A 72,089-nucleotide genomic window follows, 5' to 3' on the forward strand; every position below is an offset into this window, starting at 1 on the left:
AGGCGAATTTCTCTACTTTGGAAATCGTATATTGGAATGGGAACCTACTAACTAAGGTCATTATTTAATGCTCCCCCGTGAGAAAATAAAAAAAAATGGTCAAAACTATGTAAAAACGAGTGCAAAATTTTAACGCGTAACAACGCCCCCACACTTTCCGCCCCCATATCTTCGAGCGTCTTTTATAACTAGCGTGAAAATGGGCAGAGTAGGGGGGGTCGTCTTGAATATCGCCCCCACCACGACCACCACCGTCCCTCCTAAAAAAACAGAAACTCACTGTTGTTTTGATCACTCAAGTCTTGAAGGGAGAGGGGACCTTGAAACGGCTCAACCTCCTTGCTCCATAATTGGTTTTGTAGTGCTGGCGCGAGGCCAGTGTTATTTTTTTTGTACGCTTGTACTTTGATTGACAGTCCGCGCAGCCAATCAGACAGCGGCTGTGTGTACCGTCCTGGGCTGGGCTGGGGTTGGGTGGTAGCGAGGCAGATGGGCGGGGCCTGCAAAACAATGCTGCGTTTCATTGCTGAGGAGTTTACGGACGCGTCAGGGGCTGTCTCTCCCCCCCAGTTATCCCCCAGTTTACCTTCGGACTAGCCTGTAATGGACTACTCCAGTTCTCCCAGCAGCCTGGACGGATTTTGAGAAACATTTTTAGCTAGTTCCGCCAGATTTTCCACATTCAAGTAAGCGGTCGGCATGATTTTCCTGGTTTGTTTTTTTATTTTTAGCAGCTAAAGTGTCCGAGTTATCGGTGTTTTAAAACATTATTTGGTTTGTAAATGTAAGTAAAAAGGGCGCGGAGCTTATTTCGTACGAAATGTTGTTTTTTTTAAGGGTCTCTTGTCGGTGTGAAAAGCCCCTTTTTGCAGACGTTTCCGCCGAGAAAGTTTTGCGTGTCGTTAATGGAACCGTGAAAAGTTTGAAACGTGGCTGAAATGCCGTGCTCCTCTGCTGCCCTGCCGCATGGACCACAAAGGCAGAGGATGCTTTCTAACTAACCTTCCAGCTCTGTTTTAGAGGGCTTAGGGACAATGTTTGTGTCTGGAGGATTTTACTGAGAGTAAATGGGTTTATTGTGATTTCTGAAGCAGTCTTTCTAAACATCCCGCCCGCCTGATATCACGAGTCATTGCTACAATGTGTTTGTGCTTGCTGCCTTTGAAGGTTAACTCGACTTTCGTCTTATTTTAACTTAAATTCACATGACACACAGTGTTTCAACTTGAGTTTATTTTTGGTTGTAGTTAAAAAATGGTTGGACTCAATAAGAGATTTTATTTTTTATACTGCAGAGAAAGTCGCAATAGGTTGTTGTTCTTCTTAAAGTAACTTTTATTCTATTTTGGGGCTTTTTAAAATATATCACATTCAGATACATGCGAAGATAGTTTTATCATGTGTTTCCTAAAACGATTGAAATCGACCTTTTAACGGCTTAAAGGCGCATTGCTGTGGTCGATACTGATTAAACTGAATGTATCCGGCGATAACACAGTATTTTATCGTAATACCAGATAAAACTTGGGTCCGGATGATAAAGCGTCGATTAGAATCAGAATGATCAAGATTTTAGTTATAAAACAGTGAATTAAAGTGTTTACGGTTCAGGTTCTGATTCCTCTCCTTGGGTAGCACCCATGTCCAAATTGTAGCCCGGACTAAACTCGCTTCTGTGGGCAACAAAACACCGCTAACCCCGCTGATGAATGATGCAGGCTTTTGCAACCTTATTTATTTTTAACCCGTTTGAAATTTATATTTGATGCGCCTCCAGTATTTATGGTGTATTGGTTTACAGGGAGACTCGGCCCATAGCCTACATTGCTGGTTTACGGTTTAGGAAACAGCTGGGTAATCGGAAAATGTAGAATGGGTTATTAAAATTTGACGGTATGCGTTTCCATTGCGGGTAAAAGAGGGTGTTTTCATGGCCGGAGCAGAGCAGCTGGCCGCCCCTCTCCTTGCATGTGTTTCCCTGGGAAGCGGAGCCCCGGAGCGGCTGCTGCTCGCTGTGCAGAGGGGGTGGAGTGCTGCTCAAACATTAGATCATAATATTGTCGATATAAGTTAAAGCTGCACTAAGACCTGCAGTTGAGATAAACCAGGAGAAACTCATATTATCTGTGTGTCGACCTGCTAATATTCAACGTTTAGTTTTTGAAGTGCTTTTCCAAACTGCGTCATTGCACGTTTGGACCGCCTGTTTCGCTGGAAAGAGGAAAAATCCGAAAACAAGCACTTCCCAACAGTTTGCTCAGTGTGCCCTTTGATTGTATACCAAGCGATGTTTTTCTTGTCGTATTTTGTAGGTCAGCAGGATGGCTGAAAAGGAGCCCGACTCGCCTGGGAAACTAAAGACATTATTATAGCCACAATTGGCTTTTTTTTTCGGAATAGGGGGCCTATCCGATCGGACTATTTCTTTTCACAACTTTCCCCTCCGTGTATCATGGATGGCAGAGATTTTGGACCTCCCCGATCTGTCCACGTACCACCTCCGTTGTTGGCGGGGCTCGCAATGGAGTCTCACCGACTCGGAGCAGCAGCTGCAGCCGGGAGGATCCCTCCCTCGCCCGGTCACTTGGGCGCGAGTCATCCGCCGCCTCTCCACTCGGGAAAATTCTTGCCATCGGCCATTAACCTACATCCACACCACAGTAAGTGCATGATGTTTGTTCTGCTGCGTGAATGATGTAATGTTACAACCATTGAACGATCAAATATTAACTTGAAATAACGCTGCGCCAAAATGCGCACAGTTTGTGGCAGCATGTGCGGTCATCGCTCGGTGCTGTGTGGGGGAAATAAACCCAGATGGAGGTTTTGTAAGGAGGAGTGGCTGTTAGGACAAGTTTAAGATGTAAAAGTGTGGGATCGTGTTAAAGATCTCCAGCTTTGGACATCGGCAACGGGTTAGCGGAAAATTACTTGACAGTTTGCAGCACACACACACACACACACACACACACACACACACACACACACACACACACACACACACACACACAGCGTTGGCTTTTAAGGCTCGATCTGCGCTGACTGTAGCTGCCTGTGGTGCTCTGGTGGGTGTTGCTGCAGCGGTATGCAGGTCAGGGTGCAATGGCCTTGGATTGCATGTGTACATCACACCGTCACTGCTGTGAGAGCAGATGCAGTTTATGTGTGTGTGTGTTTGGGAGGGTGAAGGTGGTAAAGTTGTGACCCTGCAGGGATGACAGACCATTTTTGACCTGGTTGGGGGGGAAATTGTTGGAGTGTTTGTGTGAGAGAAAAGCGGCTAGTGTTTTTGGAGTAACAGCCTCTCTCCTGGAAACATTTGGCAAATGGCTGATGCTGCTTTTTGCTGCATTTGTACCAATTCTGTTCGACAGCCCCTCTGCTGCTTCGAGCACATGAGGGAGTCTGTGAGAGGGTGTGTGCGAGGAGGATGGTTTTCATGTGTTTGGCCATTAAAGAGGCAGAGCCTTCTTAAAGTGAACCACCATGTGTTTGTTTAAATCTCGTAGGCGTGTGTGTTTTCCTGTAGATCATCCACAGTATATGTTATTCCCTGCTGAGCTCCCTTTACTCTCACTCTCTGTACAGTGATGTCTGCTCCTGCTATTAGTAATGGACATCTTGTGCAAAAAAGGAAACATTACACGTTGGCACACAGCTTTGTGGTCAGTCAGAGAGGAAGAAAGGTCTGCTGGAAAGTCTAACAAACGCCCTCATAGAGACTCTGAAGAACTCATGTAGCTGCAGACACACAGATTAAATTCACTTGTTTTTCAGAGGTAAACCCAGAGATAATAAAATTCTTCCTCTGCTGTTCTCCTTGACGTTATTGCCTAGTGTGGGTTCAATGCAGCACTTGTCATCCGGATCATCCAGGTACTAAAGGTCTAGTAAAGCGATGCAGCTCTCCCAGGGCAGGGCTGTGATGAAGCGTTAATTTGACACACCGGCAGAGCCCACACACTCGCACACACACACACACACACACACGCACATGAAAAAGCTGTCAGAGATGAAATCAACTCACAGCGGGGGGCGTGGGGATGATTGATGGGTGAATCGCAGCAAAGCGATGGGCCAGGGCGCAGCTTATTGCAGAAGTGATTTTGCGGCTGAGGAGTAACGTGGAAATGTTTTCAGGAGGAGCGATCAGATGTTTGGATTTACTCTAAACCGTGCAAATACCATCTCTGCGAGTCTTTGTAGCTGCAGCGTGTTTGAGGAGGGGGGATACCGCCCCCTCCTGCTGCTGTGAAACCAGCTGAAAACTGCTTGTGTGTGTGTGTGTGTACTTGAAGTCAAATTGACCCTACCACTTTTTCCAGCTTTAACGCTCCTTTTATAAAACGGGATGCGTTTTTTATTCAGCCCACACACCGACCTTCTCATCATCTCCCCCACGCAGACTCTCAGCAGCCTCCTCCCACTGAAACACACCACTGTTCCTGTACGATGCAGGTCATTTAGCTTTACGACACCCCCCCCTTAATATCAAATCCTCACACATTACATTAACCAAACCCAACTGAGATCTCAGCCCGCGCCTGTAATAACACCACACAGCCCTGTTACATGATAATTACCCGCTAATTGCTTATGTTCATAATGTTCCCATTTCGCTCGTCATAAACAGCGTGAACCCAGGACCCCTCAGAGGAGCCGGGGTCGCCCTGATGCTGTTTTTGTTTACATGTGTTTCACTTTTTTGCACTGTTGTTTTTGGCCGACCTCCTCGCAGCAGAGGGGAGCTGCCAGCACGCCCTCATGTCCCAGGAGGAGAGTTATTTTCTTTCTTAAGTGCACTTTTAAAAGGATTTCCACCTGACTTAATGGAGTCTGCCTCGTTCCTTTCTCTAAATGCATTCTGCAGCTAAAATAGTTTGTTGACATTAGTGCATAAAAGGGACCTCTGTCTGTAAAGACACACTTTTTAACCTCTAGTCCCTTTCCTCTTCACGATAAGGTCTTAGTCAGTGTTTATAACATGGCTGTAAATGGTCCCCTGTCTACTGGAGGTCTGCCGGAGCCTCCATCACCAGATTGAGGCCATCTGTCCTCTCCCCTCCCTCTCGCCTCCGAGCGCAGCAGAGGTTGGACCCGCTGAAATGTGACTGCACCTCCAAGCAAGACTCCACCATCACTGGGAAAGATTAAAGTGGCTGCAGATTTTCTGATACCATCTTTTCCTTCCCGATTCCAATACCTCGACTTGAGGCAGATATCGATTAGCTCTCTGAATCTAGTGCGATTAAAAAATATATACATTATATTAAGTTACTCCAAATAAGTGACATCATGTTCTTTTTATTTAACTTGACAAACTCACAGCAGTCAACACAATATTAACAATTTTATGAATTAGACAACTTATGAGCTTTTTACCCAGTTTCAGATTTTTAAACGAACTGGGCTTCAACTTGCGCGAGATTTGGCCACGAGATCTCATAGCGCGGAGAATAAAGCCACACAAGAGTTATAGGGAAAGGCATGCTGTACAACATGCCGAAAATACACTCACAACCAAATCCGACGCTGACAGAGAGTAACATAAACATCAGTGCAAAACTAACTTACATATTAATGGACGCACACACGATAAAAAGAGTCCGTCTGCGATCACTGATGTTTCCGTAGTAGCTGCAGTAAACAAGTCCGGGCATGTCTCCCTCACTGCCTTGTTTTGAGCGGATGCGTTGAGTCGTGCTGCGTCCAGGAGCGCTCAGAAACGTGAGTGATCAGGCACGTTTTTACACATATTTTTAAAGAATGATCTCTGGATTTATTAATCGATATTAGGTCATTCAAATGAGAATCGATTCAAATTGGAAAAATCTTTTTTTTAAAAACCCAGCCCTATTGGTTATGGTGTCAGATTGGTGCATCAAGGCAGTATTAGAGGCCGGTATCGATACTGATATCTGTATCAGAACGGCTCTATTTTTTCTTCCCGATACCAATATCGAGTACCAAGCCAATACCAGTGCAAAAGGGCTGCCAACGAATGTTCTAAATTCAAATATAAAACCGAATTGTACTAAAAAACGGATATTTGGATATCAAAATTAATATTCGTTGTGATAAAAAACGATAAAAAACTACTGCGGCTGTCTCACGAGCTCTCGTATGTCCTCGCACGCACTCTCTTTATTACGGAGCGTCTTTGAATGCATCAAAACGTCACTTTATGTTATGATATGTTAATAACAAACTTCAGTTTAGCTTAAAGGAGCTAAAACAACAACGATAAATTTAAATCCCAGCCCGGTCGGAGAGAGAGAGAGATTCTCACCCGCAGCATAACAGACAGGTAGAGGTAGGCTATGTTGATTTTTTAAGACATAATGTTTAAATAAATATACCTGTCACAGCACAGCTCGCTCCCAGCGCTGAATGTCCGTTCTTCCAGAACCGACTGTATTTGTTTATTTTGCAGCGTGTAGGAAGCTTATGTTGATCTTTTTAAAGGCACATTTCTGTTTAAATAAATATATCTTTGTAAGTAAGTTTGTCTTTCGTTGTATTGGTATGCCCTCATGGACATATTGCACAAAAATAGTTATTCAAATAGTTTGAATGTAAACAATCGAACATCATTTTTGGCCAATTCTGACAGCACTACAGTGCAGTAGCTTAAAATGTAAAGCTGTTAGCTACCTACCCCGTGAGTATGTGATGTGATTGCTGTCGTTGTACGGCCTGATCGATGTTAAAACCCTTTGTAACATATGAACAAAAACAAACTGAGATTTAATGCTGTCAAACTTTCTTTGATTATATTTATTTTTACAGTCAGTCAAAAAGAACAGACATAAACAGATCGAGGAATAAATAACCGTTCAGTTTGGAGAGGATTTTTAAAACATCTCTTTTGTATCTGCCAAAGGAACATTAAAGAGACGCTGATTTTAAACCTGTTTTACTAGAGTTCTTCTCATGCTGCTACGCCAGTCAAGGCTCAGATTGTACTGTAATTTATTATCCTTCCTGCTTTCCTGGTGAAGTTTCATGTGACAGTAGTAAACAGTAGCTCAATGCTAGCAGAGTGTAATGTAAGTCAAAGCGAGTAAAATGTCAGAAATGGGGACTCGAAACAGCCAATACTCAAGCCAGGGTGTCGGATTTGCAATCCGTATCGCCATGGAAAAACAGCATCAGAGCATCTCTTGTTTTTACCTGGTTTAAGTTACCTGCTTGCTGGAGAGCTTTGTGCTAAATTTGCCTCCTGTTAAAAACCTCGTGAAGCATGAAAACTGAATCCTAAAGACGTGTAGCACCTACAAACAAGCTAAGCTAACGTTAGCAGCAGCTCGGCTCGCAGCCTCGGAAGTGCTGTGTCCACCGCAGCATCAGGTACAAGCACCTGCTGTATTCAGCGCGGCTCTGACTGACATTAAATGTTTCCGCTTACACTGCACAGTTGTTGTTTGCTATCTTAACACGCTTATCTACATTAAATCAGTTTATTGCTCCTCTGAAACGCCTTTTCTCCCTGGCAGTTATAACACACCCATGGTGCTGTCGACTCCACTTCTGAAACGGCACGGAAGATTTGATTTCCTGTGAAACGAGTTGTTTCTGTCGGGGTTTATAAATTAAAGTATCAGAATGGTGCTCAGACTAGCGTCACTGCTAATGCACAAATCAGGAGGAGGCTGCGTCAGAGGAAGTTCCTGCTGGTATCACAACAGATGTAGTAGTCATTGCAAAGGCCACATATCAATAATACAGAGAATGCGTGTGGTTTATTTTGTTTCACACACAAATACAAAACACAAAGCACAAAAAGTATAAAGGCATGTGTGAAAGTGTGTTAGGAGGCTGTAATGAAACCAAACAAGCTAAAAATCAGAGTTTAAAGCATCCACGCATCAAAAAGTGCAGAATTTTTGAAAGACATTGTCGCAGCCACGGTGTGACAAACACTTCTTTTAGTGGACACTGATTTATTACAAATGCTAAGCTCACGTTTTGCACAGCCTGTCCCCGTGACTCAGAAGCGCGTGACGTCTCTACCTTGGATTAAAACCCGCTGGTTTCTCTCCTTCTTCTTCCTAACAAACATTGTAGCTGCAGCTGTGGGAAAATGCAAAGCGCATCACTTCCTGTGTGCACCGGCGAGCTCTCTGCAGGGCGTACAGAAGCATGCATGAAGTGGGCGTAGTGTAGCGGTGTGTGTTTTATCAATCGGCCATTGTCGGGGATGATCGCTCGAGCGGTGTGGAGCGGCTTCACGTGGATCGGGAGCACAAATGTGAGCTCAATGAGGCGAGAATGTCGTTCAGGGCGGCGTCCCTCATCTGTGAGCCTTAAAGGATGACACGTCTGAACCGGCAACTTTTCTGCTCTTTTGTATCCCTCACACACACACGCACGCACAAACACACACACTGTAGTAGGAAGTAGAGAGGAGTGAGACGAGGAGGTGAATGGAGCTGTCGTGAAGAGAAGTCAATATGGAAGAGGAGAACTAAATGAGCAGAATCCCAAAGGTGGAGAGCAGTGTTTAGAGTAGAGGTGTGTGTGCGCGTGTGTGTGTGTGTGTGTGTGTAGATGAGAGGACTGGGGTCTTGTGTATACGTGAATGGGAGCATGTGATTGTGCTTAGTGCAGTCAGAGCCGGGGTTTCCCCCTGGGACGCTCTGCAGAGAGAGAGAGAGAGAGAGAGAGAGCGATTTATTCAGACCACAACACAGTCATACACGGGGAGATAAATGTGGTGGCCTGACTGTTTTCTCTTTCAGACACACACACACACACACAAAAGAAGAGGTGTGATTCATGCAGCGTGCAGGGCAGGGCAGGGTTACAGTTTGTCTTCCACGCCGCTCGGTCACTGTGTCTGTTTACCTTAAAATTAATGTGGTGAGTGTGTGTTTATATGTATTCAAGACGCAGCCTCCTCCTCCTCCTCAGTGTGTGTGTGTCTGTGTGTGTGTGTGTCTGTGTGTGTGTGTGTGTGTGTGTGTGTGTGTGTGTGTGTGTGTGTGTGTGTGTGTGTGTGTGTGTGTGTGTGAGTGAGAATGTTGCCTGGACACATCCCCCTCTCAGATTAATTGAATCCTTCAGGAGAGAAAACAGGCTCCTTAAGAGAAAGCACAAGGCACCGCTGCCCCGCTACAATAAACCTGTCAGAGGCAGACAAACAGCACGAACACACACACACACACACACACACACACACACACCTGTCACACACAAGAGTGATAGGTGTGTGTGTTGGGTGAGAAAACGAGCGTGCCGTGGCATGTCGACATACCTGAAGCATTAGCTAAGTCGCTGGCTCTGCCAGATCCCTCCTTTAAGTCAAACAACACATAAAGGTCACGCACACACACACACACACACACACACACACACACACACACACACACACACACACACGCTGCGTTCTGTCTGCGCTTAGAACCTCTGATCGGGCCCTTACATAAGCTCATTCAGAAAACACAGTGATGATCGGGCAGGTTTAACTGTGTGATACGAGCTTCACACACCAGGATGACCGGCTGCTCTCACTTAATTGGCTGATCAGCTGAATGAACGACAAACAGGAAGTGGTTTTTACCGGACCAACATCTCATGAACATTCCTGTTAATCTCTCTAACGGAAACGCTCTCTTGCCAGCGACGAACAAGTTTACAGTCAGCAAACAGGCGTTGGCTTTATTGGTCGACTAGTTGTCCCATGTTTCTAATATAAATGTAACTATTTAGACATGTTTTTATGGGCGTCAGAAAACGTTCCAGGTACGGCAGGCACAAAATATGCTCACCAGACACTGTAAAAAATAAGTCATGGTAATTAGTTGTCAACTAAAAGTTACTGCCAATGTTGTTATAACTAGGGATGGGCTTTCCAGTGATTTCAATATTCCAGTTATCTAATTACCTCATGAACAATAATCGAGTACTTTTAAAAAAACGAAAACTACCGTTAAAAAAAACATCCGTTGGACACGGACCTCCATGTCCTCTTACAGGCATACAGCCGAACACTTTTACATTAATGTAAATAAATTGCCAACAATAGAAAGCAAGTGCAATTTCAAAAGCACTGAACAACCTTAACAGACCCTTCAATTAACGTTGTTGTAATACAGCTATAGCGGACTGCATGGACTTTTTCTTAACTTGTAACTCGCGTGTTTTCCGCTCTCGTAGCTGTTGTCCGGCGTGATGGCGGCTCGTACTCAGCTCACGGGAGCCGTCTCCTTCCACAACACTTAATGGGAGCATATCTCCACTCACCATGTTCGTTATTAGCAGGCTAATCTTCTCCGCTCTGGTATCATCGCAACGACGTGTGCTAACAGGGCTAGCAAATGCTGTGATCCGAGACTGCCTGTTGTCTGTCTCTGCTGGCTTCTCCTCGTGCTTTAAGCATAGTATTTCTGCACAGCACTTTTCCTGGTCACAGCTGACATTGTGCATGTAACTGAGTGAAACGAGCTGGAAACGGCAACCACTAGTGTAACGTAACTTGAATAATTACGTCAACGAGTACTCGAGTACTCGTCCCCATCCCCAGTCATAACCCAATATTTGGTGTTTATGTCATCTCAGCTGCCCCCGCGACCAGCAGCAGGAGAGGCGGTACAGATTCTGGATGGATGATAACATTTAGGTAAACTAGAAGTTTTAAGGTCGATGACGTGTTTTCAGCTTCTGAATTTCAGTGGAAATAAATTAAAACTGTTGACGAAACAAAATAATTCTGTGCAAACGGAATTGTAATAAAAGTTATAACAGTTAATTTGATTTGCTAAGTTTGATTTGAATCATTTTATCTTCTCCAATTCAGTCTACTTAAAATTTTAAGGCAGCCCGGACACTAACTTTTTATAGTTCAAATAACTACTTATTTTTTTACAGTGTATTATTTTCTATATTGAACAACATCAATAGTTTTGACGAGTTCCGTGATAATTAAAGAAGCCTGAAGAAACCTGAAACCATAAAAATGTGCAAACTTGAAAGCAACATAAGATAAACTTTCCTCACAATCATTTTAAGGTCTTTTTTAATACAAGTTAAGAAATTTTAAACCGGTAAAAACGCTCAACAAAACAGTTTCATGATGAATCTTGGTGTCTCCACACAGCTAGCTCGCTATAAGAGCTGTCTATAGGAGCTTTGCTTGTTTTTAGGTCAGATTTCCCTCTGTGTTTGTAGTTATTGAGGTTTTTAACTGCATGTCCGCAGAGGTCTCCTTCTCTCCACAACAAACTGATAAGGGTATTTAAACCAGTAAACTGATAACAGCCTTTTCACTTGAAAAATCTGCGATTCACCACCGGCTTAAGGAGGAGCTGCGAGCCTGCTGCTGCTAGCGTCAATAAGGCTCGTCTCTGGGAGCTCGGCTTGTTTTTAGGTCAGGAAACCTTCTGCAATTATTATTTATGAGCTCTATAACAGGAGCTGAGATGTCCGCAGAAGTCTCCTTGTCTCCAAAACAAACAGACAAGGGGGTTAAAACCAGCAGACACACTGAATACAGCAGCTTCACGTCAACAATCAGTGAATACAGGACTCAGAAGGAGCTGTGAGCCGCCCTGCTAACTTTAGCTTAGCTTGTCTTTCGGAGCCCGCAGAGGTCCCACCTCTCCTAAAGAAAACAGTAAAAACTCTGAAAACAGTTTTACTTTATAAATCAGTGTTTGGAAGCTGCTCTTCAGCAGACACAGGATGACCATGATGTCATGATACCATTCTCGGTGAAATGTTCCTGATCTTTGGACGACTTTGTCAAAGAGGAAAAAAACGTTAGAGGACATCCACTTTCTTCACCTGCAGCTGAAACAGGGCTTTGCAGTGGGAACGAAACTTTGAAGTCCAAAAAACTTTGGTTGTTGTCACTATCATGAGATCGGATTCTCCGTCAGGGTTTTGCTTTTAAGATGAACGTTAAACTGAAATCGTCCCAGCTTGTGCTGCAGGAGGAGATGTATCGGCCACATGTCCTTGAATCCGTGTGTTTCATTGCATCTGTGTTACCATGCGACTGTGCATGCCGCTCTGTCCGTGTGACACTGCACGGTTGTGTGTGTGTGTGTGTGTGTGTGTGTTTCCATGAGCTGCTATGGAGGAGTGTTCCAAAACAACACCTGCCGTCTTCACGGGAGATTTGAGACCCAGCGAGGCTCAAACACACGAGAGGTGTTTCCGACTGTCAGAGACACTTTGTGACTTTTCTGTTGTTGTTTTCAGGTGAATAAACTCCTGTTTGAGTTTGTCATTGAGATGACTGAGTTCCATTTAGCTGCTTCAGCTTCACTGTCATACTGTTATGGCTTGTTGATAGTAACACCTGAGATTTACCTGCTATGACACATCAGCGTGTCTGCTGCGGAGAAGGTTTATTATATTAACAGTTCATCGTGACGAGATGAAAGTGAAGCAGTCAATGTGGCATGTTTCACTTCTTCTCCTGTGACGGGTTTTCTCAGCTTTGACTTATACTGTAGTGTATTTTATTTACTTTCCTGTGGTTTAACCATTGAACTCACAAGTCCATGAAGCAGAGAGCTGTTGCCTGGTCTTATCTGCAACTGTACGGAATTTATTGTCTGTTCCTGTTTGCTTTGATTATGATCGAAAGTTTAAATTCACAGATCTCGCAGCATCTAACCAGAATCATGTTTTTCTAAAATGTTTTCCCATTTTGGGGAACTGCGACTGGTTACACGTGAGTTATATTGTCAGGACGGCGTGTAGCCTACTGTGAATGTATTGATTCTACCGTCATCGACAGCCTCGTTTATGGCCCATAATCTGTAACTCTGCAGCCTAATAACAGGAATGAGAGACGCAGTATAACCTTTACAGCTCTTTATTATGCTAACAATCTGACAGTGAACTGGGCAGAGGCATACAGTATTAGGCACAGCTGTTTCAAAGACAGCAATACAACACAGGCTCTTAGTCCCACCAGTGTAGCGGAGCTGTGTTTAGCTGCAGACGCTTCTTCACATTTGAAGTCGAGCTCCTCACAGCTGATGACGAGCACTAATATTTCTATAAAGTAAACACAAAGTAAATGCTGTCCTCTCTGCCACCTCACTAGTTGAATTTGCTAGCTACACATGCGCACTGACACAACTGTGTTTACCTTCTGATTGTACACACTTACCTGCCAAGAAGTAGGAGAGAAAAAGAAACAGGGCTTTTTAATGGCGACAAAAGGAAAAGAGAAATACAGCTATGTATTTTCCAGTAACAGATTACTGTTTATGAAAAATTAACTAAATAGCGGATTACTTGACTTGCAGAACTAACGCGTTGCGTTACTCGTTACAACAAGAAAGTAATCTGAGTACTCTAACGGATGACTTTGTAACGTGTTACCCCAACACCATTTGTTGCTGCTTCTTCTAATCGCGGTGAACCAGTAATGACCCCTTGCTGTTCGGCGGTTAACCGTCACCTCAGAACGCTGCCGGAGTATGTTTACGAGTGGTGGAAACGCAAGTTTATCAACCACTACTACGTTCGTATCCTTAGTTGTTGAAATTAAACCCATGGCGACGGGCACCTAACAAGCATGTCGCGATAGTGCACATGCCACTTTTTCACGTCTTTACAGCCACGATGTGCAGCTTTAAAACATTAGAAATTGATGGCAACAACAAACTGTTTTGGATTGTATTTTTGCATAATTCTTACAGTCCTACTGATTTATTGATTTGCAGCTCTGTTCTGGTTCTCTTGAGTTTTGTATATTTTTCATGTGGCCCTATTTTTTGAGGCTCATAAATGTCTATTTGTCAATTAATTCAACAATTAAAGCTATTTGTTTTGTGCCATTGGATCAAACACCTCTCAGTTTGTTATAACAGCTTTATTTTTTATTAATGGTGTTTTAATCAACCAAATATCTGACGCTTCCATCAGAACTTTACTTTCTTTAGAGACAGATTAAAACAAAGTCATTTAATCCTTTTTTATTGTGTGTAAAACTTCAGCAAAGACGGCAGTTTTGTAGACAGCAGTTAGTTCACTTTTTTGCTGATGTGTTTCTCTGCAGACGGGTTGTGTTTCCTCTCTCGAGGTTATTATGCAAAGTAGACACTGATCAGATGTGAACACATGTCGACGGTTTGCAGAACTTCGAGGTTTGTACGTGTCGCAACGTGAACGTGTCACAGAGCTCTGAGGCACATTTGAAGTAAAGTTGGGATGTTCGGCTTCGGCTCATAAACAAAAACACTTTCCTGTAAACAAGTTGTTTTCCTGGAAAACAAAACAGGTGCTTTTATTTTGAAATCGTAAATAGATGCAGATTTTAAAGCACTCGCTCAGAGCCTCAACGAACACACAGAAGCAGGTATGTGTTGCCAGTTGCATATGCAAATTCTGCACATACCGTGTGTGTGTGTTTGTGTGTGTGTTTGTGTGTGTTTGTGTGTGTTTGTGTGTGCGTGTGTGTGCGTGTGTGTGTGTGTGTGTGTGTGTGTGTGTGTGTGTTAGGGATTAACAAGTGACAGTGTGCCAGAGACAAAAGTTTTACTGTCTGAATGTTTTTGTTTTTCTCGCTGGGAATAAAAAAGGAGAACATAATAGATCCCCCCGAGCTAACTGAGTACAACTGATAGATAACAGATGGGTTCACAGAAAGTGTGTGCGTGTTTGTGCGCGTGTGTCTGTGTGTGTGTTTATTGGGGACATTTGAGACTTTTCTGGGTTCCTGCTTGTATTGCTTTCGTTGGATTCAGTCGTTTTTTTGGTCCATTTTTAGATCAACTTGTGATCAAAAATCTCGCTCTTGACTTTGATTTCTCTGATTCCTTTTGTGTGTGTTTGTTTGTGTGTGTGTGTGCTTCTGTGTGTGTGCGTTTGTCCTCTCTGACATGGAGATATTGTGTCTTATGAGGATCTGAAAATGGAGGCTCAGAACGTGTTCGGAGTCAGAGAGCGTCGGTTTTTCTTGGCAACTTGCTGATCCCAATACGGCAAACAAACTGTCTCTGAAGTAGGAGCCAAAGCGTGTGTGTGTGTGTGTGTGTTTGAGCGCGTACGTGTGCGCGCGTGTGTTAAGGGTTGTAAAGCAGGATTGAGTTGAGGAAGGAAGGAAGGAAAGGGCTGCGAGAGAGAGAGAGAGAGGGCGGTAATGAAAGAGAGATTCCAAAACATTAAAGCAGCGTTTTCCTCTCAGCTACAGTTTGGATGTTTCTCCTCCTCTTCCTCCTCCTCATCTTCCTCCTCCTTTTCCTCCCTCAGTCTGTTCGGGAAGAGGGAAAGGGAATTTGGGATTGTATTATTCCTGATAACTGGCACAAACTGTATCTCTGAGCTGTGTGTGTGTGTGTGTGTGTGGAAGAAGGGCCTGTAGGCAGCTGCGATGCTGAGATTGATCAATACTCTAGTGGGGCATCTGTGCCTCTGCGTGTGTGTGTGTGTGTGTGTGTGTGTGTGTGTGTGTGTGTGTGTGTGAGACCCTGGTGTTTGGCCTGAAGGAATGGAAACTGCTGACATCCTCTGAGAGCTTTAACAGCATTGACAGGTGGCGGTTGTGTGTGTGTGTGTGTGTGTGTGTGTGTGTGTGTTTTCTTCCTCGCACACACCAGGTAACTATTAGAGGTGGATTAAATGTGAGAATAATTAGTTAGAACAACAGCGTTCTTTTGACACATTGGAGTGAAAGATGGAAAGCTGGAGGTTGAGTAGATCTGTGAGTGCTTTTAGTGCTTTATTATATTATAACTCACATGATCACTTTATGGGAAAGTCATGAGTCACTCGAGTTAAATCATGATAATCTCGCATGTTACAACAGTTATAATCATTTTATCAGTCACACTGAGAATAACAAAATATGTCCTGATCTGAAAAACAAACAACATGAACCGCTAACGTTAGCACAGCTTGTTTCTTGGAGCTCACGTCAGGAGGTTTTAAACGTGAGCCGAATTTTTGGCAGGAGTCTCATCTCTTCAAAACATACAGACAAACTGATTAAAACAAGTAAAAACAACAAATTAATCTGATTCAAGTTAAAAATAAGAGTTTTTTAAATGATCTTTGGCGTACGCTGGATTTCTGGTAAGGGAGCTTCCAGCCGAGCTAACTTAGTTCCTCTTATTTTGTTTCTTTAGATGTTTTTAATAATGTACAGTGACTTTGAGTACCATGAAAAGCGCTGTATAAATAAAATGTATTATTATTATTTATTATTAACTTCCATAACAGTGACGTGATATCACCATCTCTTTAGGATAACTGGAGTTCACTTTCACGGACACTTCTTACTCTGCAGTGAGAAATAGCCATTTACATCGCGTGTACTTCATAAGCAGTCACAATACTGCAGACTAGTTTACTGTTGACATGTTTCCTGTTGTGTAATAAGGTTTTTGGTCTGTCGGTATCAAGTTAAAACGTCACTATTAGGGCTGCAAAATAAATCGCATTTTCATCGTTGTTGCAATATGACCATTCACAATACACACATCACAAAAGTCTGAATTTATCGCAATGAATTAGAAAAATTATTGAATGTAAACAGGCCACGCTTTCTAACTAAGAATGCGTACATTTTACTTTTAAGATGTAGCCATGGGTATAACAGGGCGATCAGACCTCGGCTAGCCCCAGGCCGTGTCTACACGTACACGAATGTGGAGTTTTTGCCTCCTTAGTTTCCAAAAAAAAAGCCATCCACTCAAGCACGGTTATAAAAAATCCCCGACCAAACGAAAACGTAGTAGACGAGAACCTGTACATATATGCGTAAACATGTAAAAAGTCCTGTTAGCAAGGTTAGAAGCATCATTGATCACAAAGGAGATAACGGAGCACAGCCTGACGTCACGAGCCAAAAACGCAGTTTACCCCGTCTACACGTCTCGAAACCGAGTTTCTTAAAGTCTTCACCCTGGCCGGAGTTTTACAAACGATCCGTCCTCAGTGACCTAAAACGGTGTTTGTGTGGACGAAAGGTCAAAACGCAGCGAAAAAATCCCCGTGTGCGTGTGGACATGGCCTCAGATTAATGAAGCATTGTCACACTCGAGGTTCGTGATGCTGTACTGAAGATCATCACGGCTGTGACTGCGGCCTCATCACGACCTCGAGTGTGATATTGCTTTTATACAGAAGCTCTATAAGCGGCAAATAGAAGTAAAACCTAACAATCAACAAGAGATTATTTTTTACTCCACCAACTCAACGAGTTCCTTTTGTTGCCAAGCAACCCAAACATTCTCCTGCACTCTGTGTCTGCAGGTTACCTCAGATCAGCTGTTTGTTTTATCATGTACATTTATCTGTTTGTTTTAATTTATGACCAGCCAGTGAGATAAGAGTCTGCGGTGTGATTCAGAGGTACCAGCCTGATTCATGTAGACATGCACGGTCTGCTGTCATTAACAGGATTCAGAACACCTGGCTGAGGCGGAGTGATACACTGAGTGAAAAGTCCCAGTGATGTTGTGCTCTGAATCTGTTTTTCTGGAAAGTTCAGTTCAGTCTGATAATGATCACGTCAGTGTGAAAACGTCTCTGCTGTGATGAATGATAGTAGGGCTAAACGGACATTAAGATGTGTGTGTGTGTGCATGTGTGTATGTGTGTGTGTGCGTGTGTTGAGGGTTGTTCCAGCTGAGTTAATGTACCGAGACTAACTGAAGGTTAATCAAAGGCTCAGTGTGTGTTTGGAGTGTGTGTGTGTGCATGTTTATGTGTGTGTATATTCCCAGGAATGTTCGAGATGGTGGGAAATCATGTCTTTGTTTTGCACATGTGTGTGTCTAAGATGTTTGTGTGTGTGTGTGTGTGTGTGTGTGTGTGTGGCTCCTGCAGTGTCTCTGACTCACCGGGTATTCACTGCAAACCCTCTCAGAACTGTTTGCACATGTCAGCGTGGTCACACAGCGATGCAGTGCAGCCACTTCAGTAACACACACACAGAGACCCTGAGCACACACACTTGCAGCTAAAGCACACACACACACACACACACACACTACAAACATTGAAAGACTTCAATAAATCTGTGTGTGATCGAGCTGAGTGTGGAAAGATCCACCTACACAGGTTTTTTAAGAGCTGTGGACACACGCTCACACGCGCGCAGACGCTTGCATTAATGCTGCATGTGTGTGCGCACGCTTCAGTTTGTGATTAATTGGAAAGCTGCATTTGCTATTGATTTAGAGATGGACTGGACTGTGTGTGTGTGTGTGTGTGTGTGTGTGGTTATAATGTACTGATTTAGATGCAGGGGAAACTCAGCGAGCACAGCATGTCTCTCAGATTCCCACAGGACTAATACACACACACACACACACACACACAGAGTCCCCTCCCCCTCGCCCGTACACAGACTGCACCCTTTCCCCTACACACATGGTTAGTTTTATCAGAGTAATGGCTGTGCAGTGCGTCCAGTCATGGGCCGGGAGGGTGTGTGTGTGTGTGTGTGTGTGTGTGAAATCTTTCCGGCTCTCAGGACGGAGGATGTGATTGGTCGAGGCGGTAATGGGCCAGAGGTTCAAAGTTTACGTTCAGGGAGTGGAGTCAAATAAAAAGATGTCTAATAAAAACAATCGATAGCGGTGTCGTATTCAGAGAGGAAAGGCTCTACGAGTGCACTCTGTGATGTTGTGGTGATAAAGGTTGTAACTGGGAAGTGTGTGTGCGACTTCCGAATGCTTTGAATGGAGTGTTGTTGTCAGATACCATTTTTACCTGGATTTAAAGTAAAAAAACGCACTGTTGGTTGGTTGATTGTCATTTTTGTGATGCCTGGGTCCAGCAGGTGAGCCGTACAAGGCTCGGTGTTACGTGTCGAAACCAATGACTGTATATAAAGATGGACGACGCGTCTCCATCTGCTCTCATTGTACGAAGGTGATGCCAAAATAGCCCCCGTGATAGGTGCTGCCGTCATTTGGAGGCAGAGACTGCGCAGCAGAGATCAGCAGGTGGAGCCACTTCCGCTAACCAAGGATCCTGCACGCCGGCGTGTTTAACAGCAGAACAGCTTCTCTGTGTTGGTCTGAGGTTAACGTTCATAGATATGTAAACTTCAATGACTGTAGTGATTGTTTTAGTTACGTCTCCTCTCGCCGTTCCTCCTCTACTCTGCAAATCCAGAACAGATCGGCTGCAGCAGCCGGATTTGTCAACAGAGCTGTCAATCATCCTTTTTACAGCATCAAATAACTAACGTAAATCAGCATGATAAGAACTAGCTATAATGACAGAAACCATGTTTGAGAAACATTTATTTGGCGTGTATTTTGATTTTATAGTTTGACTCATGTCCCATCTGTTAACATGGAGGAGGTGGGCTTTATGAGCTATACTGCAGCCAGTCAGCAGGGGGCGATAGAGAGGGTTTGGCTTCACTTTTAGGGAGCTGTCATGTCGTCCATCTTTTTATGCAGTCTATTGTTGAAACAATCAAACCTGACTAATGAGACGGACACTACACAGCTGCACTTACAATCTTTAAAAACAGAGTATTTAACAGAAAACGCACCTCAATCACTGCATTTACAGGAGGGAGGTATAGCGAACGCGCGTGTGTGTGTGTTTACTGATGAGCATGTGGGAGACGCTGCTGCAGGTATGGGAGAGACAGAACGCGAGGGGTGAGTGTCCAGCAAGTTAATCGATCGTGGATGACGATCTTTTAGACCAGCATTAGATGTAAAATATACTTGCCCCCCTCCCAATACCCGCGCCCCCCCCTCCGCCTCCGACAGGGAAAAATCTCCCGCTGTGAGGGCCATGTGTGAATGTCAGGCGGTCCTGAATTTGTCCGGGAAACTTCAGGAGTGCATGTGTGAAAGAGGCTTCTGATCCCCAGAGGAGCGGCTTCGCTCCAGCTGTGATGACTGTGGTTTGTAGTCTGTTACATTAACTGTCCTTTTCTTCAGTCAGTCTGTCTGTGGTCTGTGCTGGGGAAACGGAGTGCACGGTGGCTCAGTAATAATGTGATTACAACAGACTGCTGCAGCACAGGACCATCGGCATGCATCGATTGCTCACACACGCACATTAAAGTGACAGCGTGTGCAGTAAAAATCGATCATTTATTAGCCCTGACGGCCTTCATTCCTCTCTCCTAGGCGATGCCTTCCCGACAGGCTCCAGTCCCTTCCTGTCAGGTTACCCAGGCCCCTCCTCCTTGACCTCCGACCCCACGTACAGAACGGCCAATCCCAGCGGTCTGCAGATGGCTCAGCTCTGGGCATCACATGCTCATGAGGGTAAGTCACCGCTCACAACTCACAAACATCTCTCTTCTTCAGTCTGTGTACGTCATTCAAATCCCAGTTGGACCGATATATCATCTGACCGATATCAGCCGATATGGGACTGTAACAGATATATCGGTGTTGGCGTTTATGTGCACGTATGGAAACTTTTTTTGCAGAAAGTAAGTCATGATTTAGATGTATTTCCCCTCTAAATATCTGGTATCGGTCTAAAAACATCCCTTATCGGTCTTGTCTAGCTCAAACTCGTGCAGACAGCAGTGACATCATATTTCCGTGACATTTCTCACAGTCTGCTTCTGTCCAAACCCCGAGAGGCTCGTTCCCCCGCTTCTCGTTGCTCACACCAGAGGGATCCTGTTCCCGTTCTGTCTCTCTGCCGCTAGCCGTGCTCCCGGCTCTGTCCTACATGCGTCTCCTCTCCTCTGTCTCTGACCTGCGTCATGTGTTACTGTAATCTATCTTCCTCTCTCTTGTTCTTTTTTTGAGCTTCCCGTCCAACATGCACTTTGTCTCTGTCTCTCTCTTTAGTTGTCCTGCCCCACTTTCCTACAGCGTCCCTCTCCTGACCTAGCTAAGAGCACACTTTTAGATCCACACAGGTGTTTTTAGACGCTGTGTGTATATCTTTGTGTTATTTTCCGTCCTCCCTCTGGGCCTCGCCGTCCTCTGTTCAGTAAGTGATTGAATCTCTGTTCTCTCCTTCTGTCCTTCCGCGTCTCCTTATCAAATCTTGCCAGAGTAGAAGGTCAGATCGCAGGAAACGTATCCAGCGGTGCATTTTGGCGAGGTAAAGCGAGAAGGACGAACAGAATCAATCCAGGATTCATTTTAAGACTGATTGCATCGCCGGCGTGACACGGAGCTTGTTCAGTGCTTTGCAAACACAGCAGATCAGGTTGTGTGAGATTAGTTTTAAGATTGTAGGTAAAAGTAAAAGCCTGAGCGGAAACCTCTGCTGCTTCCCTGGAAACTGCTCATAGCTAATAATAGTCTGACACGTGACCCTCCACGAAACAGAACTTTAGTTTTTACACTTTTAGTTTGGACTAAGCGAGACATTATGTGGTAAAAGAGAGATTTTGAGGTGCTGGGAAGACCCCTATTTCCAGTCTTTATGCTAAGCTAAGCTAAAGGGCTGCTAGCTTATTGGTCTGTGCCCTAAATGCTGGATAACATTCATGCTTGTAAAAGGCATAAAGAACCTGAAAAGGAAATTCATTGAATTAGACAGATATCAATGCCGATACCAGGACTTGAGCTTTAGCCGATACCAAGTACCCCCTCAATGATATGCGATATGTGCATCATGATAACAATAATATCATGATACAGCGATTCTTCCTTAATTGAAATATTGCAAGTTAATCATATAACGATACATCACGATCTCTGATAAAGTGAAGGATATAATATGTGAAAGTTTTTACTGATATTTGTCTCATCACTGATTTCAAACAGTTATTGTACAGTCGGGGTGGAAATCAAAGGGTTACTCCCGATACGATATGCGATACGTGGCCCACGATAACGGTAATATCACGATGCAGTGATTCTGTGATAATTGATAGATTGCAAGACAATCATTTAACGATGCATCACAATATCTGGTTAACTGAAGAATACAAAATGCCCCTCAAAAGGTGAAGTGTAGGATTAATGTATTTATTTACTGCAATTTGGTGTCAGTTTCACAGAATTTGACACAAACTGAGATTAAAATATGAACATGATTTCAGTCTGTAAATTAAATTTACAGAACTAAAGAACAAATTACGACTTCGGATCTGAAAGTGGCTGGCGCATCAACTTCTTTTCACCGCTCTTCTGCTGCTTCTGTTTCTGCTTCTTCGACTTCGATATTCGGCGCCTGCCTGTCGTGAATTGTATTATACGAGTCAGGATGACGATATATTGCCATATAGATTTGTACCACCCTTTGTATACGTGACTAGTATACTCGCCTATACCGGATACTGTATTTCAGGCATTATCAGAGGCCGATACTGATACTGGTATCAGTATCCGAATAACTCTAGAACGATTTGCAAGTGCAGGAAAATGACAACAATAGCATCACAAACAAAGTTTAATTGATTAAAATGTAAAGAAATATTCCTTCAAGTTAGGATCGCCCCCTAAAAGTCGTTTCAATCATCAGTAGAGAAAGACCCAGTGTGGAATATCTGCACGAGAAAAACCAACCAAAACCTCTTCCCAGTGTGTTTCCCACTTTTAATCATCAGCTCCAAGTGAAAAACCACTGCCTCTAAGATGCTCTTTAGACGGCGGAACTAGCTGTCGCTAACTTTAGCTTACTAGCTGACAAAAATCCTTTGTCTTGTTTAATTGAAACAGTTCAAAATAACAGTTGACTAAACTAAAAACTGAAAAAAGGGACGGAAAACCGAAGCGTCAAATGTGATTTAAATGACAACATTTTAAATTAAATGCAGCCTGACTTCAAATTATACTTGGAAAGTCCTTCATTGAGGGCCCAAGAGTGCCAGGACACACCCTGCATGACTTTAAATTAGCCGGAGAGGGAGGCATGAAGGATGGATGAGGCTTGATTTAAAGTTTAGCTGAAATTGAAGCTGCAAGTATCTGAAGACATTCAGACCGCCTGCCGAGCCGACTTCCTCTGTTATGAATGAAATCTTCACGGCCTAAGAGAGCTTCTCAAACCTGGTGTCTGGCTTCTACAGCAGTTAAAGTTACTAAAGGCTGCAGACGTTTCCGGGCGGCAGCTCAGACGCACACTTTGGATGCACCGTAGCTGCAGAGGAACTCGTATCAAAGCCGTTAGAGATCAAGGTTAGCCGTTAGCTGTGGTTAAAGGAAGCTTTGCAGGAAACCTATCCGGCGTGCCTTTGCTCTCCTCACATCATTCCTCTCATATTTCTGTCTCTGCTCTAACCGCTGACACCCCCACCTCCTCCTTCGCCTCCTCCTGCTTCTCCATTTCTGCCTCTGAACGCGGAGTGAGGAGACAGATTTATACTGGGGCGCTGCTCCTTGGCGCTCCGTGCTGGAACGACCTCTGCGTCTTTGATTCTTCCTGGATTGGCCGGAGTGTGGGAACAGGGAATGTCTCACCCTCTCTGGGTGGCAGTCCCCTTTCTCTTTCCTTTTTTTTTTATTAGTGGTGACACAAGCCAGCGTCACAGTTGCAGCCAGCTCAGCCCCAGCACAAAAATCCAGAGCATTACACAAGGCTTGAGGCTCTGTCTATATTAAGCTGCGGTCTCTGAGAGCAGCAGCTGGCTGTCGGGCAGACTCTGGACCAACGACAGCCTCAAACCGACCTCATGAGCAAAATGAATCTCTGCAGGTGACTTTGGGTCGACTGCACATGTAGACGTACAAATGTCGGTCAAAGTGGTTTATGTTTGGTTTAATTTGTTAAAAAGTTAAAGTACAAGTCGATTAAAAAGAACACAGCTTAAGGTAATAAAAGCAAATGTTAGTCCCTTTGTTCAGATTGTATAAAAAGTGCAGCTCTTGTGTCAGATTAAGGTCAGTTCAGACCAAAAATATGGGACGAGACGAGTTGAAATTAGAGCTACTTGCTGCTTTGATCTTTCGTCCAAACTGGCTTTACAGAGACTTTCTTTTAACCTTTATTTCTTTCTCTCCGCTGTAAACAGATCAACATCAAATTTACCGGACTTCTTTCGGCGGATTGATATGATTACAGTTAGTCCTCAGGATTGTATGATAAGAGCTGCATCCCTAGCAACGGTCTGTTCTTCATAGCAACGGTCTGCTATCGAATGGCAGACCTCATTGTTGTTATTAACCAGATTTAAGTATTTAACACAGCTGTGTAATAATAAATGGTAACCCCTGTATTGTGATACATATCACAGAGCCAGTTTCTTACCAATAAACAGCCCTAATCAGTTAGTCGGTAGAGAAATGAATTGGCAACTATTATGACCATTTATTAAATGTTTGAGTAACTCCTGAAGTTATGTTCTAAACTAATGTTTACAGGTGTCACAACAGGAACATGTGACGGGCATTGTTTTTGGTATTTTCTTCATAATTGCTCAATTAATGTAGAAAAAGAGTTTAAAACTCTAACAGCATCTCAGTTACCAGCTTCAAATGTTTTTATTGTGTCGTATTTTACACTCAGAATGAAGCAAAAGTCTTAAATCCATCCTGCTTTTTCCCCTCATTCAGTGTTTGTAAAGTTTAAAAGATTCTTTTCTTATTTAGTCGTTCGGTTTGATAAATGTAAAAATCGTTCTCATGGGCCATGTGTTGCTTCTGGTATCACGAGTTACCCTGCGATTCCCACCCTGATTCAATTATATTAAATCGTATGACATAAAACAGAGAAGCCTTTTATATCTTCAAGTTTGAGAAGCTCGGACTTGAAACTGTCATTTCTGCTTAAAGATGACAAAGACTGAATGCTTCTCTGGCTGTATTAAGTCGGATATTTTGTTTGTTTCTTCTCCAGGCGCGTTTCAGTGCCTCTAAACGGCCGTCATAAAAATTTCAAGGAAACCCAGCAATAACTTCCCCTCAGCTCTGTTGTGTTTTCTGTTTCGTGAAAACGTCAGTGTCTGACATGTTGTGTGTTTCTATTCAGGCTACCCTCACCTGCCGAGCAGCCTGTACTCCAGCCCCTACCTGTCCCTGGGGCACCTGGACCCTCCCTCGCTCTCACAGCACCCTCTGTACGACTCTCACAAAGGTCAGTCCCTGTCAACAAAGACACTTAAGACTTGTTATGGAACCTCCAGCCACAAGGGGGAGCTAGCAGGCTCTGTTGCTCTGAATCTTTATCATTTTATGTTTATGTTACATATACAGTTTATGTTTATGTAGTCGATGTTTGTTACGGTTAAGAGGGAAAAAAAGACCCAAGAAAGAATTATGATTATTTACATTTCTTGACTTGTCCATTCTTTTATGGCGCTAGCTTAAAGCTTAGCTATGCTTAGCTCTATAGCTAACTCTGGCAAACAGTTGTGTTTTGCACGGCCCCTCTCAAATAACAAATAAACGATGTGTTTTATGTGTTGTGTGTTTCAGAGGGGTTTTACCTGCCCGCCTCCTACAGCCAGCTGCCCCTCCACCCCCCCTCTGCTCCCCCGGCCGCCCCGTCCAGCTCCACACCCCCGCAGAGGACGTCCCGGGACGCGGCGAGGGAGCGGCATTACCGCCGCGAGAGTGACCGAGAGCGGGATCGGTCCAGGGAGGAGCAGAGGCCGCACAGCGTGGTGGACCTGACGCAGGACGGGAGGAGCGAGGAGGAGCGCAGGGGGAGGAGCGGAGACCGGGACAGGGAGAAAGACAGGGACCGGGACGTGGAGAGAGACAGAGACGTTTGGTCCTTTAACCCTCACCCCCTGCAGCAGAAGTCACAATCCACAGTGGAGCACAGATCCAGGCCGTCGCCTCCTCGGCCCTCCTTCCCTTCAGGAGGAGGCGCGGGGAGGTTTCATGGACCGGAAACAGACAGAGGGGGTCGGGAAGAGGAGGGAGCCTCCCGACCCCACAACCAGAACTCCAATAATTCTGAAAGACAAAGGAGGAACGACTCTGTGAACACGTCAGCCGGGAGCCTCCACGCCTCCTACGGCCTCCCTCCTCCTGCACTTCACCCCTCCTCCTCCTCCTCCGCTGGCCCGCCTCACCCCTCTACCCCCAGAGACCCAATCAGAGAGCAGCGAGTCAGCGCACCGACATATGTGCCTTCTGTGGAGGTTTACGACGAGCGGGTCGGACCCATCCAGATCGCGTCGCAGGCCCGCGACAAACACGGTGAAAAACACAGAGACAGGGAAAGAGAGCGAGACAGAGACAGGGAGCGAGAGAGGGAGAGAAACAGGGAGAGGGAGAGCTACAGGTTTCCCGAGAGGAGCCTGATGGAGCATCCTCGACTCTCCGGCGATTCAAGCAATCATAGAGAGGAAGTTTCTGTCATTTGTTCCAACGGTTCCTCCGGGAAACGAGGCCAGGAGGCGTCTTTCTCCTCCAGCCAATCACGCTTCAGCCCGGAGAGCAGGGACGTCTCAAAACACTCCATGCGATTGGGCGTAGAACGAGCGGGGGCGGAGCCTAAGTGGAATACCACAATCAGCCCGTTGGCAAACTACGCTACGAGTCACATGGCCGCCCTGGCAGCTCAACACGGACACACCCTCTCCTCTCCCACGCACACACAAATGTCCCCACACACGACCCACCGCCCTGGCAGCAACACACACTCCGCCCACAGCCACTCCCCCCAAACACACCCCTCCCAACACGGACACACAGGTGAGGAGGGGAGTCAGAGATGCTACCTTGACCCGTCAACGCTCTACAGACCGGGCGGGTCGTTGGTGGGAGGGTCCAGCAATGCAGAGCGAGGTGGGGGAGGGGCTTCAGATCCCACGGAGGTCTCAGCCATGCAGAGTCTGATCAAATACAGCGGGAACTTTGCCGCCGAGGGTCACGGGTCCTCCAGGCACGCCGCGGACGGCCGAGGACCCTTCGGCGGTCTGGGAAACATCAGGTTAGAGGAGCGAGAGAGGGAAAGGGAGAGGGAGAGGGAGAGAGAGCGAGAGAGGGAGAAGGAAAGAGACAGAGAGAGGGTGTCAGCGGGGTCGGGGGCGTTGAGGGTGCCCCCCCAGCTGAAGAGGGAGCAGGAGCGTCCGGACAGCGCCCGCTCGTTCGGCCGGGAGGGCGAGGGGGAGGTACGGCACCCTCCGGTGGGCATCGCTGTAGCCGTGGCCCGGCAGAGGGACAGCGGGAGCAGCAGCAAGCCGAGCAGCGGACCCTCAGAGGCACAGAGGACGCTGCTGCAAACGGCGATTAAAGGTAAACAGGTCGAAAGCCCCTTTCACACACGTCGCTGTTTTAACGCCCCCCTTAACACCTTTTTTACCTGGCCCTGTCTGCAAACCCTCCACTACAGTCTCGTTTGCTTTTATGTGAATGATAGACGTGCAAACTACACTTAGAAAACGAATCATTTCTGTTTCATCACGTATAAAAAGTTAAATCGGCTCACTTCTACATTAGTAAGATTCTTCTGGTGTCATCCCTGCAGCTCTCTGTTCTCCTCGCCCGGCGGGGTGCGTAGATCCCCTCAGTTTAATGAAGCGAGAGCAAACGATTCCTCATTTCACTTCCATGAATAATGAAGGACTCATTTTGTCCCGTTTCCTCCTCGTATGACGACTGTGAGGTGTTTTGTAACCGTAGAAACAACTTCTCTAAGTCCAAATGACTGATTATGTCACAGCTTTTATTTTGTAAATCGGCTCTTTCTTGTGTTTGTTTTGTTTCTCTGCAAAGAAATTTCAGCCGAGCAGCGTTTTTATTCTTAGACGTCAAGGTCATTCAGAAACACAGAAACACTGCTCCCTCCCTCTCTCTCTCTCTCTCTCTCCCTTCGTTTCTGTTTCACTCTCTCCTTTCTGTCCCCTCAAACTCCCTTTTTTCTCTCTCCCCTTCTCACTTTCTCCCTGTCTCTCTTTTTATTTTCTCTCTCCCTTTCATTCTCCCAGTTTCTGTTTCACTCTCTCCTATCTGTCCCCCCTCTCTCCCCTCTCCCTTTCTCTCTCTCCCCTCCCCCTCTCTCTAACTCTCCCATTCTCTATCTCCCCTTCTTACTCTCTCTTTCTCTCCCCTCTCCCTTTTTCTCTCTCTCTATCTCTCCCCCCCTCTCTAACTCTTTCTCTCTCTCTCTCTGTCTCTCCCCTCTCTCTAACTCTCCCTCTCTCTCTCTCATCTCTCCCCCTCTCTCATCTCTCCCCCTCTCTCATCTCTCCCCTCTCTCTCTCTCTCTCTCTGTCTCTCCAACTCTCCCTTTCTTTCTCTCTTACACTCTACCCATCCTTCTCTCTGTCCTCTCTCTCTTACTCTCTCCCTCCCCCTTTCTCTTTCCTCCTCTCTTCCACTCTCTTTTCTCTCCTTCTCTCCTTCTCTCTCTCCCGACCCACCCTCCCTTCCTCTTTGCACTCCTTCCCTCCTCATCCCACTTTAAGCCCCTTGCTCTCCCTCTCTTTCTTCCTCCCTCCACTCTTCCCTCTACCTCCCCCCTCCTCCCCTCTCTCTGCATTAAACATGTCATTACAGAGTGCAGCTAAAAGCTACAAACAAGCCTTGAATTACAATAAGACCACGGTTGTGTTGCTAAGCAATGGATCAGTCTTGAGAGTGACGGACTCTGTGCGTGCGCGAGCTGCTGTGGATGTTTATGTACTTGTGTTGGGGGCGTTTATACATCCCCTCGGATTGGTCTAATAGCATCTTTCAAAGCTCTAAATAAGCAGCGGAGGATTTACGAAGAGAACGCAAACGGATGGATGGATGGATGGAGGGAGGGAGGGAGGGGGAGGAGAATGAGGCTAATGATAAGAGATGGACGTAGATCGATAGGTTGATAGACGGAAAGAAAGAGGTGTGTCAGGAAGCAAAAAAGATAGTGTGAGATGGAGAGAGAGAGAGGGACCAGAACGAGGGGGCGTGCAGCGCTAATCGCTAACCGCTAGCTTTCTGATGCAGAGAGGATAGCATGTGGGACAGGCTCCCTGTAACCTTGGAAACAGTCTTGAAACCTTTCCTGCAGAGCGTGTCAGGGTTTGTTAAAGTCTCTTGTCCCTTTACACACACACACACACACACACACACACACACACACACACACAGTTTCAGAGCAGAACTGATGGGTTGAGCACACTTCCAGCTGCTCGGGGACCTTCAGTCAGCGCGGATGAGTCGGAATAAGCGCGAGGAGAAGATCCTCATGTTTATTCTGGTTCGCTCGGCTGAGTGCTGCCACTTTTTCTATTGTAGGCAGGCTCCGTGTGTGTGTGTGTGTGTGTGTGTGCGTGTGCGTGTGCGCGCAAAGTGAGGCAGTAGTGGTATGTTCACACCTCTCCGGTGGCTCTTGACTAATAACTGATAAGAACTGACACTCGGAGTGAGAGCTGTCACTCCGTTTGTGTGCGTGTCGTACAGAACGTGTGCACGCGCTCTTTGGCCCGACATATTTTTAGCCCGTGTTGTGTCGCCGTTATCTCGCCAGTGTCGCCCATTTTTCTCTCCTCACACCTCTTTCCGTTATTACTCACACATCTGAAGCATCAAGTGGATCTTTTTTTTATTACAGCTCGTATTCTTTCCTTTTTACGACACGTGGGATCAGCGTTTAAACGGTCACTTTTTTTTAACCCTTTTGTTTATTAGTTTTTCACAATAACAAAGAAGCATTTTTATAGTCAAAGGTACTTTACAGGTATAACCGCCCATAAGATAGATTAACAGAGAGAGATAACATGGTTCCCTGATAATAAAAAATGTGTTTATTATAATTAAATCTACAAACTAGAATAAGTAAATGCATAAAAAAACCCATTAAAAATAAAGGAAAAAAAGCAGTGTGTGTCATTTACAGTAAGTAGTTACTTTGACCTGACTTTCAGTTTCTCTTTGATCTCACAGCTGCTCAAACAGATGTTTAAAACATACTTTGTAATGTAAATAAACACATTAATAAACATTTATAAATACACAGACTTTGGAAGAAGGAATAAAAATGTAAGCAATGTCACTATTATCTAACAGCTACTCAATCAGATATGTTCAAGACTGTTAAATACACTTATTTAAATAAATAAATAAAAACATTAAAAAACACCAGACTTTGGAAGGAAATCAAAACAAAGAAAAACAGATGGTGTTTGCAATTCAAAGGTCTGTTTTGAAATCAATTTAAATACTATAATCTCACAGAAACTGAAGAAGATATGTTCAAGTACATTTTCAAATTCTTATAACTACAAAAAGAGCAAAGCTTTAAAAAGTAAAGAGAAAACATTGTGGGGACAATCAGGGAAAAACCCCGCTATATAAAGTGTCAAAAGGAAACGTCCTTTCATTACAAAGATTTACAGAACTATCTCCATCGTTCCCTGAGGTTTAGAGGGTCGGATTTGTTACCATTTCCTTGTAATTGCTTTTTTACCAGCAGTAATCAGTATTTTACACAGACGCCAATCTTTTATAATGACTTCCTCTCTCATTACACCAAGACACGGGGACCTTAACATCATGAGGGATTCCCAAAATCTTCCTCATAGCTAAACACATATTGCCCGAGATTGTTTTGAAAAGATGGAAGTGGTTAGAGTCCATGCGTCTGTTGAGATTGCAGACTTTTTTATTTATTTATTTTCTCCCTTAAACCCGTCGCAGATGAGGAGCGAGGGGAGGACCGTGCTCGACACCATGATGACAGACTGCTGGCTGGCCGGCTGGAGCGCGAGCAGGAGAAAGTGCTCAGGTAAGTGGGCGTGGCTTATCCCTTTTTTAAAGGGAAAAAATCTACTGAATCAACTCCCAAACACAAAAATAAAACGTGTCTTTCCTTCCAGAGAGTCCAAGGAGCTGGCAGAGTTCACTCAGATGCACCCCACCCCGCTGTCTACCGGACTGACACCCAGTATTATGACCCCCAGCCTCATGACCCCAAACCTCATGGTGACAGGAGGGGCAGCCCTGGCAGGGGCGGGGCGATGGCCTCCCGACCCCTCAACTCTGACCTCTCACCCCTGGATGACCCGGCCCGGAGCCCCTCCTGTCTGGCTCCCCGGCTCACCGTACAGTATGTGGAGACATATGTCGAGGAATTTCACAGCTTGTATCAGGAGAAACGTGTTGGGGAAATGAGGAATCAATCGGTCCATGTTTAGCAAATTTATCCGCACAGATTCTGATAAACAGTTCTGTGGTTTATTTAACAAAAGATCGTCTGACACACACACACACACATAAATAGAGGAATGATGAATGCCACACTACATTACACATTTCCATCTATGGACTTGAATTCATGCTAGCATGCCATTAGCACTAATGTATTTTCCAGGGTCTTGTATAGCCCAACAGCTCTTGACCTTTTCAGTGAGCATTTATGTCTTACTTCCTGTTATCAGAGTAATCCAACATGTCACTTCAGTCTAAATAGTTTGACACCAGCAAGAGGTTTGCATTCACAATTCTACTCGCACCTGTGTAGCCTGTTGTGACTGCTGGAGCAGAAAAGGGAGGTGTTGTCCGTCTCTCTGTCAGTCCGTGTCCGTCTGTCGAGCGGCTCGTCCAGCAGCAGCAGCCTCCAGGGGTCAAGTTGCTCAGACATTCCTGATCTTTGCAGGACATTCCTTCCCCTCCTACGCTCGCTGTCAAGACATACAAAATCTGAAATTGTGGAAACACACAAAGCTTACACAAAGCTCCCCAAGGGCCGGCTCTGTCTAGACAGTAACGGCAACAAAAACAAAATGTCTCAAAGCAGCTAAATTCAGCGTGTGTGCTCACTCATGTGACTCCATCATGTTTCCAACATGGTTATAAATACAGGGTGAAGAATGATGCTGCGTAAATGGTCAGTCTGTTACTTATTTAACACGTTCTTTCCATTTTCTCCACCTCTCTTCTCCAATTCAGGCCTGGGTCCTTCTTCACTCCATCAGACCCTCCCCCCAGGCTACCCACCCTCTCTGCCAGGCTCCATGCCCCCTTCATACCAGTTTGCCAGGGACCCACAGTCCGGACAGCTAATAGTCATCCCCACTGAACACCTGCCACACTACGGTAGGAGAGCTGCTCTCTCTGTGTATATGTGCATGTACATGTGAAATCTAAAGATTGGGTGCCTGATGTTGATGTGTTGATTTTATCTCAATAACTGCAAAAAGCTAGCTTAACGTAATGGGTAAACAGATGAGTTAGTTAGCTTTAAGTAATGCTAACACAACTGTTGCTAACAACTTTTAGCTGAAAGTAACAGGTAAACATTGGCGATTGTTAGCTAAAAGTAACAGGTAAACATTGGCGATTGTTAGCTAAAAGTAACAGGTAAACAGTGGCGATTGTTAGCTAAAAGTAACAGGTAAACATTGGCGATTGTTAGCTAAAAGTAACAGATAAACAGCGAAGATGGTTAGCTAAAAGTAACAAACAGTTGAGATTGTTAGCTAAAAGCTACAGAAAACAGTGGAAATGGTTAGCTAACAGTAATGGATTAACAGTGAAGATTGTCAACTAAAAGAAATGGGTTAAAATGTTGAAACGGTTAGCTAAAGTATTGGATAAACCTTTGAAATAGTTATGAGATTTGAAATGGATTTTTATATTTCCTGTCTTCCCCTGCAGGAGGTGATGTACTGGAGCGTGGAGCCCCGGTGTGGTCGGGGGTTTACGGTACAGGCAGCTCGCTGCAGCACGCAGCCCAGCTCCAGCTCCTCTCCCAGCAGCAGATGCTCCGACAACAGGAGCTGCTCATGATCCAGCAGCACACAGCGCAGGTCCTTGAGCTGCAGAGGAATGCACAGTTAGTCGTAAGTGGACTTGTTGTTGATATTCACATACTACACATTTTTCAAACCTGAGAAACATAAAAAAGTTAGTATATATGTGTTTCTTTATGCCGTGTTTTGCTATGGGTAATAAGATATAATAGACACGGAACACGGAAAATATTTGGTAGTAGTAGCAGTATCTTGTGTTTCATTCAAAAGTATAGTACAACAATGCATACACTGCTGAGAGGATATTAACCTTTCACACATCTGGGGACCAAAATAAAGTCGTATCACACATTCAGTACAGAGCCACTAAAGCAGCACATCCTGCAGCTGCAGAAGCAAACAGTGAAGGAAGTCTAAACAAAGCAGCACAGTGATATTTATACCCTGAAGCTGAATATGTCACATCATACACACACAGCGTTCACAAAGCCGTCTCTTCCTCTGTGTTTCAGGAGCGTTTAAAGGCCAGCGAGCACCGGCCGGAGCTTGAAGACAAAGCAGACAAGCGGAACGCCGACCCCAAGCCCCGCCCCTCCTCCATATCTTCCCCTTCTCCCTCGCCCGTTCTCCACCCCCGCAAGCCTCCCCCTCCGTCTCGCTCTCCGACCCCGTCCACGTCTTCCCTCGCGCCACTGCCTCCGCTGCCCTCACCTGTGACCGCCCTCAAGTCAGAGGATGGCAGGCAGAGAGTGTTGTCTCACCCACCGACGACGCCCTTGCCTCATCCGCCTTCCCCGCGCTCAGCCTCTCCGCCCCCCTCCTCGCCACGGCGGCCTAAACAGGAAGCCATGGAGGAGGGGGAGGTGGCACGGAGGGAGCCGAGAGGGGGACAGAAGCAGGCGTCTGCACCCTTTCAAGGCATTTACCCTGGTGAGTCATACTGAGCTCGTTGTGCTAACAATCCCTGTATCGTTCATGTTGGCTGAATCAGTGACTCTAATTTAAGTCTTTCTGCTTCCTCATATGACAGATCTCCCTCCAGGTTACCCTTACCAGTCCATCAGTGCCCCATTTGGCTCACCTTTCCCCCCGTATCACATCTCAGCACCCACAGGGGCAAACACAGAAGTTGTCCCACCGCATCGCTCCCGCTCTCCTGCCCCTGCTCCCTCTTTGCCTTCAGCCCACCTCCATCCGAGGCTGCTGGATGCCGACGTCAAACCGCAGAAACTAGAGTCGTCAAAGACGGGATCTTTTCTAAAGCGGGAGCCCGGTGTGGAGCAGCATCAGCTCGACATGAGGCCAGAACCTCTGGGTCCTCTTCGCCGGAGATGCAGTCCAGCGCTGGACAGAGAGGGAGGAGTGGAAGCCTCGAAGCCTCTGCCCCAACCGCCACCTCTGCTCGCCCCCAGCCCTCCACTGCAACCGATTCAAAGACTAGAAGAAGTCAGGGAGGAAGAGAAGGAAGGAGGTCAAATAAAAATGGAGGCGTCCTCTTACCCCTGTCAGGCAGCTTTCCCTCCGCCTCCTCTGCTCGTAGAAGAGCCTAAACCAGAGGTCAGCAAGGATCCACAGCGATATCAATCGTGCATCGTTGCAGATCCAGACAGCGAGGAGCCGGCTCCGTTACTGGAGCAAACCAGCGTGTGCGAACAAGAACAGCCAGACTCTCTTATCAACTCACACACTCCCGTTCAGAAAGAAACTGTCACTGAAACTCCCGTCTATCCGACTCCCCCCTCCGACTCCCCGCTCCCGCTGCTCATCGCTGCAGAGGATCCCATGGCAGGGATGCTCGCTCTGCTAACAGCCAGTGAGATAGCCCAGGCCCGGCCCAGCACCCCTCCCGCCCCGGCACTCTTACCCCAGATAGATAACCTTCCTGTGGGTGCAGACTACAGAGAGGCCGGTGCTCTGGAGATGGTGGCGCTGGAGGGGATGGCCCTGCTGAGCGAAATGGCCGAGAGAGAGATGGAGCAGATCAGCATGGAGCAAGGTGAGTAGATATGATTGGATAAGAGAGGGGAGCAAAGAAGGCTTGTATTTCTTATATTCTAATGTATCATCTTCATCCCATACAGATCTGACTTTAGAGGGTCTGGACTGTCTTCTGGAAGCGAGCAGACAGATTTTGTTGGAGGCCATCGAGAAGCAGTCCCACATTGATCTGGCAAGAACGCTGGACCCCGACAAGAAGTACAGCTGGAGGCAGCGGAAGGAGGAGCCGGTGAGATGAAGACAAATGTCACAAAAACCACCCAGAGGTGACGAGTGTGAGTGCGTGAAATGTTCTGACACTTTTCCCTCTCCTTTTTCAGCTGTACAGTAAAATGTCTCTGGACGTGATGGACGCGGTGGAGGTGGAGTACCGCGTCCGGCTCGCCGAGCTGCAGAAGACGTACAAGGAGAAGCAGAGAGATTTGAGCAAACTGCAGAGACGGCGAGACAAGCGGTGGGCATTACTTCACACACTTACACGGCTGTTAATTTATGTTCACAAATATTTACCCAAGGCAATCACACCTGTAACTCTTCTGCTTTCAGTGAGCGGCAGCAGCAGGAGGATGAGAGGCGGAGTCTGACCAGGCGGGGCAGAGGACGACCCAGGAAGAGGAAACACTTAACTACTCCTCCCAAACTGGACAGCAGGCCTGCAAAGTGAGACCTGCAGCTTTTCTGTATGCATGTATTGTCTTCATGTGCGTGCATTACTTACAGCGCTAATATTCTTTTGTCTCAGGGTGGGAAGGACTGTGCAATACTCTGAGGACTCTGAAGCTGGGGAGGGACAGAGGAAAAGGTTCAGAGTGTCCAGAGAAGAGGAGGACACTGAGACAGGAAGCGGAGGAGTGAAGGTGAAAAAGAAGAAAAAGAAGAAGAAGAGCTGGAACGACCAGGAGCCGTCCACCAGTCATGCTCTGGAGGTAGGCCTCCTCAAGATTTGTGTTTTGATTTAAGCTGCAGAATTATGCAATCGTTCTTCTTATTAATAGAATGTTTTTTTATTCAGGTGCTGAAGGCGAAGCGAGGCCACGTGTGCGAGCAGGAGCAGCTGGCGTCGGACCTCGACCGAGCGCTCTCGCTCTCGCAGCTCAGCTCGCTCGCCTCGGCTCGCAAGCTCTCCTCCGGCTCGAAGTTAGAGAAGTCGAAGGGCAAGTCCGTGGAAAGTCGGATGAAGGAGCGCAGCGTCCACTCGTCTGCCAAAGCTGGGAAACACAAGATGGCTGGCAAGGCGTCTGCGTCGGAGAGCGTCCGGAAGGTGAAAGGTCAGAAGAAGGCAGCTTTGTTCTCCTCGATGAGATCAGAGCTCAGCAGCTGCTCCAACAGTGAGTATGCAGAGAGGAGGAGTCTGACACAACTGATGTTCTCACATGAAAACTCACACAATCCAAATGATGCATCAGCCTGTGCATCCAAAGCTTTATACATCTTATTTCTTTGTCCCATGAAGCTCCAATATCGTCCTGTTGCACTAGCTCACATGTTCCTTTATAGCCATTAACGCACTCAGTGCAGACACCTTCCTGCAGCCATATATCATCAATAAAGCACAAAATGTGTATTAATCCATCATAGAAAGTAGTTCCCAAAAAGTTTGCCATTTCCTCCTGCTTCCCTACTTTATTTAAAGTAATAATCTCATAAGATTTTCATTGAAATAAATGTCTGTTAAGTCACTATCTATCACACAATGGTGATTGAGCCTATAGCCCACTGATGAAAGCCTTTGCATTTGCAGTATAAAGTATTATTGCAGACTAGAGACAGACCGATATGGTTTTTTCAGGGCCGATACCGATACCGATTATTAGTAGTCAAGGAGGCCGATAACTGATATTTGAAGCCGATACTCATTTGCAGTAAAAGTGAAAATATTGGTGTCAAAATTTTGAATAATACAAACTCCAACACTTAACTTTGTTTAAATGTAAATGCTCTTATCGGCCGTCGGATTTAAAAAAAATAATAATAATAATTTAAATTTTTTATTTTTTTATTTTTTTTTTAAAGGCCAATGCCGATATGCGTCAAAATGCCAAATATCGGCGCCGATAATCGGTCTATCCCTATTACAGACTGAGTGTCTGTGGCGCGATTGCGGAAAAAATCACAAGCGGCGCCCAGTCAGTGGTTGGTCTGCCAGAGAGGGTAGGCGGAGCTAAGCAGCTGCTTTTCCGCTCTCTGCGAGTGTTGCGAGTAAACAGTAATCTACTATGGCTGAACAAACAAAGAAAAGATGGATGACTGCAGATACAACTTCAACAAGAAGTGAAAATCCAAAGAAACAGAAACAAACTCGACGCTCAGATGAAGGCAAACAAAAAAGGAAAGCGACCGTCAGCGAGGAAAATCAAGTTACAACCGTAACAAAGAGAGCCAACCCAAGACGTCTGGTTATCTGGGACAAATGCACCTGCCATTGCCTTTTATCGCCATTAGGTGCCGCCAAAGAGAACGAAACTGAGAACTTCGAGATTGTCACTTTAAATACAATGAAAAAAAGATTTTTATATGTTCAATAAAAACAAATCAGAAAGATCAGAAAATATTAAACGTTAATATTAAACGACCATTTGTTGAAAGTTCTTTGAAAATAATTGAATAATTAGAATGAGCTCAGTGGTTCAGGTTTATTCTGCAGATTCTTCACAGGCTGTGATGTTCACTTTTTGTTTCGTGTGTTATTAACTGAACTTTCTCTGCGTCAGACTCAGATTCAGAGGAGCACAATTCTGCTCGGGGGGGCTGGCCCCCTCTCTCAGGGACGCGTTCCCACTGCAGCCTGACCAGGAAGAGGCGGTCCGAGTCGTCCCCGACATCCCTGCTGTCCACTCAGAAGTCCCAGAAGAAGAAACACAAGCACTTATCCCTGCTGCTGGAGGAGGCGGGCCTCAGCTCCTCTGACGACTCCTTCGACCAAGGTTACTGACCAAATCTTACAGCCCCCCGCTCCCCCCCGCTGTAGAGTCAGACAGCAGCGTGTCTGTGAGCCTCAACACAGCTTGTGTCTTTGTTTTCATTTGGCTAAGGCGCCTGTCCTCGGCTTTAGCTCAGCCATCCCTACCTCTCTCGCTTCTCTGCAAAAGCTGCCTTTTTTTAAAGAGTTGACCTATTTCTATGGTGTTTTTTATTGCCTGGATTGCAAATTTGTAGCATTTGTACATTGAAAAATTTGTGTGAATTGTGAGATTTTTTCATAAAAGTTGTATTGCAGTTTTGGTACCTCTAAGATTTATTAAAGGTGTTGATTTGATTGGCACAGAAAGCGAAGCGCTGTGGTCCTTGTGTCTGCTTCATCTGTCTGTCCGTCTCTGTCAGTCCGTCCAGCTGCACCTCACACATCCTTTAGACGCTCTGTTCGTCAAATATCCCTTCGGAGAACAAACACTCGTCAGATTTAGGTTTACGTTTGGGAAACATGAAATATAAAGGATTAGTTGAGAGCACACAGAGCTGAATCTGATGTAACAAGATTTACTTCCTGGTCAGTTTAAATAAAGAGAAATTTATGAAAGTTGTTTTTTATTAATTGAATTTGTATCCGATTGAATGTTTTTTGAAGATGTGGTCCAGATTTTTGGTGATGGTTTGGAAATAAAAGCACACAAATAAACTTCTAAATATGAGACGTCGGGGATATTTGGACAATAGAGCTCCTCCTTTGTGTCTACTAAACCTTCAAATAACCCTTCTCCCTTTACGTTGCTCTCCCAGACACCTTGCTCTGTCTTCTCACCTTTGCCACCCCCACCCCCCTCTGTTCCTACCCATGATGCTTTGTGTCTCTCAGCCTGTTCCATGTGCTTGTGCTGCTGCTGCAACATTACAGAAGCTTGGCTAGCGCTACCTCGCTGCGGCTAGTCTCTCCGCTGCCGTGGGTAAAGCTTTGCTTTAGCTTGACTGCGCTAAAGCTACGGCAAGGCTGCGCTCTCGCCGCCGCGCTGCCCCGCCCTGCCTGAGGCCACACCCCTGTCACCTGCTCTGTAAGTAGGAAGTGCCCCTCCCTCTATTCTTTTTTGACGCTAACATGGACTGAAATTGAACTACATACACCGACCATTAACTTTTATTTTGTTTTTATATTTTTATCACTATTTTTATAGTTACTCAAACCTCATTTGATCATTACACCAAGGGGCCTCACAGGGCTGTCCTCTCAGTGCCTGCCTCCTGCTTCGTCTGCTTGCTACAGTTAACACAAGGTGGATTCACAGTACAACAGTTAAAGGGTCGTATCTTTTGAATGGATATTGTCATGGGTTTCATATTTTGGGGTATTTATTCTTCTCAGTGAACAAGAGAAAACTTATTCCGTGTTTTTCCAGAATTAAATAAAAATGTCGCCTCTGAAATGGGCCGTTCAGAACAGCTGCAGGTTTCTACGTAGTACCCTGCTTTCGCTGAAATAAACCAATCATCATTCACCGTCATTCACCTCAGGCTGCCTTCTTGCACTCGCTTGTAGTCAAGTCGTCAAGATTTCAGCCATTCTGATACCTCCTGGTGATTCTGGCTCGTACATATAAGGCAGAATAACCGGTCCTAGAGCAGCCATGTTTTCTACAACTTTGTAGTGACAGTGCGAGTGCGGTCGCTCCAAATACTGTCAGCCAATCGTGGCGAAGGTCTGACCTGTGAATGGCGAAACGGCTTGTTGATATCAGGAGGAAGGAGAGGTTTCGAAAAAATAAATTTTTAAAACAAAACAAAAGAAAATTGATAGCTTAGATAAAATTGCCACTTTTAACAAGCTTATAGTTTTTTTATTGTCAAGAGCCACAAAAGAGATATATTTTTGTCTAATTCGAATAATAAAACAAGTTTCATTACTTTGGTTGAAGAGAAACGAGTAACAAATTGAGACTAGCTAGCAAGAAACACCTTGTGGCTAATTCTGTGACGTTTGACGCTTAGATGTCAGTAAGACTTCAACCACCAGGAAACAGACCGTTGTATTTGTTTTAAGAGACGCTGTACTGTGAATCCACCCTCAGTGTTAACACTCTAACCCCTGAACAGACGCTCCTCCTGCTCATCTGCTGCCATGAACCTAACTGCTAACTGCTAGCAACACGCAGCTAACAGCGTTATGCTAACGTGTGTGTGTGTTTGTGTGCGAAAAAGTGCCGTTTCTGATGTTTTTTCATTAATAAATGAGTCAGCTCACATGGTCTCAGCCTGTGTGTGTGTGACTGTGTGTGTGTGGCTTACAGGCATGTGTGTGTTTAAATCCCATTTTTCCCTGCCGTTTCTTGCTAACTCAGCGTTACAGTGTGAAGGCTGGCTGCAGTGGTTTGAACAGTCTATTTATTCTCTTTCCAGCCTTCATGTTAAGACACAGATAGATGGGATAGTGTGTGTGTGTGTGCGTGCATGTGTGGGTATTAGACTGCCTGTTTTTTAAGGTCCAGGCTGCTGTTTTCTTGCAAAAAGCGCTTATTACAGGCTTTGTTGTACTTGTAAAGAAGTCTCTTGGCTGTTTATCTGTAATTCATTGTTTCTATGCTGCAGACAGGAAGTTCTTTTGACCTTTGACCCCGACTCATGCAGCAGTCACATTTGTCTCTGAGCTGAAACTGTCTCCTCTGAATCAGAAACCTCGGAGGACGATGAGGACGAGACAGACTCGGACGACGACGGCGTCTGCGAGGAGAGCGGGCTCGGTATGCTGGCCAGGTTTGCGGCGAGCGCGCTTCCTGTCAGCTCCACCCCGTTGAGCCTTCTCCATGACGGCAAACACCGCCTGCAAAGCACTCTGGGTAATACAACACAACAGATGCAAATGTGTTTGTGTGGTTTTTCTAGGTTTGTTGAGTAGTTGTTTGGTCTGTCAATTAAAATGGTTTAAAAATGTTAATCAGTGTTTTTGAAAGGCTGAAAAAGCATCCTCAGATGTCTTGTTTCATCTACTACTCAAAGGTTTTAGTTTTACTGTCAAAGAGGAGCTCAGAAACCAAAACTTGGATAAGAGAATTTTGACTTTTTAGGTCCTGATCAGACAGAACGAGGCACGAAGCATCTCGCTGCGGCTTGTTTTTCTGTTGTTAGGGCAACCACCAAAAAATTAGCTGTCATTAACCTACATGTTACTGTTCCCATTTATTTTGGCTAGCTAAAATACTTAACTTTGTGTTCAATAGATTAGTTATATCTCGGTAAAGGAGGCCGCTTGCTCTGGCTTTGATGGAGGGGGAGAGGCTGTTCCCAAATACATTAAACACTGGGAAACAGATTCGGTAAACTCGATGTTGTCACCCCCACAGAAGGTCCGCCTCTCCATCCATCCAATTGGACAATGACGTCGGGCGCTCTGAGCGTTTCCCCGAAAACGTGAGGCGCTCAGCAACGCAAAAGCAGCGTGCAAAAAGCGTGCGTCCCTCTCACTGAAAACAACAGAAAAGCCGGCCCGAGCTGCTGAAACGTGCTCTGTCTGATCGGGACCTTAATCTTGCAGAGTTGCTCAAGTCAATGTAGTTCGCGATTAATTTCCAGGCTGACAGGTACTTGATTAATCTTAAACAAAGTAGGAACATACAAACATGGAGAACCACAGAGGCTTTCCTTCTTACATTACACAGACACACCTGTCCTCTCCTGCTTTCACTCCTCTCACACGCTCCCCCGACACCTTTGACCCATTAATTGTCCTTTTTTGCGGTTGAGCAGATTCACCGCCTGAGCGTTTATTCAGGATTGTGTTATTGATCCAGCTCTGAATATCAGTTCATTTCTAATTGTCACATGAGACTGCATGTAATGATCCACTCTTGAATTATGTATTAGTTTTAAATGTGATCAATAGTCGTGTTCACGGGGGTTATTGATTTCAGACACCTGAGTTTATTACCGGCTGAATGTTTGAAGGACGAGCTTGTGCTCTGTACAGTGATTTTTTACATCATGTGACCCTCTCCTCTCCTTCAGGGTCGTCAGAGTGCGAGTGGTCCGACTCGGGTTCAGACCTGCGCCTGAGGAAGTTCCCCTCTCTGATGCACGGCAAACGCTCCGCCCCAGAGCTCCCCCTGCTGCCCCCCGCCACCCGCCGCATCGACCAGGCCAGCCCCACCAAGAGAGACGAATCCCTGCCAATCAAACGCAAGCCTCTTCCCAAACCCCGCCCCTCGCCCCGGTCTCCACGACGATTCAGCTTCGATCTCCCCTCCAGCTACGGGCTGTGGTGCGTCAGCGAGGACGAGGGATGGAACCGACGACGCAGCGAGAGGATTTTCCTCCACGACGCCACCACCTCGGCCGGTCAGACGACCACGCCGACCTCCGCTTCCGCCAGCCAGAGCTCCTCCTCTTCCTCCTCCTCCTCCAGCTCGGCCCCGCCTCTCACCCCAAAGCCCGCCTCCAGACCCAAACCCACCGCGCCGAGCAGAGAGGGGAAAGATGTGGTGAAAGTACGTCAATAATTCATCAGGTTTTTACGCACCGGCTGAGACAAAAACAAAGAGCCTCCAGTGTTTCTGTTCCCCTCCTCTCTTTCTTCATCTTCCTCTTCTTCTCTGTATCTGTTTCCCACCTCCTCTCCTCCCACAAACTATTCTCCCCTCACATCCTCGCGTCTCCCCCGACGCCTCTGTGTGTGTGTGTGAGAGTGTGTGTTTAAGTGTCAGAGTGGCAGCAGGGTTTCCCAGTACTTCAGTCAGTGCAGCACTCCCCTGCTGTCTGTGTCGTGTTGCTGACAAGAAAGGACATCTGCAGGCAGCATCCCACCCTCAGTGTGCGTGCGTGCGTGCGTGCGTGCTCGTGCGTGTGCGTGCGTGCGTGTGCGTGTGTGTGCGTGCGTGTGTGTGCGTGTGTGTGCGTGCGTGTGTGTGCGTGTGTGTGTGTGTGAGGACATACATTTCTCCAGTACATCCTCAGTGCAGTCATTCAAATGCATCTTTTACTTCTCTGTGTGTCTGTGTGAAACCCAGAAGAAGAAGCTGAAGGACTCCCCTCTGCCCGTGAGCCCGTCCTCTCTCTGCAGTCCAATCACAGACGTCCCCGCGCCGCTGAGCCTCAGCCCGCCGCGCAAGAGCGTCAGCCCGCCACGCAAGAGCCGCAGCCCACCACGGAAGAGCCTCAGCCCGCCACGCAAAAGCCTCAGCCCGCCTCGGAAGAGCCTCAGCCCACCACACAAGAGCCTCAGCCCGCCGCGAAAGAGCCTCAGCCCGCCGCGCAAGAGCCAACCGAAAGCCAAGAGCAAGGCCAGAGAGGTCAGTGGGATGATGGATCAGCGGCAAAAGCCATTATGGATGTGAACTTAATTATCCCTGCAAGGACGAAACCCGAATGTTTTAGTTATTAGACAGAAATGTGCACACACACGCTGCCTCTGACTCGCTGCACAAACATATGCACACACAATAAGTCCTGAGAGCTTAACTGATGGCGTCTGTTAAAACAGTTTTTCTTCTGTTAGTCAGAGAAAATAAAAGTTCACCTCTTGTATCGGGTGTTGCATTGCTCTCCGTCTGCCAGCAGCCGAAACTGGAGTTTGTTTTGGAAACATTAAAGGCAGCTTAAGTGTGCAGATCTTTGTGTTGGTGGAGAAGATTGTGTATTCAACAGCATTAGAGCTGTAATGTGTTGAAAAGTTAATTAGTGGTGTGTCACCCGGTCGTAAATTAACCTTAAGTTGTCGGATCATTTTATAATCATCGTTTTTATTAGTTTTTGGAACGTGAAATAACTAATTTCAGGCGGTTAATTTCCCTCCTTAAATGGATAATTAATAGTGTTGGAAACTCTTGTATGTGACACATTTCAGGCAGTTAGTTCTGCTCTTAAATAGTCGTAGTAATGAAAGGACAGAGACTGTAAGAGCCGTGTTTAAGTATGAATGTGTCTTAAAGGAGCCGCTGTCAGTCAAAGCTCTCTGTAATCAATAGAAGCAATAATATTTTAAATTGGCGCCATAGCTGTGGAGAAAGTTGTTCAAACAGCTCGTGGTTTCGCCCATTCTACATTCCTACAACACCCAGCATGCATTGCGCCCCTTCCTCTGAAAGGAACAGCCCAGCGAGAGACGCTGGAGTGAAATACAAACGTTTCTCTGCAGGCAACGGCTCAGAGCGGGACAGAATCTGAAACACGACGAGAATATACCGGTGGGCCATCTAAAAAATCTTCAGGTCTGCAGTCTGCATTTCAAACCTGAAGATTTTGAACGACACATGACATCGGCGGCGGGCGTCCTAGATTGAGGAAGTGTAGTTTAGCGAGCTCCCTGGCCTTCGCTAGATGATGTTTTACGTAGTCTGACGGAGGTTTTCCAGGGCCCATTGGAGAAGCAGATAGCATCCTCCAAAGGCACAGAGCCAAACTGCATCTTTTTCTACCATAATGGCATTAGCTCCCCATAATAGCATGATAGGACTGAGGTTGAAAATCGGCGAACTGGCCCTTTAAATGTGTGGGTGCAAAGTTATTTTAATCACTTGTGTTTTTCTCTTTGACAGTAAAGCACATAACGTTAACTCTAACATGTGCTTTACAAATAAAATGGATGCGATGTAAATAACTTGTGTTAAATAAAAGCCCCTGTGTGTGTCTGCAGCCCTCGAGGGGAGCGGTGAGCCGGCTCATGGAGAGCATGGCGGCAGACGAAGACTTCGAGCCCAACCAGGACAGCAGCTTCAGCGAGGACGAGCTCCTCCCGCCGCGCAGCAACAGCGTGTCAGAGCGGTCCTCCACACCTGGTCAGCACACACACACACACACATCATCTAATACCTCCTCCATACATGGCTCACACACTCAGTAATGATATTTAATACATGTGTTTTCTGTGTGCAGCTCCGGTGCAGTGTGTGCTGGATAAAGACTCTCTGGTGGACGGACTCAGAGTTTTGATCCCGATGGACGATCAGCTGCTGTACGCAGGACATGTGAACACTGTACACTCCCCCGACATGTGAGTAAACGCAGGCGGATGTTTAATCTTCACAGGTAAAAGAAAAACACCTCTTTTTAAACTGCAAGTTATAATCCTCTTTAAAGTTGTTGGAACATCCCCGGAGAAATCTAAAACTGTGGGAGAAAATATGATTTTGCCGCGTGTGCAAAAACAAACCACAGTGCCCTTTAACAAAGCTGAGTTTGTTTTCATCCTAACAACACTGAGACATAATTTACTGTTAAAGAGATATTTGGCCTTTAGTTGAGATTTAAACGAGAGAATTGATTACACTTGCATATCAGTACCCTAAATATATAGCTAAAGCCATCTGCCAGTTAGCTTAGCATAGCATAATGTCTAAAAGCAGGGGGAATCAGCTAAACTAACCTGGTTGTTGTTTTTAAAGGGGGGGTATTATGCAAATTTCAAGCTTCATATTTCACTCTGTGATAGCTGTGGAGTAGCTTAGCATAATTTATAGTAAAAAAACTTGTGTTTCTCACACTGGTGCTCAGTACAGGCCCTCATACAGCCTCTGCTGAACCGATTCAGTCAGCTCTGTCCCTTTAAGACACCCCGCTCCTACAAGCCCACTTTCATCTGATTGGCCAGCTCTTCGAAGCCTGCTGAGGGCTGCACTTTGTGAGGTCACAAAGTGCAGCGTGTAGAAAGAACTGTGTGAAACCTGGCGTTCACAGCAGCCTGCAGACTGAGCTGAGAAGCCTGGGTATACTCCAACATACTTTTACCTGCAGATTTGAAACCACGTTTAGTCTGAACATCCAACATTGTAACATTATATATATGTCTTAAAATGTGAAACAGCGTAATACCCCCTCTTTAAACTTAGGAGATACAGCGTGTTTATCAGTGAGCTTAGGATAGGCTGGATTTTTGCTAGCTTTTTCTCCCTGTTTCCAGTCTTTATGCTAAGCTAAGATAACAGGCTGCTATCTGTAGCTTCATATTAACTATCCTGACATGAGGGTGTTATTGATTTTCTCATTTTACTCATTATTTTTCTACAAGTTTGAACCATTCCTGCAAACTTACATGAAAGCATGCATTTCTGCTACGTTTCGATCTTATTATCGACATCTAGCTGGAGCTCAAATCCACAGTGGCTTCATTAAAAGAAACAAACAGAGCAAAGCTGTGTTCAGGGGGGATTCATAATCCAGCAGGGATGTGAGTTCTAGCCGTGCTCTGCTGTGCTCACTGTTGTGGTATTCAACACAAGACAACACGTTCCCGGCCTGTTCGACATCAAAGCAGTCAGAAGAAAAGGAGCGAGTGCCGTCGCACTGCCCTCAAACTTTTGACCCCCTTTGTCACGTCTCCTCTGTGCAGATACAGCGTGGTGGTGGAGGGGGAGAGAGGGAACCGACCGCACATCTACTGCTTGGAACAGCTGCTGCAGGAGGCGGTGAGTGCCCTTACAGGAAACAGGAAGTGACAAGTGTCATCTTCAAAGTCTGTCCTGAGAAATAATGTTTGCCTGTGTGCGAGGATGGTGGATGTTGACAAATAAAACTTCTTCATTCTGTGTTTGCAGATCATCGATGTGAAGCCTCCGTCCGTGCGTTACCTCCCAGAGGGAACGCGCATCGCTGCCTACTGGAGCCAGCAGTACCGCTGCCTTTACCCCGGCACTGTCGTCAACGGTACCAGAGCGGCACACAAGCACACACACCCACCACCTACATGACATGAGTCATAATCCACACACACACATAGTTTAATTAAAGCTGGCAGCACAAACAGATGTAAAGGATGTTAACAGTGTGCAGTGTGCAGCGCAGCAGGATGCTAACAGGTGTAGGTCTTAGTGAGCTTTACTGCAAAGAGCAATAAGGAAAAAAGGATTCCTCGACCCTGAGCCTACACCTCTTCAAAACAAACAGACACAAGATTAAAGCATGAAAAAAACTTCTCTGATGACTTTGTGTTTTTTCCAAACAGGAAGTTCAGATATCGACGAGAACGATGACCTCATCACGGTGGAGTTTGACGATGGCGACACAGGCCGCATCCCCCTCTCACACATCAGACTGCTGCCGCCAGACTACAAGATCCACTGTGAGCACACAAACGCGCACGCACACACACACACACACTTCTGTAACAGCAACATCTCCTTTGAAGTTGACCTCTGTTTGAGAGCGGCAAACAACGACATGCGCTGCTAGCAGAGTCAAAGCTAGCAAACTTTAGCAATCAGTGTTTTTCCATCGAACATTTTAGGCTGTTTTTTTTAAAGATGAATGTAAGATCATTTAAACGATAAAACAACAAAATAAAGCAGTTCAACTTAAAAGTCAGTGTTTCTATGACACTGAGAAAGAACCAGGGCATCAGGAGGGGCTGCTAGCTAAGCTGCTAGCTGAGAGTAAGAGTAAGTCACAGCTAGCAAAATTAAGCAATCAATGTTTTTCATTACACGATTTAGACTGTTTTTTAGATAGATAAAGTTATGATTATTTAAACCACAAAATTAGGAAGTGTGATGTTAAAATCAGTTTTTCTTTGACACTCTGAAAAAGAACCAGGATGTCAGGGGGGGCTGCTAGCTAAGCTGCTTGCTGAGAGTTAGAGTAAGTCAAAGCTAGCAAAATTAAGCAATCAATGTTTATCTATCGCACGTTTTAGGCTGTTATTTTTTTTTAAAGACAAAGTTAAGATTATTTTAACCACAAAATAAAGCAGTGTGATGTTAAAAGTCGGTGTTTCTCCGGCACTCTGCAAAAGAACCAGGACATCAGGAGGGGATGCTAGCTGAGCTGCTGCTAACGTTAGCTCAGCTTCTTTCTCGGTTAGACCTCATTCAGTGTACTGAGCCAAGCTTTAAAACAATGTAAGTAGCATGAAGCTAAAATATTGATATATGTAGTTCTTTTATGTTACTGGTAGAGATAGACCGATATGGTTTTTTCAGGGCCGATACCGATTATTAGTAGTCAAGGAGGCCGATAACTGATATTTGAAGCCGATATTCATTTGCAGTAAAAGTGAAAATATTGGCGTCAAAATTTTGAATAATACAAACTCCAACACTTGTTTAAATGCCTTTAAGCATATGCACCAGAGCCAAAATAACCCAGTTTTAAATTGATCTCTTATCGGACGTGGGATTAAAAAAATAAATAAAATTTAAAAAAATTTAAAAAACATAAATAAATAATAAGTAAAAAAAATAATCGGCCTGGTCGATAATCGGTCTATCCCTAGTTACTGGTTTCAGAGAGGTACTGGGTATCTGCCAATACTGGAGTGTAACTATGTGAGTGTGTATGTGGAAGGGACAAAAATCGGAGTATCTGAGCCTCTCTAGTATATTTTTGTCGACATAAATTTCAAGACTAAAGCTGGCTCCACGAGTGTCCGATTCAAACACAGTGAGGAAAAACAACATGAAGCACTTTGTTTACAAAAGTGACAATCTTTATTGAGCTCTGAGCTGCGTGTTACATTACTTTCCTTTCTCTGTGGGAGTTTGTGTTGATTTCTGCACATCAGAAGTTTGTGTAAATGTTTTTCTTCTTCAAACAAAGCGCTTCCAACATGTTTGAACAGATGTAATGGCACAGAAATAGCTGATTAACTTGGCTCTGTTGAGAGATCTGCGGTCACACACTTGAGCTGCTTTTATTCAGGAGGTTTCACTTTCTTCTCGGTCAGACTCCTGAACAGCTGAAACTCCCTGCAGTCAGGATGAAAGCATGAGAAGCGCACAGGTTAAATTCTTTAGATAAACCTTAAATCCTGCTGTCTCTGTGCTTCTGTGCAGGCGCGGAGCCGTCTCCCGCGCTGCTCGTGGCCAGCTGCTCCCGGAGGAGAGTCCGCAAATGCAGCAAAGAGGGCAAAGAGGCGGGGAAGAAGCCGGAGGAGAGCGCCCCGAAGATCAAAGGAAAACCGGGTCGCAAACCCAAACCCAAACCAGGTGAGCCGATCAGAACGCTCCCTCAGGAATAATAAAAGTCTGTGTCGGTTGTCTTTTGTATTTGTTCACTGGGTCCATTACTGAGTGTTATTACCAACCAGCTGATAGTGTTATCCTCTGGGTCTAATTCTGCTTGATTCTAATGTATCAGTGAAACAGCAGAAACGATGAGTTTCACACAAAGAGCTGTTACAATTATCAAAGATATAAAAGGTAATGTTTCCCATCGGGGGGACAAATAATGGACGGATAGGTGCTTAAAACAAACGAGCACTCAGGTTCTTTCCTTTATTGTACATTAGCTGCTTTTATACTTCTTTGAGTTTTTCTTTTTTTACTGCTTTTTATCAGTTCAGTTGTGAAGTGCTCTCAATATTCAGACACATAGTACAATCACACAACTTTCGGGGCAGTCAGGGAATTTCTGCATCCTTTTTATGAATACTTTCCTGTGCGCTGCATTGTTTACAGTCCAGTTAGCAACTTGAGAAGCGACCGTGTGTTCAGATCAAAATGAAGTGAAATTCTCCCCTCCAGATATGTCTGCAAAATAAACCCGGAGGAGCGCCCGTTCATCTGTTTGTGCTGAGTCTCAGCTTCAATGTAAACAGTCAGTTATACAATATATATACAAGTCAACATGAAGCTTTGTCAGGTCTGTCCTCAAGAGGAGGAGTTTGTTGAACGGAGGTCGGAGCCATCATTTCTGGTGCATCCAAGGAAGTCGGGATATCTGAACCCTTTCGTGACACAGCGTCAAGGGAATTTATCTCAAGTTAAATGTGACCTAGAACAGATTGTTAGCTGTTAGCATGCAGATGTCTGTTTATAGAGATTAATAAGAAGCTAAATCGTCGTCAGATCACGCTGGCGGGAGCCGGGATGTCATTACGGAGGATTACGTTCCGCCTGTTTTTCCTGCATATGCCGCAGCCTGCTGATACGTGATTGGTCAATATTACTCGGACTACAAACTTAAAGTCCACGCCACTACGGATTCCACTTTTCTATGTAGAATCTATAAATAGAGATTAATGTCCGTTTAAAGTTCCTATAAACAGAAAAGAATCGTGTCATTTGTGCACAAACACAGAGAAGACAAATAAATATATTATATTCATTAAAGTGGCAATAATTAGGGATGCACCATATTATCGGCACGTTATCGGCCGATATCGGCTTAAAAATGAACTATCGGATATCGGACAACACGCTGATATCTGCCGATATAATTCACCGATAAAATAATGGGCTGCTGCATACTTGATTAAATGCCCGACCTCGGCCCAATGTCCCCGGCGCGAAGAAGACCTGCACGGCGCAGCGTGATGACGTCACGTGTGTCTACCTGCAGCATGAGAGAGTCAGAAGCCAAAATGTCCGTGGTGTGGAAGTTTTTCAAAGTGTCCGAAATAGTAGTAGTTGTAACAAATGTGATGAGAGTATCACCATTATACTGTACGCTAATTCCAATACAGAAGAGAGTTGATGATCTCTGCATTTAGGTGTGCGGGAAAAAATATCAGTATTGGTAATCGGCTAAATGAGTTGTAAAATATCGGCATATCGGAAATCGGCAAAAAATCTAATATCGTGCATCCCTAGCAACAATAGCAGAGAGATGTGAGGCAGTGTTGCTGATCAAAGAAAGAAAGAAAGGAAAATAAATAAATGAAGATTTAAAAAAAGTAATAAATGAGTTTATTAAAAAAATATTCAATAAAATAAATGAAGGGGAAAAAAATCAAACATAAAACCAAATAAATAAATAAAGTGTCGACATAAAGTTGTAATAGAGAGAAAGGTTTGACATTACTCAGTAAAGTGTGCTTTATGTATCCGTATCAGAATACAGGAAATGGTTTTAATTAATGTTGATTGTCGGAGTTATTAATAGAAAGCAGTTGCATGTTGTTTCTTTGGTGCCCTCGTTTTAACTTACGTATCATAGAGAGCATTAAAACAGTTTGAGTTTGATGAGTCTTTTGAGTCTTTTTAGAGCAACAGGACAGAAATAGCTCTCGGCTCAGACGGATCTTTCATCGCTCGTCTCACATCAGACCGCGGCCGTCGTGTTAAATCAAACAGCTTCATTGTTGTTACTCAGAGTTGATTACTGGAGCTGTGATTTATGGCACGCTGCATGTCTGATTTACCGACGCTGGCCTTGTTTTTACCGTGTCAGCGTTTCCCAAACACAATATTTTCATTTCGGAGCTGTTGCCTCGCTGATTTGTCGACCGCTCCCACCGCAGAAATCACACAATGAAAGCGTCAGCACATCCAGTGTAAACCCAGTTACAGGGTACATCGTCCAAAAGAAACTAACTTTTTTGTTACTATTTTTTCCCAGAGTCCTCCATGAACCCAGACAGCCGTGAGAAAGCCGATCCTCCATCCTGCTCCAGCCTGCCCGCCGACAGACCCCCGGCTCCACCCAAACCCTCCCAGGACAGACCCTCCTCCGTCCAGAAAGCCGCTCACGAGAAGCCCCGTCCTGCTTCACGGCCGACGATGCAGGCGAAACCGGGCCGCACAAGCTCCACCTCGTCCCCCGCGAGTAGCCCCACTCTCCCCAACCTCGTGCCCAGGAAGTCCAGCTCTGCTCAGCCTCCTGCTCCGAAACCCGCCCGCTCGCTCCCTCCGTCCCTCTACCCCTCCACCTACGGGAAAGTCCTGACGGTGGATCTGTACAGCGAGCCGAACCTGAGCTCCTACAACAACCAGCGCAGAGAGAGCACCAGCAGCATCAGTCCCACCAACAACAGACAAATGTCCAGACCCAGCTTGGTGACATCATCGTCTGCACCCAAACCAGGGTCTTTACCTCGACCCAGCTCTGCCTCCAAAACCAAACCCTCCTCGGACCACCACAGCAGCTCCAGACCCGGCCTCAGCTCTGGACTGAACTCCATCTCCCGGCTCTCAACAGGCAAACCCAGCTCCTCGCTGCCTCCCAGACCTCCATCATCGTCTCTGTCGTCGTCATCGGCCCCCAGACCCAAACTGAAGATGCCGTCCGACCAGCTGTCCTCCATCTCCAGACCCAAACCTGCGACAGGGCAGGGCGACATGAGCTCAGTGGTGAGGCGCAAGTCTGCAGAGCCGCTCGTGAAGCTTGACCACGAGGGCGTCACCTCCCCCAAAACCAAGAAAACCAAAGCTCTGATGTTGCTCGAGGGGCGGAGCGTGAGGCGAGACCACACCCCCATCGCCACAGCCAATCAGAAGCTGCTCAAGGCTAAACCAAGAGCTCCGGATAGAGAGCCTGCCCTGCCAGAGAAAGACTCCTCCTACAAAGCTCCCATGCTGGCGAAGGAGAAGGTAGACAGTCGTGGAGGAGCAGGACGTGGACAGGAAGTGGAGGCGAGGGAGGAGAAGAAAGAGGAGAGGAAGCAGGCGGAGAAACGAGAGGAGAGGAAGATAAAGGAGGAGTCTCAGAGCAGCAGCAGCTCAGAGTCGGAGGAAGAAGGGCAGAAAGGGAAGATGAAGAAAAAGAAGAAGTGCACGTCAAGTTGCTCCTCCTCCTCTTCGTCTTGCTCCGGCTCCTCCTCGTCTTCTTCCTCGTCTTCATCTTCGTCCTCTTCCTCCACTGATGACTCCTCCTGCAGCTCAGACGAAGAGAGGACACCTACGCCTCCACCTCCACCAGGCCCCGCCTCCCCGCCTCCTGTGCAGGAGAAACCGAAGGAAGAACCGAAAGAGGAGGAGGAAGAAGAAGAAGAGGAGGTGAAGAAGGAGGTGGAGTTGAAAGTCGAGGAAGAGGAGCTTTCTCCTCCCTCACGATCTCCCTCCCCATCATCCTCTCCGACTCCTGCTGCTCCCGCTCCAGCTAAACCTGCTAAACCAGCAACAGGGAAGGGCTCCGGGCAGAGGGGTCGTCCTCCTAAACCGAAGCCCAGCGGAGGAGAGGGGAAGGTGGGGAGGCCGAAGCGCAGAGAGGGGGTCCACCTCCCCACGACCAAGGAGCTGGCTAAACGTCAGAGGCTGCCCAGCGTGGAGAACCGGCCCAAAATCTCCGCTTTCCTGCCCGCCAGACAGCTCTGGAAGTGGTTCGGGAAGCCGACTCAGGTGAGGAAAATTCAAGGTCAAACTTTATGTGTCTCTTCTTTCTTACTAGTACTACTTCTTGTAAAGTAATTCTTTGACACACCTGTACGATCAGTGACGGTCCTCTTCTAACCCCCCCGCAGAGACGCGGCATGAAGGGCAAAGCTAAGAAGCTCTTCTACAAGGCCATCGTGCGAGGCAGAGAGATGATCCGCATCGGTGACTGCGCTGTGTTCCTGTCCGCCGGCCGGCCCAACCTGCCCTTCATCGGCCGCATCCAGAGCATGTGGGAGTCGTGGGGCAGCAACATGGTGGTCCGGGTGAACTGGTTCTATCATCCGGAGGAGACGAACCCCGGGAAGAAACTCACCGACAAGAAGGTAGGAGGTTTGAATTCGGTGTATTGGCTGGTTTTATTTTGAAATTCTTCTCTTAGGGACATTTTATGTTACAAAACATAACGACAAAAACAGCTTCACTTTCTCTGCAGTCCTCAGACTTTAGAACTAAATACACCTTAGGAGAGATACAGTGTGCACACGAGAGTAATAAAAACATGTGAGAGACTACAGAGAAAATGAGACAAGGATCAGTGAGGTAGAACATCAGTCAGAATAACAAGGTTTTTCTTTGGACACATCCACTAGATCAGTCGGGACGTCGTATATATTAAAGTTTTAATCTCAGACATCTCAGTTTCGTTCTCTTTGGCGCCACCTATGATGATAAACGGTAATTGCGGGAGCACACTTCCCAGATATCCAGACAGTGCTGCATGTGTGACGTCCACGGTTGGCTCCGGTTGTAACTCTTGATTTTCCTGGCTGACGGTCGCTTTCCTTTTCAGACTGTTTGCTTCATCTGAGCGTCGAGTTTGTTTCTTTTTCTTTGGATTTTCACTTCTTGTTGAAGTTGTATCTGTAGTCATCCATCTTTTCTTTGTTTGTTCAGCCATAGTAGATTACTGTTTACTCGCAACACTTACCTTAGCTCCGCCTACCCGCTCTGGCAGACCAACAACTGCTGGCTGATGGAAAACACGTCACTAACTCGCACCAGACTGTCAGTCCGTAATGCTGCAAATGCAAAGGCTTTCATCAGTGGGCCACAGGCTCAATCACTATTTTGACTAAGCAGACATTTATTTACATGAAAATCTTCGAGATTGTCACTTTAACCCACTTGGTCCAGAGTTTAATAAACACATCTTTCTGAAGACACAAAGAAAAAGTCGTCCCTTTCCATAACGTAAGCATGACTTATTGTTAGAGATTCAGGAAGTAACCCGGGCCTTTGTTTGGGAATGCTTGTTTTTATCAGTGCCCCTCGTGTACACATAACGTGGTAAATTTCAGCTCTGCGTTGGCTGATTTAAACTGAAATATTTTGTCTTATTAAGGATTTTGTCCGACTAACAGAAGGTCTCTCATGAATTAGTGTTTTGACACGTTTTATTTCAGGAAATCTAATAAAAGAAAGAATTATCGCGATTCCATCTCAGGGCTAATAGAACGACGCTACAATCATCTCCTCTTTAAAGTGCTGCTTTATTATTAAACTATCATGATGATCTCCATCAGTGCTTTCTTAACTATTGTATGAATGATTCATGCAGAGCTGTTAAGTTAAAGAAACACGTTTTGAAGCTGAGACTTGTTTCTCCTCCAGAACTGGGATCAGATGTGCGGCCAGTCTCTACCAGCAGCTCTGCACTCGTCCATCCAGAGGAAGGACTTCATGGAGGTGAGGAAACATGAACTGCTCACGTGTGTGTAACCATAGTCAAGTCTTAGATATCATATATCTCCAAAACTGACATAATGGAAATGTCAAAATTATAGTTGAATATCTTAATAAATTATGATATTGATTAAATAATTAGATTTGAGATTATAAAATGGGTATAAAGCTCATTAAGCTGTGACTGTGAGCTAAAATATAGTGACCGAATGTCCCGATTCGTCCAGGATCATCCCGCTTTAACGCCGGGTGTATCTGTAAAAGACAAAAATGTAGCAGTTTTTGCAGTCACCACCATACTGTCACATTCGTTTCCAGCACTTACACAGACCTCTACTCCAGAATTAAAACATAAACAAAGCACTTTGTGTTTGAATTCAACACTCACTTGTCTGTTTGTGTGTCTGTAAATGGGAAACAAAGCAAAAGCTTTAGATTTATTTAAGTTGTTGAGCTAAAAGCTAAATGTATGCTTTAATTAGGGCCAGTGTCCACTAACGGCAGCGCTTATTCTCTATACAAAATCAGGGTTCCCACGGGTCCTGGAAAACCTGGAAAACCTGGAAATTTAAAGACTTGTTTTCCAGTCCTGGAAACACCTGGGAATTGATTAAAATGACCAAATATCCTGGAAATAAATTATGTTTTCCTGGAAAATTTTAGTTCACTTTAGCCTCACTCAGATTGAGCTGGGGTTAAATGTGTCAGCACTAGGCCTACTGGTAAATTATATGACCGTTTACAAGCAAGTGCTGTCCTTTATTGTCAAGAAAAACTCCTCGAAAACGCCCTGGAAAATTATTTCTTAAAAAGAGTGGGAACCCTGAAAATCAACGCAGCACTACAACGAAAGGGGTGGGACTTCTGATAATAACTTTGTCAACATCAATGGCGGAGGAGAAGCTAATCCTTTAGATTCGAGGGTACAACTTCCAGGTGTAGAGCTGCTGCTAATGCAGGACATGATTCATCTCCATTGTTTTTATGTTTCCTTTGTAAAATGTCCTCGAGTAAAAACAAATATTAATCATGCAGAGCGATTTCAAACTTAACGGTCACTATCAAGGGAAGCAGAAGTGCCGGCAACCTTCGTAACCTAGCAACAGTAAGCGCTGGTGAGAAGCGCTCTGAAATTAAGGGTCGCTGCCAGGGTAAAAAATGCCGTTAGTGGACACAGGCCCTTATACTTTTGTCTCGTGTTTTTGGGCTCCGCAGACAATCAGAGAATGCAGTAAATTGTGTAGTTAGAGGAAAAGCAGGTGTTTGATGCTGATTATAAATATATTCAGGATATTTATAATAAACCTCTTTGTCTCTGTCACAGCGGGCGCTCTACCAGTCGTCTCACAGCGACGAGAACGACGTGCAGACGGTCAGCCACAAGTGCCTGGTGGTCAGCGTGGAGGAGTACGAGCAGATGACGCACACGCGCCGCTACGCCGACAGCGAAGACCTCTACTACCTGGCTGGCACCTACGAACCCACCACCGGCATGATCTTCAACACCGACGGCGTCCCGGTCATCTGCTGAACGAAAAACACGGGAGCCAGAAATCATGACCCGGCTCTGGACCTCACGGACGAGTCGACCCCTACTGCGTCTTTCATGAGGGATAACTCACAGCTCCGACACCGTGATACACTTCAGACTGAGCGGCTTCTACAGGAGGAGCTACAGACAGTATTACAACAAGCCTCCTGACACGTTTGCACACACAGACTCCAGTAACACAAACTGTCCTGAAGCGCCAACACGAGCACTTCAGTCTCTCTTTAACCTGTTAATAACCGTTAAAAACACACATGTAAATACACACCTCCGTGTACACACACACAGTTATATAGAGGAAAATCTGAGTGTTTTATTTTCATGTAACAGATTTATGTCAGAGTTTTCTAAAACAGTCGAGAAGCTTTAATGAACTGTGAAAGAGGAAACAGGAGAGAGAGGCTCGTTTCCGTCCGCCCGCGCGCCGCGGGAGGACAGACAGACAGACAGGCGGACAGAGAGACAGACAGGCATGCACGCCGGTGATGTGACGTTGTGATTATGATCTTGCCATGGTGATGTTAGTCATGTTACAGTCCTATAAATGTATCTACAGAACAGCAGGAGCGACAGAAGCAAAGAGAGAAAGAGAGAGAGGTGGAGACTCCTTCCAACAGAAAGCACTTAAAAAAAAAACACTTGTTTAATTTAACCCCTCAAACTCCCGAGACAATCGAAATGTGTCTGCATGCTACTCAAACTTGTGACTCCCTCAGAGACTCAGGATTAAAGAGAGAGGAAGGAAACTTGTACTATTAAAAGCACTTCCCGTTTTCATCCCAGAGTTTTTTATCTTTAAAGGAAAAATCCACCTTAAAAAAAACAAACACTATAACAGAAACAGCTGCCGCATGTGACGTCTGGGTGAAGTAGATCCCAGAGGAGACCTGACACCAGCACGGCTACGAGATGTGGTGTCTGGAGGGGAGTCGGAAAGCATTCTGGGAAATGTAGGACACTTTTTCATCACTAAGAACTCCCAGTGAAGGAGAGGGTGGATTTCTCCTTTATGTTCTTAAAGGTTTTAAACATTGCAGTCTCTGGATGCACCAAGGTCGCGGTCAGCGCGACGCTGCCAGCACTGATTAGATCATAAACATAACTCAATTCAGTTTGGCTTCACTTGAGCACTGCAGTGTTTCCAACCTCTAAACGTCCTGTCTTCGATGTATCTTTCTTTTGCTTCTGCTGTTTTGATATAAATGTTTCTCTCGGCCAGATTTCTTCTATCGCCCCTCCAAACAATCGTCTTTGACATGAGTGCACTTTGAAACGAGCTCCTCCACCAGGAGTTTTTGTACGTCTTCCTTGAGTATTCACTAACCCCCGCCCTCTCCCCACGCTCTTGCTGCCTCTCCTCTGCATGATCCGTCTTTGATAAACACACCTACTTGTTTACCTGTTTACACTCTCTTCTTCTTCTTCTTCGTCTTCTTCTTTTTTTCTACGTGCCTCGTTTAACCGTTTTTTAGGGTGAGACTGTTGAATGTCATGTTCAGGGTTTGTGAGCACTTGGGCGGCCTTACTCTCCCAGGCCTTACCGTGATGATTTATGATTCGCCAAATCTCGCTTAAGCCCCGCCCCCCCTTCCCCACCATCCTAAATAATCAGATTGGTGTTTTCCCCAGTCTGCTGCCGCCTTTCTTCTTTGTGATGTTTTGTCTGAACGTCTCTTAACTCACTCAGCTACACTGTTAAGTGTAGAGATTGTATCAGTGTCTGTATACAGTACACGGTGTACTGTATCATGTTGATTTGTTGTACGTTTCTTACCACGCTGCCCTCTCTCTGCTCTGCTGCAGAGCCTGAGGACTGTCTTGTTGATATTCAATAGGTTTAATATTTTCTACTCTTTTAAGATCGTTTGGTTATGTCTGATTTTATTAGATTTTTATCGTATTTTAACTCCCTCTGAGACGCCTGTGTGACGCCTGGAGGATGACCCGACATGTTCACGTTGCTAATGTGACCTTTCTCCTGACGAAATGACAAAAACCTGATACAAACTCGTCTCCGCCCAGTAAAGGAACGTTTGATAAAAAAGCTGCTAGTCTGTTGAAAGAGGTTGCACCAGGTACAGAGCGACTACATGTTTTCTGAGATTACTCGCTGGATTGACGCCAGAAAATCGTATCTGCTAAATCCCCACCTGCCACCCGAGCTGCTGCCTGAAACTCACTTTTTTTTTTTTGCAGACAAATGTTCAAAAAGTTTGAGCGACAGTCGGACAAATAACGGCTCTCCGAGTGTGGCTGGTCGTCCTGGTGTTTGCAGAAGTGGAAAAAATAAAAACTACCCGATATGAATGTTTGTTTACCCCTCGAGCTGCTGAAGCACTTTTTTTCTGTGTGTGTGTGTGTGTGTGTGTTTGGGAGGGAGGCTGATAAGACATCACACTCTTATCCCCTGGTATTACCACACACACACACACACACACACACTTACACACCTTTGTAACCCTTAAAGGTGTGTGTTATTGCCTTCCAATCTCTATTTGCCCCCTATCTCCATCCAAAGCCGAGCCTTAGGCCTTCGAACAGGGTCCAAAACACACACGCCAACACGTATCGCCCACTGCGCCTTCATTTTCATTTGCTGTCATGTGACTTCGTACATTTTTTATCACCTTTTATTTTTAAAAATGTTTTATTTTGCTGTGATTTATTTTTTTTAAACTGTTTTTTTTTTTTTTTGGCATGTTTCCGTCATTTTTTTTTTCTTCCCTTGCTTCCCCTCTCTGAACAATCGTCCACGCCTCTCAAGCAATACCGCTGACAGGCACATGGAGCTAGCTGCTAGAAAGAGAGAGAGAGAGGAATGGGAGAGAGAGCATAAGAGAGAATGAGAGAGAGAGAGAGAGAGAGAGGTGGACTGGAGGCTGGTTCTTCGTCTGCTGTTCCTTCAGTATCGTTATCGTCCTGTTACAGAAAAAAAAAAGATTATTTTGAAAAGATAAAAAATCATCTAAGTTTTGTAAATGATCCTTCAGTGTGGAGGGGAGAGAAGAGCTATCAGAATATACTTTGTACACATGTCTAATCTTGTAAAAATGCAAAAAGAATACATTTTAGAGAGAAATCTGACGCAGATATATTCTGTCAACATAAACTATATGTGTAAGGAACTGTTTTTCCTTTTTTTTACAGACGGCAACCACGTTTATCAGTGTTTCTTTGAAATTGTTTTAGTAACTCAATATTTTATAGTTAATCAATAAACAGATGGAACTGTAAACATGGCGTCCTGTGAGTCTCTGACATCAAAACAAACCTGTGATTTATTTATGTTCTCTTCAGTCGTAAATGTTCAGGGAAAAGAATAAAGAGCTTCATAAGTCTAACACGACATTGTTAAAAACTCCTCCAGTAAAAAATCCAGTGTTTAACCTCGTGAACATCTCCATGTGTTGTTCTTCATGTGCTACAAGACATATCAGGGACAACATCAGCAGTCATCTCCATGGCTGGGCCTGTCTGCTTTTAAACTGCAGTGTACCAAGGACAGGCTGAACAACACGTTTTCAGACTGGCAGGTTTGAGACGTCACAAACCTAAGGAGCCAATCCAGTTAATGGACGGGGTGACACTATGCATATCATTATGTGTAACCAATGGCAACCACTTCGGCGATGCACGAGCCAGCTGTAACCGTCATTGTAACTTTTGCAAACTCACTACTGACTGCTAACGTTAACGTTACTACTGCTAATTACTACATTTCAAGTTTCAACAAGTTGCCAGTAAAATACGACAGAGACGTGTTTTGTTTTCAGCTATAATTTTACAAAAAGAGAAACGTAGCACATAGTGGGCGGGGCCTATGCGGCTTCAGGACTTTTTAATGAGGGAAAAGGAGGAGACGCATTGGGAGGATTTTTACGAGGTAATTTAATGTGTTTTGCAGAAAAAACATCAGACACAATTTATTATTTCGAGCAGAGCGTTTTATACATCTTAAAACATGACTGGAGCTGCTCTTTAACTTTAACTCTCTTACAGTGTGTTCAGGACAAACATGGAACACGTTTTTGCACAGTGTTGCAGGCGAATACAGCCAGTGGAGTGTTTTTTGAAAGTAACGCTTCTTTCATAGTAAACTACAAACGATAACTGGAGTCACTGATACATATTTTTTAAACGTACCATGGTTTTGTTGACTTTAAGCTCTCTTCTTATTTGTTCTTTCTTTATAGAGTAAGCACGCTGAATCGTGGAGCTCTTGTTGGCCACAGATGAAGCTGTGATGTTGAACCGTTTCAACTGGCATCGACACGTTTTTTTGCGTTGGCCGGCACTTTTCTCACACCTCGCATTGACATCGTATGAAATTTTCTTAAGATGATTTTTCTTTCAGCTGAAGTGAGACAGGACGTGTGAGGAAGAGAGAGTGAGGGGAGACATGCAGCAAATGATCCCAGACCGGGGGTCGAGCCTGCGATCAGAGCGTCAAGGACTGCAGCCTCTGGGGGCGCCTGCTCTACCAACTGATTTAAACCAGCGCCCTATTGTACATTTTGACATTTTGACATTTTACCATGCAAAAGAATATGTCTTGTGCCTGAGCAAACAAATACAGTTACATCTAAGGTTAAAACCAGTAGCCGCTTAGTTTAGCTTAGCATAGCATAAAAACTGGAAACAGAGAAACGGCTAGTCTGGTTCTTTGAAACGGTAACTAAATCCTTTTAAAATCCTGTGAACACACCAGTACAGGTACAGCTAATGCAGTAGCCAGTTAGCTTAGCTTAGCATAAATACTGGAAATTGTGGGAAACAGCTGGTCTGGTTCTGTCCAAAGGTAATAAAGTAATAAAGTCCACTTACCAGCAACTCTAAAGCTCATTTGTTAGCACTTTACACCTGACACCAGAAGGGGATTTTTTCCACAATGTCAAACTCGTCATTTGAGTGCCACACACATTTTTGCTCACAGTGACACTTATTTGAATTAGCGTGTGCAAATGAGCATCTATTGGTGTCTTTCATTACTATTTATTGAACTGCACCTTTCCAAAAATGACCCTTTGTCACACACCATTAATAGATAGTAGCAGCTTAGCTTAGCTTAGCTAATAGACTGAAACAGGGCCACATAGCCTAGCTTCTCTTATCTGATCAGGTAACAAAATCCACCCAGCAGCACCTCTAAAGCTCACTTTTTAACGTTATGCCCCATTTTTGTCAGTCTCTTTAAAACTTCAGAAGTTTGCTGCATTATTAAAAGTACTATTTTTGTAACATGGTCGCCAGGCAACCAGTAGAGGCTCCATGAAGGTGCTGCTCCTGTGTATATATAACAGGGACTTATTGTTTTCACACTCAAGTTTTTGAGTAAAATTGGCTCCCTGCTTTCAGTGTTTATGCTAAGCTAAGCTAACCTTGCCAGCTCTGGTTTAATGAATGGTGTCAAACTCTCCACCAGACAGTTTTCCACATGTCAGACTGTCACGTTTAAAGATTTCAACTCACAGCGCCACATATGTGAATGAGCGTGTGCAAATTAGCATCTACTGGTGTCTTTCATCACTATTCACTTAACCGCACCTTTCCAAAAAGGCATTTTGTGCTTAAATACACACATTAAAGCCAAATAGCCAGTAGCCAATTAGCTTAGCTTAGAGAATAGACTGAAACAGGGCCAAATAGCCTAGCTTGCCTCATCGTATCAGGTAACAAAATCCACCTAGCAGCACCTCTAAAGCTCACTTTTTAACATGTTGTGCCCCATTTCTTCAAAACTTCAAAAGTTTGCTGCGTTATTAAAAGTACTATTTTTGTAACTGGTCGCCAAGCAACCAGTTGAGGCTCTAAAACAGGGAACTGACGTTTTCCAGAGTTTTTGTGCAGTTTAGCTACCTTTGGATGATCCCACTAGCTGTTTCCCCGTCTTCATGCTAAGCTAAGCTAACCTTACTAACTCTGGTTTCATGTCCTTCCATACAGACATGAGGAGGGTCTCAATCTTCCCTCCCGACTCTGCACCAGAAAGTGAATTACCCAACATGTCAAACTCGTCCTTTACTTCAAAAGTTCACATTAAATATTTATTTCCAATTCCACCTTTCTCCTCCATCACCTCTCCTCCTGCAGACTTCACTCGGCTCCCAATGAGCTGCTCTCGTGTTTGTGTGGACTGCCCCTTTAATCAACAGTGGACTCCATCAGGCCTCCATTTTGGCAGCCCAGTAATGAAGCTGCTGGTTGTGATAAAATGGAGGAAAGTTCAGCTTCCTCAGCTGCAGAGCTCTGACCACGGGAGACACATTTTCCACTGCTGACCGTTCATGACTCTGCCCTCAAAGAGCTGGCAAGGTGTGTGTGTGTGCATGTGTGTGTGTGGCTTTTGAATTCCTGTGTGTGCGTGTGTAATTAAATCTTTGCTGACATGAACTGAGTGTGTGTGTTCCTGTTTCACGGTGAGAGCTGCAGTCAGGGGTTCGGTCGCCTCTCTGTTTCCCCCAAAGGACCAACATCAGCATAACATCAGAACCTGCTGGGAGCTTCCTCTCATACACACACACACACACACACACACACACACACACACACACACACACACACAGATACAGTACACCAGCACAGAAAGCTTCCACACACACTCGCACACACCCCCTCTCTCTCCATCCTACCTCAGCAGCGCCCTACACACCCTCCTGTGGGAGTGTCAGGATGCTGCGTTCTGATTGGCCAGCATCACATGAGCAGAGGTATTCTATTGGCTGAGGCTACATTGCAGAGCAGAGGGAGCTGAGAGGCAAGTGTGTGTGTGTGTGTGTGTGTGTGTGTGCACCTGTGTGTGTATGTGAGTGTTTGAACTCATTACTGTTGAATCGCGCCACATCTCTGTCTTTCTTTACTCCTCGGCTTTTCCAGGCGGCCGTGTTTTGTGTGTAAGTGTGTGTGTGTGTGTGTGTGTGTGTGTGTGAGAGAGTAGGTCGCACACACCGGTTTCCCAGGAGACAGGTATCTAAGCGAGGGGGCGTTCAAATGCACACTGAGCACAAACAGTTTGAAAGGGTTGTTATTCAGACTGGAGTCGGCGCTCAGGCTTGGAGGACACCGTGTTCGTCCTTCAACTCTGTTTAGTGAAAAAGAAAAGAAGTTTTCTGTTTTGATTTCTAAACTCACTCCACTTCCTCCTCTCTAGCTTTATATGTGCCTGTCCCTTTCAGGTGCTTTTATTGTGTATATTCATCGCTGTTTTCCTCTAAACATGGCAACAAAACCTGCTCTGGGCAAATGTGCTTGTTATTTCTTGCAGAGAGTTAGTTTAAAAGAACGACACCACTGTCTTCTCTTTGCATTAAAGCTGCTGTAAAGAATATTTTATAACATAAATGGAGCAAATAAGTGCAAACAATGTCAGGGGTTGCACTCAATCTCGATGAAATATGCTAAGGGGTCAGGGAAGTCTTTTAAACCGAAGCAATGTAGTCATGTAAGCCCTCGTCAGTGCTTGCATTAGACGCCTTTAACCAACAAGTGTCTTTTTTGTGATTTTATTTAATTGAATTTGCTGAATTAAATGAGCGCAGTGGTTAGCGCTGTTCCATCACAGCTAGAAGGTTCCTAGTCTGACATGATCTGATGCGGGGGGCCTTTCTGTTCGTGGGTTCCCTCCGGGTACTCCGGCTTCCTTCCACAGTCCAGAGACATGCTCGTTAGGTTCATTGATGACTCTAAAATTGCTCGAAAGGTTGTCTGTCTCTGTGTGTCAGTCCTGTGATTGACTGGTGACCAGTCCAGGTGTACCCCGCCTCTTGCCCAATGACAGCTGGGATCGGCTCCAGCCCTTCAACAACCCTAAACAGGATAAGTGGTATAGATAATGGACGGATGGATTACTTGAGCCTGCAGAGCTGTAGGGTCCGGTAAAAAGGAGACAATTTGTTATCCTGACAAGTCACTATATTTACTCAGTGTCCATTCGACGTCACGGTCAGGGTACAGAAGCTCAAATGCATAATGTTGTACGAATGTATGGCAGGTTTTAAGTCGGGTATTAAGCCGGGTACATCATTTCACTGCTATTGATTAATAAGCAACTGGTGAAGTAATGATTTGAAATATACCCTAAATGTATACAGCTGACAATCTTGAACACAGAAGTGTGACATTATAGCAGCATTTAAGTTTCCTGCCCGGAGCATGAAGCTAAAGGAAAATGGCCGCCATGCCCTATGACCCTTACGGAACATGTGACTGCAGGTTTGGGACCCATAAAATATGATATCCATCACACAGAAAGTCCAATAGTTTAATCTGTACTTTTGTTTTAGTGTGTGTGTGTGTGTGTGTGTGTGTGTGTGTGTGTATTGTTATGTTCTGGCTTTTGATCTCTCGCTGTGTCTCTTGTTCGTTTCCCTCCTGTGATAAATTTGAATGTGAAATGACAGCTGAGGCTTACAAATATTAGTTCAGAGTGTGATCCCACATGGAAGCTTGTGTGTGTGTGTGTGTGTGTGTGTGTGTGTGTGTGTGATGTACTGCATATCAATTAGCTATCTATTATTCATGCTGACAACATAATGAATGAAACATCACAGTCTTTGAATTTCAGGCATGTTTACTCTCTCTCTCTCTCTCTGTCACTCTCTCTCCCTCTCTCTCTCTCTCACACACACACACACACACACACACACACACACACACACACACACGCACACACAGAGATGCCGTTGTGGGTATTTAGACAGGAGTGACAGAGCGATTGAAATCCCATTGTCGCTGTGAAGACGAGGTGATGCCCGTTGAATACCTGACAGCTGAATGCAGCTGAGACGACAGCTCCTCCTAATGAAGGAAGAAGGACATCGTTCAAAACGAGGAGGAGGATCAGGACGATTTAGTCTGTAAAATAATGTCTGTCTGTCTTAATAACCACTCAAATCAAGATAGAAGTTGATAAAAATTCACACCCATCAGCTTTTTTTTTGCCTTTTTCCCCACAGAAATAAGCTTTGAGGCTTGAACACTGTGGACTCCCCCCCCCTGGTTTCACCTTTCAGTTGTCCTTACTTAGGCCTGGTGATGAAGGGAGAAAATGATTTTGATATTTTTAAATTAATTAATATTGACTAAAAACACTGAAGAGACGTCCAAACATAGCATTGATTTTCTTGTAAAGTGTCAAACAATATTATCTACTGGAAACTTATTGTGACTTTAAAAAGTATTAAACTCTAATAATGCAGGAGTTTCCTTCCTTTTTTGATGAACTAGTTGAACACAACTCCTAATTTTACCATAATTACTTAATGGCTAGACTGATACAAACAAGAAACATTAAAGTACACATTTTATAATGGCACACTTGGTGACCAATAAAAGTTAGACTTCAAAGTTAGACATTGTTCTTCTTTTGGATTGTGAATGTTGTTTGTCTTCTGTCTTACAATCAACCTTAAATCTAGCCCACTCTAACCCCTCAACCCTAACCCCCCCTGTAGACCCTAACCCAAAACCCAGACCCCCTAACCCAACACTAAACCCAAACCCTACCCTGAACCATAACATCAAACCCCTAACCCTAAACCTAAACCCTATCCCTAACTGTAAACCATTACCCTAAACCCCGAATCATAACCCTATACTAACCCTAACCCTACTCTTAAGCCCATAACCCTTATGTTAAACCCGATCCCTAACTGTAAACTTTTACCCTAAACCCAGAATCATAACCCTATACTAACTCTATACCTTGTCCCCCAACTTATATTTACCCTAACCCTACTCTTAAACCCCCAACCCTGACCCTAAACCCTAAACCTTAACAATAACACTTAATCAAATCAGCTTTTTGGCAGCTAAACTCCCTTTTAAGTCCCTTCTTTAAACACATTTTTATCAGACAACCTTTCCTGATTTTACTGGAATTTTACTTGAATTAGATTCTGATTGTATTTTATGTATTTTTAACTGTATTGATTTATTTTCCTTTCAAACCTGATGATATTATGACCTGCCTGATTTATTTGGCTGCCTTTTTGGAACACTTTGAAACTTGGATTGTCAAGTGCTCCATAAACAAAGGTTATAAAGAGGATAAAAAAAGCTTATGTAAATAAAGTCCATTTGTTATTGAAACACTTTGAAAACAGGAAACAGGAGGATTGAAGTCTCCTCCAGCTCGAGGCTGCCCCCTGTAGGAGAGTTCGGACGCTCACCACTCGAGAACTCTTCTGTCATATTTCATTTTTATGTCTTGTTATACAGGGACACAGTGTTTTTATCGTCCTCTATCCATCCTACTTACGAGACGTTTCTGTGCATTATGTCAGCAGTCAGGACGCCTCAGTCTCTTCCTCTGGCCAATCCCGTTTTCTCTCTTCTCTCCACTATCATCCATCACCCCTCGCTCCTCTCTCATTTCACTCCTCCACACCCTCGTATTTAAGCCATTTTTCTCTCCTTCTTTCTCTCTCACGCTTTCCAGAAGTGTTACTCCCTTTTCCTCACTGTATTCATTTAGCTTTACTCTTCTTAAGTCAAGTCAACCACAAACACACAGAGGCGTGGTTCTCTCCAGTTACTGGAACAGAAAGGAGCATTAACTGCATCCTGAGAGTTTAGTTTCAGTGTTTTTAATCCACATCTTTCTGTAGTGAAAGTCATCTTCAGCAATGCATAATTCTCAAATAATGCAATAATATATGTGCACACTTTTTCATGTGCAATTACAGATGTGCAAAGTTTTCATAGGACAAGTATATTTTTTTATTGTTTTATACAGTGTGTATCTTTTATATAGTGTATACTTTTTGTTCTTTATTCTATTTTAATTTAGTTTATTTATTCTGGTGCTCTTCTATCTGATTTTATATTCTGTGAAGCTTACTCGGGAAGAACACATACAGATTCCATTGTACCTGTCCTGTCCTGTACCTGTGCAAATGGCAATAAATATCTATTCTAGTCTATTCTATTCTGTTATCATAGTTAGAAAACCAAATGTTTTTATCAAATACTTATTTTCAATACAGTTGTTAAAGGTATAATAAGTAGGATTTTCCAAGAAAAATTAAATATAGACTTTTACAAATATAATATAAATCATCACTTATGGGCCTCTATGTGTGTTGCTTCGCACAGGACGTTTTCAGGAGGGGCGCTGTTCCCTGAGCCAATCACAGCGTACAGGTGAGTATGGGAGTGGTTCAAATTAGCAACTGGGCCCCGTTCAGAGCGAAGAAAATGGCGATAGAGCGATGCAGAGTTGGCTTTCTATGTGTTGGACAGGTAGGCGCCTCAAACCGGGTGGGAAAAGCTAACCGGCAGTTAGCATGCCAGCGCAAAGCTAACCGTGACGCTGTCGGTGGTAGCTCGGCGGGGTGGGCGTGTTCTCGCGCGAGAGAGTGAGAGTGAGCTTCTGGTGACGAAGAGCCCAGGAGGAGAGGCCCAGTTTGAGTGTGTTGTTGACAAAATGCAGGAAAAATCCTACTTCTTATACCTTTAACTGTAAACTGAATCAAGTTTAGTCTTAGTTTGTTTTTTTTGCTCATGTTTGCACAAAGCAAGTTTCCATTTTGACAGGCGGGCAAAAATTAAGAACATAGATTTGTGATTGAAACACAAAACAGAGACACATTAGCCATCTGTAAATCAGACACTGGTGCTGTAGCCCTGTATTAGAACTCTTCATACTTTTGAACCAAAAATATTTTCATGAGGTACCTCGCCTTTTTTTAAATAATTACATGAGTAAATATTTAATGAGGTTTTGTTCTTGTGTCCTTTACTGATTCACCAGTCCTTGTACAGTAAATAACAGTTTGATCTATTTCAGACAAACTGTAATTAAGTGTTTCCTGATATACATGTGTGGTAGTTTAATATAAAGAAAAACTAAAATAAAACATGCACTAAAGAGAAGCAACAGATTCCTGTCTTCCCTTTGACCTTTGCTCTTACTTCCTTGTTTAACAGGTTTGATCTTGGCCACAGAGACAGTAAAGAAGAAGAGGAACAAGTTTTACTGATGTGAAAAAAAACACTTGTAACATTTCACATCAATAAATGACCCTGCTCTTCAGACAGCAGAGGATTGCTGCTGCATCGTGACGGTTTTACACGTGAGATTTGTTTAAGCAGAGTTTGTCTTTGGTTCACGTCACGAGCAAATATTGACCTTTAAAACACCATTAAACTTGGACACAGTCAGAGCAGACTAACAGACCGCTCACACCCTCTCTCCCTTCCTCGGTCTCCTCCTCTCCTCCTCTTCTTCCTCTCCTCAGTATGTGGAGCAGAATGACTAATGATCAGTTGCTCTGTCACACGCCTGAGACTTTCTTTCCCTGCAGCCATTTCCAAAATTAGCACACACACACACACACACACACACACACACACACGCACACGATTGCAGGCACAGATGCACACTTACACATTAATGCAAGCCTGCACACACACAGTAGAAAGAGGGGCAGCTTCATCAGAACACTTTCACCTTTACAACCATACATAAATCCAGCACTTCGAATAAGACTGTAAACACAGACTAGAATATGTTACAGATTACCCTCTTCTGTTCGGCCATTTTTGTTCTGGGAGCATAAATGAAATGCTCCAACATTCCCTCAATGTGATTGTTACATTCCTTAAGTTTGCTGAACTGTGCGAGGAGGGTAACCGTGAAGTTTCCTGTTTACTTTCCATAGATGTTGAAAGTGAGGTTTCACTGATAAAACCATTATCATTACTGAAAGTCATTCTAACAATGTTCTAGAAAGGTGAGCTGGATAGTCGGAGAAAGACGCCTGAATATTTAACCCTCAATATTCCCCTGATTTGATAAACAACGATATTATTGCAGGCGAAGTGTTTCAGGAAGATGACATGAAAGTTTCCCCTTAATGTGACCAACACGTTTATTCTAACAATCCTAAATCGTTCTGGGAAGGTTAGTCAAGTATCCCAGGAAGATTACCGAAATGTTTTCCTCAACTTCCCTGTGAAGTTAAATGTTTATCTGATGTTAAACCAACATCACTGTAACGCCTCTACAAAGTTCTGAGAACATTAGTCAGTCCCTCCAGGAAGTTGCGATGTTGTGTTCCCGCAAATGTACACAAATTCAACCAATTTTTCAGCAAATCCGATCACTCGTCCAGTTTCCCCGCCCGCAGAGAGTCATTTACAGACCAAATTTACTTCTTCGATTTTCACAGTATTCTCTGAGGTCTGCAACATCTAAGGATATCTTTGAGTGTTTCTTTAACACGCTAAAGATGTGCTTTGTGTTTTTTGCTGTGAAGCAGACAGTGTGATCTCTTTTATGAGCTACCTAAACCAGCCTCCATAAGAGTCCATACAGGGAATCCATAATAGTAAATTGAACACCCAATGCCTTCCTGCGATCATTTGTTGTGTGATTTTTACACATTTTATTTGGCATCTTGACACTGAAATCCACCAGAAGACAAACAGCTCGCTCAGTCAATAGATGGCTTTATTGTCTCAGTCGCTCGCAGTGGATGTGTCATGTGTTAAACAGAAATCAGACATTTTAGGCGGCAACAATCACAGAAAGTTCCTGCGAAATTCTGGAGGGACTGATTAGTAAAATATTAGTTTGGTAAGTGTTCCAGTCAGCTGAAAGTTTTCCCCTTAAGACAAACACAGATGTTAAAAGGGAACGTTTTTCCAGCATCCTTAGAACATTGAGGGAGGGTTACCTAAAGGGCAAGTAGCAGGAAGTTTATAAAGAAAATACCCCAAAAAAACCCCACTAGTTTAGGCTGTTACTCATGAAAACTATTTGAGAATATTAAACTCGTCCATAACATTACGAAAGAGTTGTGGGAGGGTTGTGAAATAGAAATCTTGTAGGAATGTTCTGGAAACATAATTACCTTTTCTTTTCCTTCACTCTGACACATTTAGATGCTAAATAAAGACACGACCTCTGACCCCTGATACAAAAGCTCCTAAAGTCAACCAACTGCTCAGTCCTCATGTTGTTCTCTGAGCTGCAGCGCTCTCTGCTGGAGAGAAGACGCTAATACCGATTTCATTTCATCCTCAGGCTGCAGACTTGATGCTCAAAGACACTTTCAGACATTTGATGTTGTTGCACTGAGGAAGAGAAACACAGTTAAAGAAGATTCTTTTACATTTATTCAGATGAAGAAATTGTTAGCAGATGTGAGGGGATTTTTGAGGTGCAGATCAGTTCTGCTTGCAGCTGTTAAAACAGGACAGACTAAATGTGGTTGCTTCCTGTTTTGACACGAAGGAGCTCTGATCTAAACTGTAGGATGGAAAAAAAAAAAGTCCCCTTCAAAATGAAAACATAACAGCACCAATAGCAAAAAGTTCACGGCATATTTTAGAACACATTTCAGTTCACATTTTTAGAAAGGTTTGCACCCACTCTGCCAAGTTTTTTTGGATGATATTTAACAGTTTATCATTTTTTGATTGGCCCCTTTTCTCTCCAGTCCTGGTTCGCCTTCAGATCTCATATTGATTTAACAATTAAAGACAAGCATGCTGGGTTGTTTGGTCGTTAATTCTTATAACTATTTGCACATATTTTGTATCAAACTGTAATTTGACCCTAAAAAAGGCCAATTTGAGCCACTTCACTGCACTGCAATCTCAGTGAGAGTCATTAAGGCATCAGCATCTTTTAGTCAAGGGGAAAATCCATGTTATTGAAGACTGTGGCTTATTTAGAAAACAAACAGGAAGTCACATTGTGGGCTGACACATCAGAGGACAAGATAGAAAGATTCCTTTCCAACTATATTTTTGGCCTTTGTGCCTTTACTGAGAGAGAGAGTTTCAAAAACAGGGGAGGAGAGAGCAGGGATGACACGTGACGGGGCCGAGGGTGGGGGTTGAACCCCAGGCCATCGCATTGTGATTTAACCGTGAGCTCATTGGCTGCCTGAACTATTGTTTAAAACAGGTAATGTTAGGAAGTGACTGAACGCTAATGTTAGTTTTTATCTGTCAGCAGCACCACTGAGCTTCACCCTGACTGTGACGTCAGAGATAAATGGCTGCTGTCTGAATTTAATGAACAACCTTCAATCTCTCTCTTTCCACCTCCCATCAGAGGTTTAAATCTCCTTCCTCTCTAATTACTATTCAAATAGTCCCACTACCTCTTGTTTCATGTATTTCCCAGACACACTGATTTTGTCTGAGCAGCTCAGTGCTGACCTTTCGCTCCCTGCAGCGTGCTGTCTGTAATTCATGGTAATCTAATTTTGGTGGAGCTTATTCAGTTGTTAAAGTCATAATAGTCACTCTGGATTAAGCTAATGTCAAAAATATGTCCTGAAATGATCAATGATTCATCGGCACTGTGCATACAGTCGTTCTTACAGCAGGTCAGTTATAGGATTTGAAAGTGTGAGTTCGTTATAAGAACTAATATCTAATTTTAGAACAACTGACTCGCCTAACTTAAGTTTAATAAAAGATTGATACTACTCTTACATTTGTACTGTAAATCAAAGCTGAAGCTAGCTTAGCTTAGCATAAAGACTGTGAACGGGGGGTAACAGCTAGCTTAGCTTTGTCTGAAGGTAACAAAATCCATTTACAAGTAGGCTATCTCTGAAGCTTGTCGCCCTGGACGACAGGCTAGGTCTCTCTTGTCTCTTGTCTACGTGCTAAGCTAGCCTAACAAGCTAATAAAACAAAGAGTACTGTCTAGACCTGCACTGTTTGTAATGGCCTGAGATAACTAGAATTTGACTCCATTTTAAAAATATGAAACTGTATTGTCTAAGTCAACTGACAGGGGTAACAGCTAGCTTAGCTCCGTCTGAAGGCAACAAAATCCATCTAGAAGTATCTCTAAAGCTCTTTCCCCGTTTCTTATGTTTATGCTAAGCTAGGCTATGTGTAGCTTCATATTTGATTAACAAATCTGCAACTGTAGCTTCATTTTAATACAGATATTAAGCTAGACCAGCTGGCTTCAGCTTAGCATAATGACTGCAGGCTGACAGCTAGCATAGCTCTTAAGGTAATGAAATCTATATACGTGTATCTCTGAAGCTTGGACAGAGCCAAGCTAGCCTTTGAGCCTGTTTCCAGTCTTTGAGCTAAGCTAGGCTAACCTGCCCTTAGCTGTGATTTATATTTAATTATGAGAGTGTTGTCAATCTTCTCATCTAATGTTTATCAAGATAGTAAAAAACCTAATTTCACAAAATGTCAAACTTTTCCTTTAAAATAGCTTTAACTCAACATAAATTATGTTTAGCAGTAATTTTTTTAAAAGTGGGGTCTCTAGTTTGTACCAGAGAGAGAAGGTAAGTGGATTCTCATGTCTTTTAATGACACACCTGACCAAAAATAACTGAAAACACCTTCAAACTGAGCGGAGAGAGGCCTCAGGCACCGTCAGCTCAGTGGGACATGCAGACAGTAATGAGGCTAGCTCCCAAATGGCACCTTTCTATTCTTCCAACAGCAC

The 72,089-nt window shown here is 44.7% G+C and overlaps 1 protein-coding gene across 1 annotated transcript; it reads left to right on the plus strand.

The window, feature by feature from the left end:
• The first annotated feature begins 565 nt into the window (after nucleotides 1-565).
• On the plus strand, nucleotides 566-58,886 carry tnrc18 (trinucleotide repeat containing 18). The gene is made up of 30 exons (XM_069676394.1): nucleotides 566-686; nucleotides 2,313-2,660; nucleotides 20,070-20,210; nucleotides 24,826-24,930; nucleotides 25,272-27,044; nucleotides 30,429-30,516; nucleotides 30,608-30,837; nucleotides 31,680-31,826; nucleotides 32,388-32,572; nucleotides 32,995-33,412; nucleotides 33,513-34,478; nucleotides 34,564-34,709; nucleotides 34,801-34,934; nucleotides 35,027-35,140; nucleotides 35,223-35,406; nucleotides 35,493-35,808; nucleotides 37,192-37,404; nucleotides 40,078-40,242; nucleotides 41,408-41,886; nucleotides 42,406-42,687; nucleotides 44,031-44,172; nucleotides 44,270-44,387; nucleotides 45,723-45,798; nucleotides 45,928-46,036; nucleotides 46,335-46,451; nucleotides 48,160-48,312; nucleotides 50,666-52,383; nucleotides 52,506-52,742; nucleotides 54,031-54,105; nucleotides 55,427-58,886. Exons 2-30 carry the CDS (start codon nucleotides 2,453-2,455, stop codon nucleotides 55,631-55,633), a joined length of 9,246 nt encoding a protein of 3,081 aa, XP_069532495.1. The 5' UTR covers nucleotides 566-686; nucleotides 2,313-2,452; the 3' UTR covers nucleotides 55,634-58,886.
• Nucleotides 58,887-72,089: the final 13,203 nt, after the last annotated feature.

This window comes from Semicossyphus pulcher, unplaced genomic scaffold (genome assembly GCF_022749685.1).
Source record: "Semicossyphus pulcher isolate SPU_LCO1_2020_fin unplaced genomic scaffold, fSemPul1.0.p SCAF_25, whole genome shotgun sequence".
NCBI lineage: Eukaryota > Metazoa > Chordata > Actinopteri > Labriformes > Labridae > Semicossyphus > Semicossyphus pulcher.

Coding starts and splice junctions, on each gene's coding strand:
- tnrc18 (XM_069676394.1), top strand. CDS start 2,453: ATGGATGGCAGAGATTTTGGACCTCCCCGATCTGTCCACGTACCACCT. Junction 34,710..34,800: donor GGCAGCGGAAGGAGGAGCCG/GTGAGATGAAGA, acceptor CTCCTTTTTCAG/CTGTACAGTAAAATGTCTCT. Junction 44,388..45,722: donor ACTGTACACTCCCCCGACAT/GTGAGTAAACGC, acceptor TCCTCTGTGCAG/ATACAGCGTGGTGGTGGAGG.